Genomic DNA, 72,089 nt, shown 5'->3' with positions numbered 1-72,089 from the left:
GATATGTCCCGATACAAATGCATTGATCGGCAAAAATAAAGGGGGGGTGCGCACCCCCGGAACCCCCCCCCCCCTGGATCCGCCACTGACGATGATTCTCTTAAATAGAATGTAATTATCATTCTATAGGAAATGCGTGTGAAAGTCTACAAAAAATGGAATGAAAGGATGTATAGCGTTGGCGTCAGAACACATACCAAGAACACAATTTGTGACGCACAATAAATTACTAAATTTAGAATACTTAATTTACCTGATAGGTAACGAAGAAAAATTTGTTATTCCGATTTCATTGCACGCGACACATGTTTGTGCTTTATGTATTTGATAGAAAATAGTGATAGTCTTAGTAGATGTTATATAAAAGCAAAAGTTGTATTTGAAACTATAACTTCGAATAGTGGTGGTCCTCTCAACAATACCAGACTCAACGTTTGAACAAAAACAGTTAATATATTGAACTATAAAACTGTATCAGTTAGTTTGTCAGGCAAAAAGGAAAAGTTAAACGAAACTTTTAGAAAGTCTTTGTGAGCAATGTTTTACGTTTCGTAATTCATGCTTATGTAAAATGGTCGTGTAAAGGAATATTGTGTTTTTCAGTTCGATAGACATTAATTTATGAATGATATACTTCCTTACATTTTCCATAAAGTATAGTTAAATATATATACTTCAAATTTAGTTTGATAATATATAATAAATGTCACTGCATCTATTTACCAGAATTTTGGAAGTCCACAATTTAAACCATTTTAATTCCACAACTTAGTATTCTAAATTGTTTGAATTCCACTATTGCAAAGTTTCGCTTTTCCAAATTCCTTAAAATTCACTTTCAAAAATTTTTTAAAATCCTTTTAACTGTATAGTGGAATTATTATATCGATAGTAACTGAATTTCAGGGAAACTATTTATACCAATCGCTTTCCGGGAATACATCAAAAACGTGGGTTACATTCATAAAAGACAGGTCTCAGATGCATGAATGCGTAGAACCTTCAAATAAAATCGACCAGGATTATTTTTTTCAGTTTAACTTTTACTCTATTCAAATGATGTCCTATTGGAAACTTTGAGATGAAGAACAACACGAAAACACTATTTCTTTACTTTGTTTCTTTTTTACACCTCCATTGCGTGACTTTGTGTAGTGGATTGATTATCCTTTCTTAACCATTTCCCGTTTATACTAGTATCTCAATAAATTCTCAAATGTTGATGTTTTCAAAAAAATTTCTTGAAAATTATAAAAAATTATTTTATATGTATACAACTGTATGATGTTAATTTTACTTTAATTTAGTCCTGATAATCTTGTATAAATCAAGTCCTTACCAATTCTGCATGGAGTGGACAATTATCGGTTTGGGTACCTTGAATTTGGAGGTAAGTTTTAGATTTGTATTAGGCAAACTGAGGTACCATCACCACCTATAGAGGTACAATCACCACCTATAGAGGAACAGTCAACGAATATTTGAATGGGATATAAGTTATATAGATAAGTGAATTAATACTTAACGGACGTCTGTATATTTGAAGGTAGTACGAAAAGTGAATTTTATGTTATTTTTTAAATAAAAAATGTAACTGAAATTTTGCGTAATTTTCAAATTTAATATGTTGTGCGTTTTCGAAGATTCATTATTTCAAGATATATGAGTGTTTACTTTTCTATATTGGCTAGAGGTATAGGGGGAGGGTTGAGATCTCACAAACATGTTTAACCCCGCCGCATTTTTGCGCCTGTCCCAAGTCAGGAGCCTCTGGCCTTTGTTAGTCTTGTATTATTTTAATTTTAGTTTCTTGTGTACAACTTGGAAATTAGTATGGCGTTCATTATCACTGAACTAGTAAATATTTGTTTAGGGCCAGATGACGGACGTCTCCGGGTGCGGGAATTTTTCGCTACATTGAAGACCTGTTGGTGACCTTCTGCTGTTGTTTTTTTCTATGGTCGGGTTGTTGTCTCTTTGGCACATTCCCCATTTCCATTCTCAATTTTATTATGTAAATTTGAGAATTTATTGAGATACTAAATTGTAAATTCTAATGATATGTTCATAAAGCATTCAATTCAATTAACTCTTTTTGTCAGACGTAAGAATAAGTACTTAAACGTATATAAATAGTGGAGTTCTTTTGGTATATGTTTTCATAACAACTCCCGCAGACAGAGTTGACTGTGATATTTTCATGTTTAAAGTAATCTCATATAGAATTGACTTGAAATTAACATTTCCTGGTGTCATATCTTATTTTCTGTTGGTTGCAGATCTTTGATCATGTATTTACAACTTGTATATAGGAAAGGCGGCATTTACCAAAATGGACAACGCCATGGCAAAAAAATAAAACGACTAGAATACAAAACAACAGGCTACAAAACAAGCCAGAAACCGGGGGCGATTAAGAGATAGACATATTGCATAAACACATATCTTTTGTAGAAGACTATACATGTGCTGCCCTTTATGTGGGTCGTTTTTGTTATCATTTTGGGGGATAGGTTGCTGTCTCATTGTCGTATATTCTAACATTACCGTCTTTTCACATTTGTAATATTTTTAAGTATATGAAGTGTTTTAAGTCATCATAAATTATTAAATTATTAAAGGATAAAGGAGAAGGCAACAAAATGTTTGATATTATTTCAGTGTTCATTTCACAGTGTTTACCGAATGTATAGATTGCTGTCATAATACAATTGACTCCCAACATGCAAACTTCACATCTACAAAGTAAGATAAACTAAATATAAGTGAATAGGTGCAGTAAACTAAACTGAATGTTTATTTTATAAATGAGGGGGAGCCCAAAACACAATAGATCTAGAATATTAAAGAATTTAACACTACTAGATTTAAATGTAAAAATCAAACTCCAAATCCAAGAAAAAACACACACTCACAAAAAACAACATATAAATATTCTTAAAAACTAGTGTCGAAAATGAAATACCTATATACCCTTACATTCTCCCGAATAAACCTAAAGCAGTATCAAATTATCAGTAAAAGAATATTTTATTCAATTAATACCATTCATATCATAACTTACCTTAGAAGGGGAGATAATACCATTCATATCATAACTTACCTTAGAAGGGGAGATAATACCATTCATATCATAACTTACCTTAGAAGGGGAGATTATCCATAACTTACCTTAGAAGGGGAGATTATCCATAACTTACCTTAGAAGGGGAGATTATCCATAACTTACCTTAGAAGGGGAGATTATCCATAACTTACCTTAGAAGGGGAGATTATCCATATCTAATAATTACTATTTCATATTATCTTTCCCGAGCTGTCATTTATTTTGAATTTAATCAGGTTTGATAATATTTTCTGTAATATAATTCTAACCATTTTGTTAAATCAAACTAAATTTAATGAAATATGAAACAGCAATCAAGATTTATATTGAAAAGTACTTCATCAGGCGACCATTTAGTCAATACTCTCTCTCTCACAACATATCATTTTCATTCAATTCAACAGTATTGTGTACACAAAATTACAAGTGTCACTGCTGAGGTATGCTGAATGGTATTGTTTGCAATAACAAGTAAACATTGAAAAAAATATAAAAATCATCGAGGTTATTTAGGTCGGAATATTCATTGCTGGTGTAACTCAATTATCTCTACATCCGGGCAACAAAGTGTCAAATCATCTTGTCATATGACACGGTAAATGAAGGTGACAATCTTATTTTTGTTAAATCATTAGTTTTTACTTATTATAGAATAAGTGTCAATTCACGGAGAGATATCATTATCATTCACCATCTAATTTCTGATGTGAAATAACTTGTTATATGAACATGTGTACACCTGACCTAAAGATACTCATTACAAAATGTAAAAAAGCTCCTTTCTATTTTCTTAATTACCGTACACTGCAAGAACTCAAATTTTGTCATTTCTATTTAAGTTAAAATGACTTTTTGAAAGTTGGAAACCTAACAATCAAACCACTAAATTAAAAGTATTTAAAATGTGTGCTATTTCAGGGTTTACTTACCTCCCCTTTAAACGCAAATTCAAAAATATTGAGAATACAGAAAAAGCAATCCAAGTCTCTTAAAATATTAATAATCATAAGTTATAAATTTGTACATTCGAATAAATATTTACATTAGTTTATTGCATTCCTGCATCACATTTTGCTGACTTGAAACCTATTGTGCCCTTCTACTCCAAAATCTAAGTCGCTTTTATCCTGTCTATGTTTTCGTACGTTTTCGTACAGTGGTGCAACATTCATTAGAATCACATCATCAGTCACGTCTCAGTCATTACAGCTGAACGTACGTGCTGGGCCAGCTCTCCTTTACCCGCTATCTTCGATGAGGGTTTACAGTTAGATGATCAACGACTTACTACTTTAGATGACAGTAACCAATCCAACGCCGTACAGTAAACGCAGTAGTTGGGCCGTCTCCCGCGTTAAGGGGACTCCTGGGTATAAATCATTTTTTTTCTAATATAGGATTTCGCTATATTTTTTTATAAATGAACTTTATCATATACTTAAAAGAAAAATGAAATAAAATAATACACCTAATGTCCTTTTTTTCTGTTGAACTAATAGGAGAAATAGAGGTAATCAGAAATCGCTTAAATTTTACAATTATTTAGTTTATGTACAGTTTATAAGAAAACAATAATAAAAAATATAGGTCACCGATGAGTTAAAAAAGATATTTCAAATTTAATGCCAAAAAAATTGCATTTTTGCACCAAAGGGAGATAATTTGGAACTTTTTCAATGATATAAACATTTTAAAAGTCATCTGGGGCCAAACTGAATCGATTTTTTAGGTTGATTTTTTTACCATATCATAAAGTAATAACTGATAGTGTGATAAATAAAATTTGTAATGAAAAAATAAATGTTCAATTTTTTGCTGAAATTTTTGTACCCACGAGCCACCTTAACATGCACTCCAATACCCATTGTATCATGGGGAAGTGTTATGCCGATTAACGTCCGAGGGCTGTATCCTAGGTGTTAGATGATTGACCTTCATTTCACTGCCTCACGGCTTTGGCCCTGATAACGCTTCCTGTCATCTTTAGAACTACGTCCACGACTCATCTACCAGTATTCCATCATCGAGGTTAACGGGCTACCAAGCTGACCAAACTGACCCTGAAAGCAGCCGATGTGACAAAATAACACCAAAAATAGTAAACAAACCAAAAAGAACTCACAAAACCAAGATGGCGTCCACCACTCGTTCCTGACCGATGGCACAAAATTATTCAAACGCTCACCAAACGCCTTCGGGCACCGAGCCGACCGTGCGAGGGCTGTATAGCCATTCAAGGTCGTAAACAACTTCCATTTGTTGTTGCAGTGGTGCAACCACATTGTGTGGGGCAATACCCTTTTTTCAAACGGTTTTAATTATCATTTCAAAAACAAAATGTATTCTAACATCTACGTAATTTTTTTTTGTGGGGATCATTTTTTGTTCCTATTCATACGATCGAATCCAGACCAAAATTAACAACTTAAAACAGTTCAAATTTCTTATACCTTACATACGTGTTTTTCTTCTTTAATGACAGCAATCAGCTTATGTTCAGTTTTTATATTTGATTTAAAAAAAATTGATATAATTGGTTTTATTTTCTACAGTAATTATACAGAAAAACTATAATAAACAGTAACTTTCTTTCAAACACGGTAGTGATAAGAGCTTGTTTTGTCTTCTTTCTGTGGCTCATTGACAAAATATTCCAAAATGTTTATCATATTTTCCCTGGTTCCATATGTTGCACTTTAATTTTACCTCAATTATTTGAAGTAACTTTTGTGGGTATGTTTGCTCTTGATTTCAAGACATTTGTGCCTGAGCCATTGTTCTACAGTATGTCACATTGTCAGTTGGTTTGTGCATGAAAACCGCTCACTTAATATTACAATAAAGACTAGATTAACCTCAAACTTATTGAGTGTTACTGTTGTAGTCTTTTTTCACAGAAATCCTTAATAAAAATGAATGAATGTATTTTACAAATTCCCTGAATTTAATCAGTGAATCTGTAAAAAAGATCTTAATTATTTCAGGGATTTTGTAAAATCACTAGTCAAAATCAGGGATTTTATAAAATCACTAATCAGTTCAGTGATTTTACAAATTCCCTGAAATTTCAGTGATTTTACAAAATCACTGATTTCACAAATTCCCTGTAACATATATATACCAAAATAAATCAAGATAAAGAAAAAAAAAGAGGATATAATGAGTAAAGTTTCATGTGGGTTCAGTCATTGTTTAACAGTTATTTTTTTTACATTTTCCAAAGTCGACATATGTTGCTTCGTAAGAGCAAGTTGATAATAACCATGTAAAATAATTTTAATATATTTCTTACTTGTTAGACAATAGACAATACTTTATTATTAAACCTCGGACACATAGGTGTACAAGAGGACTTCATATATACAAGTATACACATGTTTATGCTCAGAATAATGCATGCATGCATGGTAACATATAGCAAAATGTCAATATACATTACCAAAATATTCAACTAAAAAAGACAAACATAAATCATAAGTATCGTGTAAGTATTTTTAAAAAATATTGCTAAGTTTTGTAAAGTTCTACATGACAGAATGTTAAAAGCTGTTTTAATTTGTACTCCGTTGGATTTGCAGTATAAGATTGTGGTATATATTTATTTCTAAGCAGTTTTATTTCCTGTTTTTGACATTTGAAAAGATAATGAAATTCATCTCCTATACCATTTCCACAGAGATGACAAATTCGCGCATTTTTTGGTATTCCAGACCATCTTCCAGTTTCTACAGGAAATTTTAAATTTGAACATCTGAATTAGAAAAACTCACTTTATTTCTTTAATCATGTAGCAATCAATGATTACCATTATGATTGATTTTTTAAAATCTTTATTCATTTGACACCTTTTCAACGTATATATCACCTTAATTACCTGAACCATACGCGTATGGTCGGACCATATAAGTGTATACCTATATAGTTATGACCTTACGCATATGGTCCAAAAGCTCGAATGGTCTTGAACATATATTCTGTTTCTTCGGTTTTTATTGCTTATTCCTAATTAAGTCATAGGAAACAAGGTTGTAAGATGGTAAGTGTTCCAACTACTTGTTGTAGTTATGAGTATGTTTATATATACGTTATTCGCATTGCTTTATAGGTTATTGGAACGATGCGTAAAACGATAGAATTTGATGAAATTCGTTCTATTAATACATGTCATTCACAAGAAATTTAATATCAACACACCTTAATTTCCTATCATGATTTCCTTGATAGAGGATTGCTGCTCACAAGGAAGCTATTAAACCAAGAGTTTCAAAACTTTCACGGACACCATCACAAGCTGGTTAACCGTTATGGAATATCTGTTTCAAAGGTGATAGAGGAAATTCCACATTCCAAACTAAAAGACAAATTGAAAGAGTTGATATTACTTTGCTTCATAAAAAAGAATGACCAACGTAGATACAAGTATCTTGTCTTAGGGAGGGATAAATCCTACTTTGTAAAGTATCACTCTGATTCAAACAAAAAATTCTCTGAAACTGATATTATCAAGATGCTTGATTTCTTGATTGACAACATATTTGTTACGTTCGGAGGACGTGTTTTTCAACAGACTGTCGGCATTCCAATAGGAACAAACTGTGCCCCTCTACTCGCCGACTTGTTTCTTTATTATTATGAGGCTGACTTCATGCAGGAACTTCTTAGGAAGAAAGATAAGAAGTTAGCAATATCCTTTAACTCTACTTTCCGCTATATAGATGATGTTCTTTCACTAAACAATTCAAAATTTGGTGACTATGTGGAACGCATCTATCCAATCGAACTAGAGATAAAGGATACTACAGATACAGTTAAGTCGGCTTCATATCTTGACTTACATCTAGAAATTGACAATGAGGGTCGGTTGAAAACAAAACTTTACGACAAAAGAGATGATTTCAGCTTTCCAATTGTGAACTTTCCATTTCTAAGTAGCAACATTCCAGCAGCACCTGCATACGGGGTATATATCTCCCAATTGATACGATATTCCCGTGCTTGCATTTCCTATCATGATTTTCTTGATAGAGGTTTGCTGCTCACAAGGAAGCTATTAAACCAAGAGTTCCAAATGGTGAAGTTGAAATCATCCCTTCGTAAATTTTACGGACGCCATCACGAGTTGGTTGACCGTTATGGAATAACCGTTTCACAAATGATATCGGATATGTTCCTTACGTCGTAACTACAATCCCCTTCCCTTTCATGAATATGACCTACCGAATTAGACTATTTACCGGATTTGTAATCACTTAAGCAACACGACGGGTGCCACATGTGGAGCAGGATCTGCTTACCCTTCCGGAGCACCTGAGATCACCCCTAGTTTTTGGTGGGGTTCGTGTTGTTTATTCTTTAGTTTTCTATGTTGTGTCGTGTGTACTATTGTTTTTCTGTTTGTCTTTTTTATTTTTAGCCATGGCGTTGTCAGTTTGTTTTAGATTTATGAGTTTGACTGTCCCTTTGGTATCTTTCGTCCCTCTTTCCTTATGTCGTAATTAAAATTCCGTTCCCTTTTCACGAATGTGACCTACCGAATTAGATTTATAACTGGGCCTGTACTAATATGAGCAATACGAAGGGTGCCATGTGTGGAGCAGGATCTGCTTACCCTTCCGTAGCACATGTGATCACCTTCAGATTCTGGTGGTTTTCGTGTTATTCAGTCTTCATTATTTTATGTTTTGTTTTTGTACTTTTGTTTGTCTGTTTGTCTTTTTCTTTTTTTAGCCATGGCGTTTTCGGTTTATTTTCGATTTGTGAGTTTGAATGTCACTTTTGTATCTTTCGCCCCTCTTGTATATCAAAGTTTCATTGTAAAATAATTAAACAGAAATATTTATGCGTTGTTCAGTAATCAGATAAATAATTATGTTTCTTCATATATTTCTTCTTTGAAAATAAAATCACAACCCAATACATTTCTCAGATCATTGATACATCTATACAAAAGCTTACATATATCAAATACAACAAGAAATTTCCAATCAAATAAATTTTCATTGTAGTTGATTACCATATTATGATGGTTTACATTTCTTTAATCACCATTAAGATAAGCGATGCGACATCAAACTCTTGTCAAATAAAACGTATCGCTGTTACTTGATGTTTCAAGAATGACAGAATTAGACAGATTAAGAAGTAATTTCCTGAGAAAGAATAAAATGACAGGAAATTATGACGTTGGAATTAGATACTAACCTTGTGTTTCCTGCAATGTTCGATTAAACAATGCAACACCTGGTTTCAGAATTGTGTACAAAAAGATAGTTACATGACACCCGTCTTGAAGATCGTGGTTTTGTTTCATTTACCTTTTCAAAAATTGGACACTCCGGGCATTTATATGTCGTAAACTACAATTTGAAATATGATGTTTGTAATTGATTACAATTGAGTAATGCCACGAAGTACTTCAAAATTATCTTCTTAAGGGCGATGTAGTTAAATTTTATTAACTTATGTGGCATCACGCAACTATGAATACATGAATTATACAAGTTCGGTGCATTAGTTTTCTTTATTCTATAAATCGACACATGCAAATCTTTTATCAATGTTCAAAACTTAGTGCTTTTAAAGTACTATTGCTAATTGAAATGTTTTCAAATATCATGTTATCAATAGGTCCTTTATACCTATCTTTTACCAGGCCTTTTGACTCCTTATGTTAGAACATCGTGTGGACGAAGGTTATTAAGAGCCATTTAGTAGATATTTATCTGTCATTAACGTCTTAATCTTCAACTTCACTTTAAAAACATTCCACGTGCAAGTTCCGGTAACTCAGTTCTGGGTAAAATTACATGATACATGTACTTAACGTCAGTTGACAAAATTGACATGGGCGAAAAGAACATGACTTATTGCTGTAGAATAATATTAACACAACGATTACATTTATATCTTAGAGGAATTGGTTCTTATTTTTGGTGTTTTGAATTATATAGCATTTTAAACTGTCTAGATTCATATACATCCTTGGCTTTCATAAAATCGGCTTAATTTGAGCGTTACAGAATAAGGTAAAATCCAGAAAAACGAATCGAACGCATGCAATTTGTAAAGTGCTGTTTTATTTTTTACACACAACTTTTACACTTTTCTTTAAAAAAAAAACCAAGACGGTACAACGAAAGAACAATACAATGAATTTTATTGAAATAAAGATGGGAAGAACATGCTGATGGTTTGTCCTAATACCTTATAAAATTGATTGTTACCAAATATAATCATTTCACTTCAAATGTCAGTTTCACTCCCTTCGTTTTGATTTTAACTTGTGATCAAGCACCTCCTTAGGAAAAGAGCATGTAATTTGCTGGAAAAACACAGGTGCCCGCTTTCAACATGAGCGCCTTTTTAGACTACTCTGTTCCCCTCAACAAATAATGTCATGATTAATCTCATTACTATAAAAAGGTAAAGTCACAAGGTCTCAGTGGTGCAGGATAATTAAGTGTGAAAAATAATATGGCGTTTAGATGAAACTTCAGTAACTGATGACATTGATTTTGTGAGAGAGAAGTCGTGGGACGAACAACAATAGCAGTGCAGCGCTGTTCCCGAAGTGGATTATAGGGCGTGCCTGCTGCATCGTCAACTAAAACAGACTATCATAGAAAGCCGACTGCTTTTCGGAGGCAATTAGTGATGCATCAAAGACACCAGATGCAAAATTGCTGTTTCTTAAGGTTCAAAGTAAAACGCCCGACTTGTTGGCAAGGACGAATTTTGCGTTGTAAACAGTTTTTAGCAGATCTACCTTCATTTGGAATCAAGAACGAAAGTAAAGTGTCTGGTGTGTTCTCTAAAATGAAAATTAAACTTTTACAAGTTTGGTATTTCGGGAGCACTTCTCTTGAAGTGCCTTCGTAAGGAAGAATAAAACCCAAAGATTTGAAAACCCAGAATGTATAAATACTTCAACGAGATTAGCTGTATGACCAAAAGGGCCTTAAACGATTAATTAAATCTTTTTAAGGTCGACGCCGTCTTAGTGAGTTATATGACTTTTAGTTTCTAATATATATATAAACAGAATGTGTTCTAGTGTTTTAAAGCAAAATATAATTATTCTTAACAACGCCTAATAAAGTATCTATATAAAATGAAAATACAGTTAGACATATATAAGCTCTTTTATCTTGAATTGGTTGACCTCGTTTAACTGGAATGATATATATTAGAAGACCAACATACCGCGACTGGACTTGCTTTGCTGCAAATTTGAAGAACATTAATAATTCTAGGTCAATTATTATTATTAAATTTTAAACTATTGGTAACCAGGAAATGGCTGCACGGCAGATATTAAATTGGCCTGCACACGAAATGTACTTAGGTACAGATTTCATCATTTTTAATGTTTATTATTTTATCACAATATAAAAAAGAAGATGTGGTAAGATTGCCAATGAGACAACTGTCCACAAGAGACCAAAAATGACACAAACATTAACAAATATATGTCACAATACGGCCTTCAACAATGAGCAAAGCCTTTACCGCATAGTCAGCTATAAAAGGCCCCGATATGACAATTTAAAACAATTCAAACGAGAAAACTAACGGCCTTATATTTATATAAAAAATGAACAAAAAACAAATATGTAACACATAAACAAACTACAACCACTGAATTACAGGCTCCTGACTTGGGACAGGCACATACATAAATAATGTGGCGGGGTTAAACATGTCAGTGGGATCCCAACCCTTCCTCTAGCTTGGGACAGTGGTATAACAGTCCAACATAAGAACGAGCTATAAAAATCAGTTGAAAAAGGCTTAACTCATCAGATGGACAAAAATACTTGTGGACGTGGTACATATTTTTCTTTAAATTCAAGATATTGTTTTTTTACTGATTTCAAACGTGAAACACGTTCATTTGGAAGGAATAGACTCACAATGAAGTAAGTCTGGGGTTTATGTATGTATAAATTATAGTTATGTTTAGGTCAAAGGCCACAGTTGCTGAAAATGTATAGAAACCAGCGTCCTATAAAAATATTTCCTCGATGTCTATTTTCTCGGTGGAATACTGGATCGATCTTGGGGAAAACCGGCATGATCCCTCAGCGTGATTTTTGTGAGAGTAGAGCAAGATCAGGCCTATATTTTACACGTAGAACCACACAACACTCACCCCTTTTGTTTTGTCAGCGACGTCAGTTGTAAATTAATTTTCTATTAAAGGATAATTTCCATCTTTTAGTTAGTTTTGCACAGTCATTGTATCAAATATATACTTTAATAAAAACTGGCCGCCGTGAAATAGCCTAAATGTGGTGCTTAAAGTGGCTTTAAAACACAAAAAATCAAAACAATCATATATATACTTTCAGGATCAAATAAGTTATATTTATATATGAAGCACAATCAACTCCGTGAACCATTATTACGTGCTTATATGTCAATGGATGGCGTTTTTATTAAACAATATACAAATGGTTCAAATTAATAATTATGCATATTAAATAAAAATAAACAAAAAACCTCTAAATTCAAATCGGAAATTCCATTATACAATGGCAATATCAAAATATCAAGCACATCAAACGAATGAGAAGCAACTGTTAAATTTCTTACTTACAAATGTAGTGCAAAAAATGGCCGTGTAATTTTAAAATATACAGCATTTAATATTTATACTGACTTTGGTGTCTAAGTGAGCTTACAATGATGTAGTGTAACATTATCTGTAGCTATTACAAAACTTTTACAAAAACACAACTTCAATCTCATTTTCAAATGTTTTAAGATTATATCATTGGTTTATGATTCAATATTCGATAAGATATTCGAGAATAAAAAGACAGCTTTCGCCAGGTCTCAGCATGTAAATTATGTGCGGCAGACGCAGTTCGAACCACGGGTAGAGTAAAATATAGGATTGTATTTATTCCTCATTATACAGTGGAAGGGATGCAACTCTGAAAAAAAACTAATTCTGTTCTTCATATATTTTCAGGTCAACAGAAAAAAGAAAGCAATAAACAGTAATAAAAATAGAGTTGGGTGAAAAAGCACATATACAAGAAAACACACACAGTGCACAAAAACTAAATTAGTATTTGAGAAATGTCACATCCTACATAGAATGAAATTCAAAACAGTGTGGCTGTGGCCATTGATTGACACATTAAATTCATCCATTGACTGGGACAATTTACGTGAACGTTTGTCTGTAACGACCACTGTTCACGACGTACCTACAATAGACATTTAAACTGTCGGGTCACCAAAGGTTTCTTAACGCCTTTAATTATAAAATAATTCGAAAAATTAATCAGGAATAACCTTTATGTTTTGATTTATATAACTGATATAAATCAAAACATCGTGTTATTTCTGATTAATTTTTCGAATTACTTTATTAAGGTGTTGAGAACCTTTGGTGACCCCATAGTTTAAGTGTCTTTAAAAAGTACATAGTGAGCAGTGGTCGTTACATACAAACTTTCACCTAAATTGTCTCAGTCAATGGATGAATTTTAAAATGTGTCTATCAATGGCCACAGCCACACTGTTTTGAATTTCATTCTATGTAACAAAAGAGGAGAGGTAGCGTTACAAATGAGATATTTATCCATGATGCAATTCATATGAAATTATTATTATTATTTAATATTAAGAACTGCATGTTATTCGTCCAATGAAATCAAACTGTGACTTCAAACACGTACATTCAAATGAGAAATGTAAACTCACTAAAAAAGATTGAACAAAAAATAAAAACTTTGAAAATGAATGAACACTACTGATTGATATTTTTTGGCTGGGAGACATTTCTTTTTAGTTAGATGTAGTAAGCTTTGAACTAGATTTAGCAACCAGATCTTAGATCGGCACGAAGTTACTTTAGTCTTTTTTTTTTATGTTTGTTTGTTTGTTTCAGCTTCGCGCTGATCTTAAGACTTCTTTTTTTTTTTTTTTTTTTTAACTTTTTAACATTTACGTTTATGGTGTGCTGTTACGCTTCATTGTTGCAAATTGATGTCTTCCACATTTATTTTTCGTTTACTGTTTTAGCATAGAATAGACCGTTGATTTTCTCATTAGAATTGCTTCCCATTTTGTCATGCCGGAGCCTTATTAAGTTTTAGATAACTTGCTATGCGGTAAAGGTATTGCTCATTAATGGCTTTTAGTTTATGGTGACGTAGATATACTTATTGTTGCTGAAATAATTTCATTTTAGCAAAGGAACATTGTCTCGTTTTAAATCAACTTTGGGTTGATCATCATTTTACTGCTTTTTTAGCAAATGTATTTCCTTAGCAATGTTTGCTGCAACATGTAAGTTTAAGCAGACGGGTGTAAATAAAAAAGAAGATGTGGTATGATTGCAAATGAGACAACACTCCACAAGAGGCCAAATGACAGAGAAATTTATAATTATAGATCACCTAATGTCCTTCAACAATGAGTATAGCCCATACCGCATAGTCAGCTATAAAAGGCCACGAAATATGTAAAACAATTTAAACGGCATAATGTAAGTACAAAGAATGAACGAAACACAAATATGTAACACATAAACTAACGACAACCACTGAATTACAGTTTATTTCCAGAGGGTTATTTAATATGTATGAACTGTATACGGCATTCATGTATTGCGCAAATTTTAAAGTTTGTAATGAGACCATATGTCCCTCTTCTACCTGACGGCTTTGGAAATTTGTTTAGCTCTCAACAGGTATATTTTTGGCAAATACCTATGTAAGCACGATATATTTGTATAGAAATAGTTGCGGTATTACTGTTAACACAAAATAGTTCATTTTGGTAGATCAATTTAAAAAATGACAAGTTTGGTCAAATTTTCAATAGTTCTTACATATCTCAAAAGAGGGACGAAAGATACCAGAGGTGACAGTCAAACTCATAGACAACGCCAGGGCTAAACAATAAAAAGACAAACATACAAATAATAGTACACAAGACACAGTATGTTGTATAATTTACCAAGATTTTTTACACGCAACCCACGACCTAGAAAGTGTTTGTATTAAAATTTGCGCAATACATATATTCTATATCGTCATTGGCAACTTCTGACTAACAGAACATATTGGAACATATTCTGGGTTGCGGATAAGGAATTCCTCAAGCTTTTAGGTTAGAAAAATACACGAATTCATCTTACTTTTACAATATATCCAAAATGTGCTCATAATGGAGTCAAGAATGTACTCTTATGCAGAGATTTTTTTTAAAAAGAAGTATGGTTTTTGAAAATCTATTCAAAACCAATTTAGAGCAATTTTCAAACTTTAAGATGAAGTTAATATTCAAGACAATTATGGACCTTATCCATTGAAAAAAACCCACTTATACACTTTTGTACATGAACCACTATTTCTGGGGGTTTAGGAACAATGATCCAACATTATATTTTCATACTTTCAACGAAGTTTATCAATGAATTTATTATGTGTTTTAATTATATAAAAATGAGCTGTGAGAAGAATCTCATCGACATAATAAAGTGTCTCTCTGTGTGCATTGTGTTGTTGGATTGCTGACTTGCTGACATATACCACACATCTTCTTTCAATCATATATATATATCTTTTTTTAAATCTGTATAAACTTAAGATAAAATAAATCTCTCTGAGGAGTTTAAGCATATCAAATTATTACACCATGTACTTCAAAGGTGAGACGCACGTTTCATGCAACTACAAAAAATGTTTTAAATTAAAAATATCTTGCGTAAAATTCTGGAAGGAGCCAGAAATGTTTGTTTTTTACTTCTTTTGCATGAATTACATGAGTGTGTTTTGTCTATATGTCATTTTCAATTTCTGATGATGCTAATAAAATATTTCTCATCTAATGGTGCTAATTTATCTCCAGTGCGAGCGGTACCTCACACGGAGAATAAGGTCAATTTTCACCCGTATCTTCTATCATATCTCTTACAATTTTTTGTAATTGCATTTTGATAGATCTTATTTAGGCATTTTGATGATAACGAGCAATGTCCCATGTTCAGAAACTAGGTAGACTCTGGATCATACTGTTTAATAAGGAATCAAACATGCAAATGCTGTAACAAAGCTAATTGTACAATGTTCTAATAGACATGCTCTCAAATTTATAATGAACATGCTCATTTTTAAAAATGTCACACTGTCAACTTTTAAAGTACGACAAACTCAATGTAACCAAAAACCGAACTAATATTTAGGAAAAAGATTGTTACATTGTAACTGTTAAAGGTATAATGGGCAGCACTATAAATTGTTATGGAGGAGAAAACGCTTGATAAGTCGTTTAGAAAACACAAATTGAGCATTTTCAGTCTAAGAAATAACTTGTATCTTTCATTCAAACACCACTTTACCTTTTAAGAATAAATGTGGACAATAAACAATTCCTTTAAAGGCATTTTTGCCTTTAGAAACTCCATTTTGACAGCTTGAAAAAACGATCAGATTATTTTCATTCTCCTTATCCAAATTCAGCAAATATAAGAAGAAACCCAAATTAAGGAAATGACAGGGGTTTATAATGATTGGTAGAATACTACCCTTGCTAACAGTTATCAAAGGTACCAGGATTATATAATTTAATACGTCAGACGCGCGTTTTGTCTTCACAAGACTCATCAGTGACGCTAATATCATAATAGTTAAAAAGCCAAACAAGTTGGAAGTGCATTGAGGACCACAAATTCCAAAAAAATATGCCGAATACGGTTAAGGTAATAAAGTGCTGGATATATAAGTACGTAGCCACGTTCGATATAAATGAGGAAATTAATCCGATGCATCAATTATAAAGGGAACTGGTGTTAACAGTGCGGAGATAATCCATAGTTGTACAAGTTCTTTGTACGAGATCGATTTATCAACCATCTCATTGTCTATACTTCTCCTGGTTCGTTAAAAGATGAACTAAAACGCTTTCATATAGAACATATAAATCGTGTGCCTCAACGTAGGACTCAACACATTAGTAAACACGTACAATAAGGTGACAATATTTAAAATTTGAAGTATATGCAAAGTACTAGAAAACAGTCAAATCACAAAAATACTGAACTCCGAGGAAAATTCTAAACAGAAAGTCCGTAATCAAATGATAAAACATATCAAACGAATGGACTACACCTGTCATATTCCTGATTTGGTACAGGAATTTTAAAATGTAGTAGATTGTGGATTGAACCTGGTTTTATAACGCTAAACCTCTTACTTGTATGACAGTCGCATCAAATTCCATTATATTTACAACTATGTGTGAACAAAACAGACATAATAGGTCAAAATATGGGTACAGCAGTCATACTGTGTCAGTCACAATCTCATATCAAACAAAAAAACATCTATCAAATTTAAAAACCACATGCATTGCTTCGTCAAAAAAAGTAAACGTCACATATATCTTAAATGCAATAACCATCATGGCAATACTGAGAATAATATGTTTACATTTTCGAAAAATTCTTGAAATTTGCATGATTTAACAAAAAATACTAAACTAAACGGGAAAGACTATTCAATGGAGTTCCTCTGTTTAGTTAGAGTGTCTTGCAATCGCATGCACGTTTAAGAAAACTCATTGAAATGAAATCAGCTGGATCAGAACATATAAGTTGTCATATCACAAACATTTGAACATCAAAGAGTTTATTTTTTATTCCTTTAACGTTTTTCAACAAACTTGCTCATTTCCATCATCTCCAAATTATCTTATATGGTACAATTTCTTGTTGAAAGGCATTTTGATACAAAATTAAAATTTTACTTGATTTTGTAAAACTTTTCTTCGAAGGACGCTGCTAGCCAAAACATATTCACAAAAGACAATCATATAGAAACTGTTTTAGTTGAGGATGTCATTTTTCATAGATAGACATAGGATATGAATAATGAATCCATGACTCAAAATTACTACATGCACTTCAAAAAATAAAGGAGCAGCGGTGTTATTGTAGTTCTTGATCTCGGCCCCTAGCACTAGCTTGCGCGGAATTCTCATCTAACAAAGACACAGAGCAGACGTGACCGGGTATTTGTACATCCCTACAACAAAACTCAGGAAGTACAGATCTGAGAAAACTCGCAGTTACTGACAACTAGTTAAAGCCAATAACAACTACTAAAAATTCATGCCTGTAAGTCTTAATTATCAATCAGTACACATTCAAAAATCTCTATAGAAAGCGACACTGACGACTGATGTTCCTGAGAAAATATCAAAAACTGTTTAAAATGAAGTTAAAAACCCCAAAACAGGTCACAAAGAAGACAAATAGAAAGTGACACTGACGACTCTGATGTTCCTAAGAAAATATCAAAAACTGTTAATAATCAAGTTAACAAACCCAAAACGAGGTCACAAAGAAGAATACAAAAAGCGATCAAAAGCAAAATTACAGATACAAAGAGAATTAGAAAGTCAGTGCTATGTGAAATATGCGGAGTTCCCCATCAAAACATTTGGCGACATATGAAAAGGGCACAAGACACACCAATAGAGAAAGAAGTAGAAGATAAAGTAAAATCCACTAAAGGCTACATCACATATATATACCCAGCTCTAAGGCAGTTAAAGGGATGTCGGGCAACAAATTCCAGAAAACCAGTAGAGATTAAGAGATCATTTGGTTAGGACCCATAGGATACCAGATGATTCCAAACAACTGATTAACATGATGCACAAAGATGAATTATTGAGAAAACAAAAACCGAAAGAGACAAAAGTCAGAGAGGAAGTAGACACGGCAATAGTTATTGATTCTGATGACGATAATGTGAAAATAAAACAGGAGCATGTGACAATTGAACCAGAAGAGGTAAAGGTGAAAGTAGAAAGTTACATATATCCGACTCTGATTCCGAATCGCATATTTCATATGCCGCAACACTGGTTGAAATTATTGATGATATTTTGTACGCTCAAACACAGAAAGTAGAAGTGGAAGACGCACAACAATCGGGGTAATCATCTTTTACGAAGACAAACGGACAAAGGATTTTGTAACATCTCTGCAAGCACAGGGGTTAGTAAGGAAAGAAGCAATGCAAATGGGAGAAGAGGCATTACACGTATGGAAGTCGACCATGCGAGAATATTGAAATCTATCACTTATAAACACAACGTTACTAAATGAATTGACAAAGTCTTAAATCATCAGAAATCGCCATTCATGATTAGTAAGTTCATACAGTCAGTGTCAAAACTGCTTATGTTTTTCATAGAAGAGAAGTTAATTACCGAAAGAGAAATTTCGAATGCTGAGGAAGTAATGGACAAGTAAGATGATTAATGCTGGAAAAAAGCCAAGATGATACTAGTATGCCAAAAAAACCTGTCAATCAGCTCTAAGGCGGTTGAAGGGATGTCGGGCAACACAATGCAGAAAACCAGTAGAGAGATTAAGGGATCACTTGGTTAGGACCCATAAGATACCAGATGGTTCCAAACAACTGATTAATCTGATGCACAAAGCTGAACCATCGAGAAAACAAAAACCGAAAGAGACAAAAGTCAGAGAGGAAGTAGACACGGCAATAGTTATTGATTCTGATGACGATAATGTGAAAATAAAATAGGAGCATGTGACAATTGAACCAGAAGAGGTAAAGGTGAAAGTAGAAAGTTATATATACCCGACTGTGATTCCGAATCGCATACTTGATATGCCACAACATTGGTTGAAATTAGTGTTGATATTTTGTACGCTCAAACACAGAAAGTTGAAGTGGAAGAAGAACTACAATCGGGGTAATCATCTTTAACGAAGACAAAGGATTTTGTAACATAATTGCAAGCACAGAGGTTAGTAAGGAAAGAAGCAATGCAAATGAGAGAAGAGGCATCACAACGTTACTAAATGAATTGACAAAGTCTTAAATCAACAAAAATCGTCATCCATGATTAGTAAGTTCATACAGTCAGTGTCAAAACTTCTAATGTTTTTCTTAGAAGAGAAGTTAATTACCGAAAGAGAAATTTCGAATGCTGAGGAAGTAATGGACAAGTAAGATGATTAATACTGGAAAAAAGCCAAGATGATACTAGTATGCAAAAAAACAAACCGTCAATTACTCTAAACCTAGCTCAGATGATAACCAATTACATAACCTAACCCTAGAGGAAGAATTCACTGATTGGTGTCAAGGGGTTCCTAATATGTCACCACATTCTCAGCCTAGCAACACATGTACCAAGCTTTCAAGATATGGTCCTATATTACTCCAAAGAGAAACGTTCAGGCACTGCTATATCGTCAAAGTATTTCTGCATGGGTTAATTAACAGAGCTCGGAAAAAAATAGAAGCATCAAGCATAAATTCTTATTTGGGATCTTTCTTAAGACTGACGACTAACTTACTTACTTATTTACTTACTTACCTACCTACTTTCGTACTTATTTACCTATTACTTACTTGTCTGCCTGCCTGTCTACTTACTTACCTACTTACAATTTTCTTACGTATTTTTTTTATAATGTTAGCACCCATAAAACTACAGAAACAGGTCCGGTTATCATAAGCCTGAATTTGGAAATTTATAGCATGTTGAAGAACTTAATCAAAATGTGCAAAAAGAATTCCAAACTTCTAACAACAGGAGAACTGAAGTGTATTTGTGTCTTTCCCTAAGCATGATGGCAGTGTTGTACCGATGACGAGCAGCAACATGAACAAGGCAATCCAACGTCTATGTCATGATGGACAATTTCAGCAACGAGATTGAGAAAAGCCACGTCTACCCATGTTCACGCTGCAGTGCCGGAAACACGTGACATATTAGCTAGACATATGACCCATTCAGCAGCAACAGCAGATCGGTATTATGCCTTGTACGATCGGGAACAGTTGACAATGCCCGTTTCTACCCTTATCAGTTCCGTTATGGAAAATCCAATATCAAAAAGTATAGAACACTCTCTCCATCGGCCTAATAAATGTTAGTTTACACCGTATTTTATTCTTCTCAAGAAACCAACCTTTTTTCTATCTTTTTCAAGTGAAACCAAACTTTGAGTTTCTATCCTCAATGACAAAAAAATCGGAAAAGTTTGGTAAAGAATTAATTACAATTTGAGTTGCATATTAATGCAATTATAAATCATTACGCAAGAAACCGCCCTTTCCAGACGGCCATAGCAATTCAAATGGTGATTCCGTTATGACGTCGTTGAAACAACGTTAAATTACGGGAAACAATAGATGACGTTTACGTTTATTATTACCTCCCCTGAAACTGTTGGATATGCCCTTAAATGTGTAAACAACAAGGAAGGAAAAGATGAGAAAATGTCTAACGAACAAATTGGTAAAGTAGCTGATCTGGATAATGATGTTACTGACACTACAGAGGAGTATGACATTGACTGATTGCAATGTTAGCATGTCCGATAAAGAGGAATTATCCGAAAAACAGTTGAAGAAACATAAACGAAGATCGTTCAAAGAAGACGAATCCGAAACTCTAATCGCCATATGTGAAAAGAATCTGAAAAAAGGAAAAGTTTTCAGGAGTGATATCAAAGAAATAGTTCATGCGGACCCACGAGGACAAATACTTATTGAACACCTTAACACAAGGCTTTCTGGAAACGACATCGACATATGGAAGATACTAGTTGATAGACTATATGCAGAAAGAAGGAGGAGAGAGAGAATTAACAAATCAATAATCATGTTTATTCTTTAACGGTTAGATTTTGCTAAGATCAATCCAATGTTTACTTATTTGAAGCATTCAATCAGTATAACAAACATTTTGTATTCTAATTCACTGAACATGATTATTTGCATGCTTATTTGGTATTGTTTGAGTCACAGACTTTATGATTGTTATATTTACCGTTGATGCTAAATGTATTGTTGATTTCTAAGTCAATATTTCATTGCTGATTTATTGTATAGATTGACAATGATTAAAAGTTAAGAAATTTTAGTTGGGCTTGAGTTAAGGAAGCTCGCTTGTCATGTTTTAGAATTTTGGTCAGATTTTCGGAATCCTCTTGTTTTATCCATTTGAATGCCTTAACATATTTTGCCCGGTGGCCCCCATTCTTCTTTTTATAATTCTTTTACATGTATAATGATAAGGTGTCTGTTAAAGTCTTATAAAATTTTTATTATTTTTTTAAAGTTTTTGAGCACTTAAATTTGTCAATGATTAGCTATGAAAAGTCGAGAGAGAACATTTTCCCGCCAAAATTTCAATGGCTAATATTTCGAAAATAAGCACGGTGACCCTCTAGAATTGCTTGTTTAATATTTCATGGGCAATATTTTTAGTTTAATTTCGAAGTTGTAAATATGTGATCAAATGAATCAATGGGTAGCAATAATGTTAATAAAAAAGTACAGCATGCAGTTTTTAGTCATATAAAATTATTGTGTATTAGGCTTATTTGTCATTGTTTGAGTTAAGAGTAAACAAGAAGAGACTAGCAATGTTTGTTATATATATCATAGGCAATATTTTTTATTTAATTTCAAAGTCATGAGTATATGATCAAATGATGACAGCAATACTTTTTGACTTTTTATGAAAAAAATGGCTTGATAGGCGATAATGTTTTGTACATTTTAGAAACAAATAAAATTCATTATTAAAGTTTTTGTTCAGTTATTTACAAAAACATATCCTCTTCAAAATTAGTGCCATAGTTCAAATTTGCTATTGAAGTTCCATTTAAGTGGGCATTTCTTATTCAAATGTTCCAACTTGGTTTACTGTATTTTGATACTAACTTTATTAAATTAATTGAAGATATTTGAAATCAATGCCAATCAGACAAATGACCAAAACAATTTAAAAGTCGTGTACTTCCGGTAATATGCAATATATTGAACATAGAAATATCAAATTTTTATTCAAATATTCAACTTTTTTCAAAATGTTCAAAAAGTGTTTTATGTGCCGGTCGCTTAACTTTTGCCTTAAGTTATACTAGTACTCAAAACAATTTACTATTTTGTTTAAAATATTTTAATACAAAGTTAACACTTCCGGTACAAAACAATGTGTCGTTAATTTCAGAGATGAGTTATCAATATATGTATCCTCGATGTAGAGTTTTGATAGATTAAAAAAAATTAAGTAAATAAAGTAATAAAACATCTTTAGAATTCAAACATACGGCCGCAAATACATGTATTTACAATCATCACCACAGGCATATAAAGCAGTGTATGGGAGTCCCGATATTCCACATTTACAACGACCACGGCATCCTTTCGTACATCGATAATGTACAAGCTTCTGACAAGATGACGAGGTCTTAGAAAGAGCTCCAATTGACCACCTTTGTCCCTTCACCATCCATAAGCGTCTAGGCTAGGAAACACAGGAACTAATTCCAAGCTCGTTTCCCATACACACCGCCTTGGTATAATGCACATTTACATGCTGGAAAAGACTAGACCAAGTCGCCATAATAGCATCAACTAGTCTTCCCTTTTGCACAAAAAAAACTAAATTGTCTTGCTTCGTTAATCCCATTTGATGAGTTTGTTCGCGCGAATATCAAAACCACGTATAGTTCTATCAATGACATTATCCAATCCATATCTGGTGATGTATGCAGATCAATCGTCATTCTAAATTCTTAAGTCACTTCTTCAACGAAAATACCGTATCACAACAGGTAATGTATGGTACAAAGGTAATGTGGGTGATCGCTCGATGCCTAATGCATTTGAAAGGTCATTGAAAGATATATACCTAACACGTATTTCACATGTAGTCAACGGAATAGCAAAACAGCAATGACAACAACATCAGTATCGACTGTTCAAATCAGGACTCTTTCAAGTCCGTGTTACACTGCATCATACACATGCACCATGCTTCAAGTGTCAGCCTCATCATGTGAACATGGTGCAATTAAAACTTAAAACAGCATCAAGTGGTGGATAAAATAGAACATCTTAAACATGTGTTGGTACAACTACCATTTCCTTGAAATATTATTGAGTAAGCTGCTGGGATAACTGAAAAGCACATGAATGAGCACATGTATATAACAATAATATTTAATTTGATTTTAATGTACTGATAACAAAATAAAATCAATATTAAAGCCTATAAAACAATATTACAGTTTTGAACTGGTAATCTTTTAAAATAAGTTAAACAAAAAAGGATCGAAAAATGTTTCTAAATTACCGGGTACGGTAAACAACATCTGCGTAAAAATTAGAAAGTCCTATCCCGTTACAAATACAACCAAACTTCAAAACAAAATTATATATCTATGGAATAACTATTAAAGGTTTCATTTATTTGTGGTAACGAAACCTCTGATTTAATAATTTAGCAGTAATACATAGGTTACATTCATTAAATTCCCTAACATCACAACAGACACGGGCATATCGCACGAGTTGTGATATATATATATATATATATATACACACAATACGATTGTGCCAAAAAACCTCACTATCCAAAAAACTATACCTAGGAAAGGACAATTATTATCGTCTCAATTTGATTCATTTAATGTAAGTTGGTGGGCGGAGGTCTAGATTGCAACACGTTTTGTTTATCCAAAATCGATTTTACATATAACTATATTGCTCAATTAATTAAGTTGAGAAGGGGATGGGTGGGTCAGTGACAAAACTATGTGAATTAAGGTTTTTTTAATTCTACATTGAACTTTTGATGTCGTCCTTAACGGTAAGTGTTGTTGAATTTGGCAATTAACTATTTGTGATAAATAGGACATGCATGTGTTCCAAAGTTATCAGTTATGTATATTTTTTGTTTGTTTTGGGATATAATGAAGACGCTGTGTGTCTTTTATTTTTGTTTTACAGTGTAAAGGAGACATCTACATTTGTAATCATTTTATTGCATGAAAAACGTTTTGAAACTAAGGTGTTATTAAAGTGTTTTATGTTCCTGTCTTGACATATTATAGTCGCTTCAAGTATCGTGAACTTTACTACTTCCCAACTATCTAAATCTGAGCGTCACTGATGAGTCTTTTGAAGACGGAACGCGCGTCTGGCGTATTAAATCATAACCCTGGTACCTTTGATAACTATTTACACAACTGGATCGATGCCACTGCTGGTGGATGTTTCGTCCCCGAGAGTATCACCAGCCCAGAAGTCACACTTCGGTGTTGACATGAATATCAATTAAATGGTCATTTTAGAAAATTTCCTGTTGACAAAACTTTGAAATTCGCGGTAAAATAAGGAGTTTCTAATCTCAGGAATAGATAATCGTAGCCGTATTTGGCACAACTGTTGGGAATTTTGGTTCCTCAATGCTCTTTAACTTTGAATTTGTTTGACTTTTTAATTATTTAGATCTGAGCGAGTGGCGTATTAAATTATAATCATGGTATCTTAGATAACTATTTATAGCTAGCTAAGCCTCTTACTTGTATGACAATCGCAGACACTAGACAAAGTGGTGCCCATGCACTCTACTATGAAGTAACTGTAACACAGGTAATAATAACAATAACGGTACCCATTTTTCTGTAGTTGAATGTAGGACTTTCTTTGAAATATTATTGGAACTGGGAGACACAAAGTGTTATTTAAAAAAAAACTATAACATTTAACCCCTTATTACCAAAAAATTTCAACCATCTCCCTAAAAGAGCAAATATTAATAAACATCAAAACCGTGACCACACGCACACCTTCAAACAACCAGCAAAATGAAAACTTCCTAGCATTTCAACTGTAGTAGAAGTTATCTGGAAACGCTCTTCTAAAGCAAGTTAATATTCCAAAACATGACAAAGTTCATCTATACCAGAGCAAATATGAAGAAAAACCTAAAACCCTGACCCCATACGTATACACACCTTCGATATGTATACAGACAGCCAGCAAAGTGAAAACTTCCAAGGATCTAAGATATAACATATAAAATTTACAAAAATAGGGGTACAACAGTAAACATTGTTTTAAAATCTTAATTACTTTACATAAAAAGCAAATATGTCATCAAAGAAAATTAAGGAGGTTGATAGAAAAAGCACAGAAACAAAACTGAAAGACAAAAAATTACCACAGAAAAACAACACATCGGATGCACAAGTACCGATCCACGTCAAAAGGATATCACAAAAAAATTGACATATCATTAAAGGTTTATAATTTTTAAAGACAAATTAAAGACCTAAATTACATATAAACAATGTCTTTGACAAAAACTGTAGTTTTTGGAAAGCCACTGTGACCTGTAAATATACGTTGTCTCAATCACTTGTGTACACCTAGACCTATGGGAGACAACTCCTGATCGATATTTTATTTTTCTATTTTTTATTACCTACATTGATATTTATAGAGGTTGCTTTCATTTCGTTGTTCGAAAAGGGAGTACAATATTTTAGATAAGTTTGAAATGACAAACAAATTACGTTTCATCAGATAACTTTGGAAAAAAATAGAATTTAAATTAAACAGATGTTGAATTCTTGTATCTTTCAAGACAGAACATTTTAGCTCTTACAGCTTTAATACGAATATACCTTCCTCTTTCAATTTCAAGGTCATGACAGCTAGTTTCAATCTTGCAGTTATTTGTCTGTCTCTTTTTAGTTCGTTCTTAAATTTGTTTCAATTCTAAAAATATTTTAAAATGATATGTTCGTTCCCAATCTATTGACTGGCAGTATATCGGTTCTCTTCACAGAGATGCTTTCAAACCTAGTTTCCCAAATTTTTCACTTTTATATTGATGGAATGACTGTAATATTTTTCTGTCTATGAAGAAATAACATAAAAAATTTGGTGCACACTGAATAACGCACGTGGCGGGTTATATAACAGTGTGCACCACATTTTTTATGTTATTTCGAATAGACAGAAAAAATATTACAGTCATTTCTTATAATTTAATTCTAAATTCCATTTTAAACCGTAGAAAACCATGAAAAAACGTTGATGACGTCGCGGTCACATGACTAAATTATGTCTATGGGCTCATAACAAAATAACGTCAGCCAATCAGAAGACGCGTTACATCCAAAATTAAATTATTATTACATGTATATTGTTTTGATTTAAGTTTGAATTGTTTACTAAAAGATAGTGTAAATCTAGGAATTTAAATTTATGTCTCGAATGTTTCCTATCCAAGATTCCTGGTTATATTTGTTCATAGAATGCGATAGATGTAAGACCTCCCAAAGGATAATACTTTAAAGTTTAATTTCTTTCATATGATGAACCCAATATTTTATCATATTCAAAATTACATTAAAAATATATAGATAGTGAACTGAGTTCCCCTCTACATATTTGATATTTGTATGTTACTTCCGCCAAGCTTAGTCTAAAGTTTCTCTAGATATTTAGTTTTATGTTTTTGTTTCTATCGTATATAACTCCAGATGCAAGATTGGATGGTTATAAATATGTAAAAAAAAAGTGGAAGTATTTGGGGATTCCACTGAAAGGTCTTCTTTAATTTGAAATTCGCTTTCATTCCTTTAATATCAAGTTCTTTCTTTGACTTTTGGATGTGGATGCTTCGTGATGCTGACAATTGTATCCCTTAATTTGTGTATTTTGACATTCTAAAATACGATTTCATAAGCATAATTCATTATTTTTATGTAGTCCTGATTAGTTATATACAAGAATTTTGGTATTTTTTAAGTCAACTGTCATTTTCTAATTTACAGTAATTAAAGAAATATCTTGTCACTTTGACGAAGTCCTCGATCAGATGATGATAAGAAAAAAACGTATGCGGTATGGGCTTTGTTTATTGTCGAAGGCCGTACGGTGACCTATAGTTGTTAATTTCTGTGTCATTTTGGTCTCTTGTGGAGATCAGCATACATTTAGACATTTAAGGGATGCATGCAGGGGTCGAATTTAGCTTTTTTTGTGTACTGGCTAGCCGGACCAGTGAACTGAAAAGTGAATGGTCCGGCTCTAAATATACTGGTCCTGCTAAACTGACATTAAATTGACAAACACTAATATACAAGAAAGAGGCTTACTTTTATTTTAATGCTTTCTTTTACACATGTTAGACCAGAAAAAGACAGTCTTTATTCTGAGTTTGATAAAGGCTTTGATAATCTCAATGGTTTTCTTTAACACAATCATAGAATCACTGATAATTTTCAATACCCCTATGCATCTGCTCGACTTGGGTTACCAATTGCCAGAAAAGCCTTTGTTACAAGTCCGATCATATATAATTTCTTCCTCAAGAATTCCACTATTAGATCAGTAGAACCATCACACATAATAGAAATAAATTTACTTCATTTATATAATTTACAACTTTTTCACGTTCACTTTTGCAATGAAATAAACAAAAGTTACAACTTGCTTAGCATTCCGGTATGTCCGTCCAATATCTTCACCTTTCATCTCGTCAAATTCACAGTCCAAAAAAAACTGTGAATGGGGTTCTATTCTTAGCAATAGCATGTACATTTCTAATTATATTCACTAGCCTTTTAAACATGTTTTGATTTAAAGTTTGAATGATTTTCCCTGCCTTTGATTCCTCGGGTGCATTCCATTCCTTTACTCCCATAGATTTTTTGTTCTGTCTTGGCAAATAATTAAATATTTGTTAAATATATGACTAAGATTATCCCCTTGTCTTACTCCTACATTTGATTTGAATAGGCCAAATACAAATTTTAAATTAACATGTTACAGGTGTACACAAATATTTCATGAAATTATTATGAAATAAGATTAAAAAAATAGATAGATATGTCTAGTGCACACTAAATTTACACTGCAGAAATTGACTGCAATAGAATTCTAAATAAATAATCATAGTTTGGATATAACATTTAGCATAAAAAGAATGTGTATCAACGAGAGGATTTTTTTTTATTTTTTCCAAAGATTATTATTTCCTTTGTTTGAATACATCCAAATAATTTGTTGGGATCATTTAACTAACACTAATTGCGGTGTTGCGATTTTTTTTTATCAAATATTCTGGCGTGCAATGCAAAAACAGAAATTGTATAAAATTCAAGATTAGTGTTGTGTGGTTAACAGATGCACGTGCTATCAACAGTTGAAATAATTTAGATTACATCGACAGTTCATACTTCAATCAGAAAGTTGATTATTTGCATTTTAAGTTTCAGAAAGTGTCATTTTAGCTAAGATAAGCACGGAACTGTTTGTGGAAGTCAGTAAAATGTCAAAGAGAATTAAATATTGGGTATTACCTGAGATCTTGCAGACACAATTCCAAGATATCTTCCAGAGTAAAGATAAGGAATTCGAGAATTGGTCAGATAGAGTATTCTCTCTAGCAATGAAAGTTTACAAAAATTCTCCTGTAGATAATTGGACTAAATATGCAGTAAAAAAGTATTGTCTACGATGTACTGACCATCACACAATAAATGTACATGCTTCTTTAGCAAAGCATATATTTACGGAGAAAGCCAGGGGTGAAATTATTGTGTTATCGATACGTTTACTCTTGGAATCCAATAGTATTAAAACATTAGACTTTTCTACACTTCACACAAGTATTCCCCATTCCAAACTAAAAGACAATTGAAAGAGTTGGTATTGCTTTGCTTCATAAAAAACAATAACCAACGTAGATACAAGTATCTTGTTGAGGGATAAATCCTACTTTGTAAAGGATCACTCTGATTCAAACGAAAAATTCTCTGAATGTTGCATTATCAAGATAATTGATTTCTTGATTGACAACATATTTGTTACGATCGGAGGACGTGTTTTTCAACAGACTGTCGTCATTCCAATGGTAACCAATTGTACCCCTCATCTTGCCATCTTGTTTCTTTATTATTAAGCGGACTTCATTCAGGTACTTCTTAGGAAGAAAGATAAGAAGTAATCATTGTCCTGTATATTTACTTTCCGCTATATAGATGATGTTCTCTCACTAAATATTTCAAAATATGGTGACTATGTTGAATGCATCTATCCAATTGACCTAGAAATAAAGGATACAACAGATACAGTTAAGTCGGCCTAATGTAGAGTTGTCTCATTGACACCCATACCACATCTTCCTATATATAATATCTTGACTTGCATTTTAGAAATTGACAATGAGGGTGGGTTGAAAACAAAACTTTACGTCAAAAGAGATGATTTCAGCTTTCCAATTGTGAACTTTCCATTTCGAAGTAGCAACATCCAAGCAGCACCTGCATACGGGGTATATGTATCCTAATTGATACGATATTCCCGTGCTTTTATTTCCTGTCGTTCTTAATAAAGGGTTCTCACAAGAAAGCTATTAAATCAAGAGTTCCAAATGGTGAAGTTGCAATCATCCCTTCGTAAATTTTACGGACGCTATCACGAGTTGTTTTACCGTTATGGAATAGCCGTATCACAGATGATGTTTTTTACGTCGTTACCACAATCCCCTTCCCTTTCACGAATTTGACCCATGAATTAGACTATTTACCGGATGTGTTGTTACATGAGCAACATGACGGTGCCACATGTGGAGCAGGATCTGCGTACCATTTCGGAGCACCTGGGATCCCCCTCAAGTTTTTGTTGGGGTTTGTGTTGCTTATTCTTTTGTTTTATAAGTTGTATCTTGTGTATTATTGTTTGTCTGATGTTTTTTTTTTCATATTTAGCCATGGCGTTGTCAGTTTATTTTCGATTCATGAGCTTGACTGTCCCTCCGGTATCTTTTGTCCCTCCTTTGGAAGAGTAGTTTGTCTAAAATCACTTATTGTGGGCCAGTTCCTCCATTGTTATGAATTACAAACCACAAGACTAAAAATGACGCATCAATACAACATCTGATGCTAAAATTTAATAAAAGATAAAGATGTTTAGATGACATATTGGCTCTCAATAATGACGACTTCGGATTATACTCTAGAGAGATTTATCCCTGTTAAACTGACTTTTAAAAAAAGCTAATATGAACAGTGACTGCCCTTTCATAGATCTGAATAAAGTGATGACTTTTCATTTCCAAATTGCTAATTATTCATTTCTAGATGGAGACGTTCCATTGTCACCATCTTAAGGTGTTTATATATCCCAACTTGTTAGATTTGCTCGTGTATGTAACAGCGTATTTGATTTTTACGTTACAAATTTCTGTACTACTGATCAATTATTTCTAAATCACAAACTAGACAAAACATGCATTAGATATTACGGTTTTACACAGAAAATTCCACACTTAAATTAACGACAAAATGAACGACTTTCCGTTCCCTGTTGGTAATTTTCCCTTTTTTAATGGTGGTGTTTCTTTGGTACCATCTTATGGTTTTTATATTTCACAAGTTTGCTATGATCTCGTCTGTTGAGACGTTTTCAATTGTAACGAACGTAATCTATGTATCACTGGTAAATTATTAAACCAGGGATTTCGTTACCACAAATTACTTGAAGCCTTTACTATTTGGTTTTCAAGTTTTGTTGTACCTGTAGGAAACTTATTTCAAACAGGATAACACATCCTCATTTTTACGGAAATGTTGTTTATCCATGCCTGGAAATTTAGAAACGATCCTGGAAAACTTATAGATCCTTTAAAAAAAATATTCTAAAAGCTTACCAATTCAACACTGTAATATTGTTTTTATTGGTATAAATATTGATTTTGTTAATTGGTGAGTTATAGGCAAACTAAATATTATTGTTATGTACACATATGCATACATAGATCTACAATCTGTCGATACCTGTGTCTTGGCATGTCGTGTTTTCTCGGACTGTTTATGACTTCTTTACACTAAAAGCATTGGACGTATACTGACTAATAATTTAATCTTAGATACATGATTTTTTTTAGTTGTTAGTGGCTTTGAACTAGCTGTCAGTAACTGTGAATACTCTCAGATCAGTACTTGGTGTCTTTTTGGTGTTGGGATATAAAAGTTCCGACCCCGTCCACTCTATTTTTGTTAGATGTATTTCTATTTGTATCCATCTGATAAGTTGGGCCTTTTTCAACTGATTTTTATAGTTCATCCTTATTTTGTACTGTTGTACCACTGGGTGAGGGTTGGAATTCCGCTCAAATTCTGTATGTATGTGTCTGTCCGAATGATGGAGTTTGTAATTCATTTATTGTTGTTTGCTTTTGTAATTCATTTGTTGTTGTTTGCTTTTGTTCATTTTTTGTACATATATTAAGCCTTAGTTTTTCCGTTTAAAATGTTAGCCTTTTAAAGCTGACTATGCGATACTCTCAGATCAGTACTTGTGTTTTTTGTTGTTGGATATACAAGCCCCAGCCACGTCTACTCAGTGTTTTGTTATATGTATTTCTATTTGTATCCATTTGATAAATTGAGCCTTTTTCAACTGATTTTTATAGTTCGTCCTTATTGGTACTTTTTATACCACTGTTCCAAGTTAGGTGAGGGTTGGAATCCCCTTTACGTTCCGTATGAATGTGCAAGTCCAATCAACAACTTGAAACTAAGTACACATGTTCCCTATGATAGGATCTTTCTACTGTTAATGCCAAATTAGAGATTTTCCACCATTTTTACCTTCCACTGAACATAGAAAATGATAGTGCGGATGGGGCATTCGTGTACTGGGGACACATTATTGTTTGTACATTTTAACGTTACGAAATTCCGCCAACATGTGGCGTTCGAATAACATCTTTGTTCTCTAGCTTGTTATGAATGTTACATTTCTTTAGTTACTTGTATTTATATGCTTTATAATGTTAAATCAGTGCCGAGACGTACGAGATCGTGCTTGCCTCCTTTATAATTCATATTTATGCACGTACTAACAGTGATTTACATGATAAACCTTGACCGGCAACGAACTATATTCGTACACGCAAGGATACGGCGTGCTAAGACCTATAAAAAAACCGGACTTTTCTTATAACGATGCAAATTTGAACCGATTTCGAAAGATTCCAAGAGGTAATAACACATACACGAAATCACATTCAACCGTTTTAACATATTGTATTTTATTTACCTGTATTTTTTATTATTGATAATAATAATCTCTGATACTTAAATAGTTGTTTAGTCATTATTTAATATCTAGAAACCAAAGATATTGTTTTTAAATAATATTGGCAACAATCTTTACACTGGTGTCAGGGATTTAGTTTTCTTTTTTATGAAAAATTTTAAGAATCTACGTGAATATTTTATTAGGCACACAATTGTTAAGTACATACATTGTTTCTGTCCATATTTTATGTCATTTGGTAACACGTAAAAACAAAAATGAACATAAAAAAGACCCTTCAACGTAAGCTGAAAGAAATAGATAGTACAGTTGGTGAATATGAATTAGATTATAGTATATATTTCAGTAACTTTAAATTCAACAAGGATAAATTAAGTAATAATATAGTTAGTTAAAATCTATATCAACAAGGATAAATTCTAATCCAAGTTGAAAAGGAAAAAATATAATAGTTATTCAGAATCTATATCAACAAGGATAAATTATCATCCAAGTTGAAAAGGTTATAATTTAAAATTGAATATATATCAACAATGATGAATATAAATCCAAGTTGAAATAAAACATTTAAGGGTTACAATTCAACAAAGATAAATTCTAATCTAAGTTAAAAATTTCAATATAATAAAAGTAAATACCATAATTCTATTTTTAACAAGGATAAATCTTGATCCAAGTTAAGTATTAAAGACTATAATTTTTTCAAAAGGGTCCAGTTGTAAAAACTGTAGTCTATTTTAACGTTGTAAATTAAGTCTATTTCAAAAGCTTTTTTTTTACAAGGATAAATATAAATCTAAGTTGTAGATATAATAATATTTGGATAAGGTCAAAGTTGAAACATTTATGGTCTATTTCACAAAGTAAGGATAGATTCATAATTTAAAAGTTGTTTTTAAAGTAAGACAGGAAATTCTTTTTCAATTTCAACAAGGATAAAAAGTAATCTAAGTTGAATAATTCTGAAAAAGTACAAGATTAACAAGGATAAAGTTTAATCCAAGTTGATTAGTAAATTGAAACTCTTAATTCCAATTAGCAATTAAAAGTAAAATGTATAATTTTAGAGACAGAACTCGTATACCACAGGGGTCCAATTAACTTAGTAGGGTATGTACCACATTAGCTAATCCAATCATTCCCACTTGGTCTGTTGCATCTACAAATATTTATACCTGCTCATTTTGGGATGTAACTTCTTATAATTATTTAGCCTCAAACCAGGCGATAAGTTTAAACCAGGGGGGTAAATACAAGTCCCAGGCCATTTAGTAGTACTGCGAATAATATTCAAAGGAAAGAAAGCACAAACCCATTTTTTTTCCCAACTCAAAGTAAGAGTGATAGTGCCATAGCGACTATAACAAGAGAAAAATCATGCGAGAGTGAAGAAATGATAAAGACGAGACAAGAATTAGAGACATTAAGAAATGAAAACCTTCAGATGCATGAGATGAAGAACAATGCTCAATATTTCCCTCAGATGAAATGTGACTCCGCTTTCAGCAGTTAAAATAGTTGGGCAGAGACCCAGCAACGTCCAACCTACTATAATAACACAACATTGCCAGACACCCAGCAACGTTCTACAAATACATACATTGATACAACATTGTCGGAGACCCAGCAACAACCATCGTATGCCTATGCAAATACGACAATACCTGAGATCCAGCATCGTCCAAACTATTCTTGTACGAGAACAACCATGCCTGAAATCCAGCAACGTCCAAACTATTCTTGTATGGGTACAACCGTGCCTGAAATCCAGCAACGTCCAGACTACCAGCAGTATCCAAACAATTCGTAACAAAACAAAACAGTATTGCAGATCACAGCAACAGCATCATAATTATGAAAACTCCAAGATAGATAATGGGAGAAGAAACAGAGTGCCATTTTATAACGTCAGATATCCTTGGAATGCCTATTTTATGCAATTCGAGCTTAATGCAGAGATTAACAGATGGGATACTGATGTTAAAGCCATTGAATGAGTAACAACACTTAAAAGATGAGGCAATGGTTTATGCTTCATACCTCTCACTAGAGGCCAAAAATTCTTTCTTTGAGCTATGTGCAGCTATGTCAATTAGATTTGGTGCCCATGAGTATCCAGAGACGTATAGACAAGAGTTGCACACATTAAGAAAACAGGGCAAAGAGAACATTCAAGAATATGCATTTAGAGTATAAATGCTAGTCCTACTATTGACGCAGCCAATCTCAGCACATTGAGTGTAGAGTACATGTTGAGAGGATACCTGACCAGAGCATTGCCATAAAATTACTGACAAAGAGGATGTTATTAACCAGATGACTTTATATGAAACGTATAAAAGAGGGAATAGAGACAGAAACATCCGTCAGCTTAGTATGCAAGAAATTGTTGATTTAGATGAAGGTGAAGATGATATTGAAATAAGGAAAGTCGGTGGGACAAGATAGTATCTAAGGTGAGACGGAATCAATTGGAAAGAGGAATGAAAGACTATATCAACCAGGAAAGTTGATGGGAAAAGATATGTAATTGAGGAGAGACTGACGCAATTGGAAAGAGGAATGAAAGACTATATCAACCAGTCACTAGAGAAAGTCGTTCAAACAGAAATGGAAAAGTATTATACACAACAAGATTATGGCAAAATAAGCAAGTGTATAAAGACCGTACGACCAAGATGAATAATTGCAGATGTTTTAACTGTAATGAGGATGGCCATTACATAAGAGATTGTCCACAAGAAAAGAGAAGCCCCTATCATAAAGAAAACCGAAGTGGTTTTATAAGGAATGATGAAAGGATTCAAAACCAAACTAAAAGAATCTTTAAACTGTGAAGGGTTGAGACTAGCGGCCAAGTGTCAGCCCCTAAACATGGTAAAGAAATGGATAAAGAGAATGATTTGAAAAATGAAAAGAAACCTTGCCAAATGAAAGAGCATTTGGTTGAACCGAAACAAATAGTGGGTACAGTTTGTATAAAGAGATCATTTGAAGAAGATAGCCTAGATATACAGGAGCTAGATTTAAGCCTAAAGATGTTGTTTACGGAGTCTATGGAGATGCAACAAAACACACAAAAAGGTAATGGGTAGTGCAGAAACGATCAGCAGGATAAAAGAGAATATTATCATTGATCGGGTGACAGCAGCTAGCATTGCAGTTCCAGTGGTCATTAACAGGATTGTGACGAACGCAGTTATTGACACTAGAGCAGCGGTGACTGTTTTAATTGAGAAGTTGTATGATCAGATTCCTGAAAGTAAACGGCCAAAACTATGGAGAGCAGCAAGAAATTTGAAAGTTGCTGAGGCCGGAAAGAACTTGACAACAGGAGGGATTAAAGAGGTAGAAATTAATCTGAAGAGTGAAACCTTCAAATGGCCAGTTTATGTAGCGCCCATGTTTTTAGGCTGTGACCTAATTGATGAAATGAAAGTAGTCAGAGTCGGAGAAAAAGACAACAATTCTGGGCTTATCATTTAAAAAGAAGTGAGTTCCTATCAACCAGAGATTCAATGGAAGATGGTGGAATAAAAACCATGGTAGCAAGTACGCAGGACATGTGTGAATATATAGGAAATATTACAAGTGCAAGTTAAAAGGGTTATCAGACGGACATGGTCGATGTCCAAATGTTGCCTGAACTGTTGCAACTTGATACAGGAGAACATTTAAATGTTACAGAAGAAAATATAAATGTTAAAGAAGAAATTCTTAATGTTCCAGTTACAGAGGAAGACGGAAACCTGTTCCATCAGGAGGAAAAAGATAGTCAACTGAAAGATAATTTCCGTCAAACAAATTTAGACCAAACTAAGAATGAACTTGAGAATGAAAAAAATATAACTCGAGATACACAAAAAGATTGGAGAAAAGAGCATTAGAGGACGCAGAAAGAGAAAGAACACAAGATACAAAGAAATACGAATCATATAATCAGAGCTCCAGATAAGCTGCGTATTTGCGTGATCACTCAATAAAAATAATAAAAAACCCAATGCAATTGCCCATTGCAGGGTTCAATAACCCAATTATTTCAAAGGAAAACCCAATTATATGCCCAAACCATGAGTTCTCAACCCTTTAATTGGCTACTGTTTGCGTTATTTACCCTTATCTGTTTACAGTCGTCACGTAAATCTATGTTTATAATATTTATAATTGGAAATTTCCTTTCGTTCTAAAAATAGATCCCTGCATCAAGTAGCTGAAATGGGTCCCTGTTGGAGTTTTCCGTTGCTCAATAGGTACACGTGTTTTTGAAAACATTTCGGTCTTCTCTGCGTTTATCCAATTAGCGTGCGTCATTTAGTCATATTTTTTTTGCATTGCTCGAGATTTATCATAACATACATTGAATTAAAAAACGAAAGTGAATGTCCGGTAAAAATATTAAACAGAAGCATGTTCTGCTTCTTTTGAAAAGCTGAGGGAAGTTATGATAACAAGACTCAGCCAGTGTTTTAGGAAGCGTCCATCGAACGCACGGGCGTGTGTGCGTACCTTCTAACGAGAACATTGCTAATAAACACGGGGTTTCGTCAAAAACGAAATCAGTTGGAAAAAGTGAAAGGCCAAATCAATTATGACATGATAAAGCATAAGAAACCAAAAGTTCTAATTAAAGACAACTAAACCCAGATTTATATAAATTGAATAAACCAAAATCATTCAAGTATAATTAGAGTATTTTTTTATTTTTTTTTATTTTTTTATTTTACGGTTAATTAATGAATACACACACAGGCACTGGTCTCAGAATTTATTATATAAAGATGTAAGACGAGTGCCTGTGAATACACATTTCCGTTTTTGTGAGAAAATACAAAACTGGCAGAAGGTTTAGAACGGGACACAAATTAAACCTACAATTGCTCCTCAGTGAATAAACCAAATAAAACAGCTAGCAAATAACCCTAACCCTAACCCTAAACCAAATAAAACAGCTAAACAAAGAAAGAAACATATTTAAGATGGAAAAAAATCTGGGGTTGATATTGCCTAAATATTCAATATTGTGTTGATGAAAAAACCCAATACATTCAGGAGCTTGGTAGTGAAAAACCCAATTTGATATTAACATGAGGGGTGAGTTGGAATTGATAATGCAATTAAAAAACTTTATCACCCAATTATATAAGAAAATGGTGGGTAAAAAACCCAAATTGTGAATTCTTATCTGGAGCTCTGTATAATACAGTGAAGCTGTTGGGAAAGGGAGACGTTAAAAATAAAAAAATAAAACATTTATATTGAAAAGTCTTGTGACATTATTTATATGTATATTGTTTTGTATGCCGTTGGTACAATTTTACCATTATACGTGTCATGAATCGTGATATCAGGTTATTCGTGATCTTGTCAAAATTGACAAAAGCAAATTTTCTTAATTTTAATATCCTATTGAGACAGCAGGTGCTTGTTTAAATTTTGTTTGATTGTATAAAATGATTTAATATTTCGTAGTTATTTAAATTTCGAGACGAAATTCTATTTTCACGGAGGGCAGTGTTGTGAACGTTAAATATCGCGGCAGTACCGTTTTGTAAACGTTACGAAATTCCGCCAACGTATGGCTTTGTTTTCTAGATTGTTATGAACTTTACATTTCTTTATTTACTTGTATTTACATGCTTTTATATTGTTAAATCAGTGTCGAGACGTACGAAATCGTGCTTGCCTCCTTTATAATTCATATTTATGTACGTACTGATAGTGATTTACATGATAAACATAGACCGGCAACGAACTATATTCGTACACGCAAGGATAAGGCGTGCTAAGACCTATAAAAACCGGATTTTTCTTATAACGAAACGAATTTTAACCGATCTTGAAAGATTCCAATAGGTAATAACACATACGCGAAATCACATTCAACCGTTTCAACATATTGTATTTTATTTACCTGTATTCATTATTATTGATAATAATAATCTCTTGATACTTTAAATAGTTGTTTAGTCATTATTTAATATCGAGAAACCAAAGATATTGTTTTTAAATTAAAGATTGGCAACAATCTTTACATTGCCGTTAGTTTTCTAGTTTGAAATGTTTAACATTTGTCATTTCGGAGCCTTTTGTACCTGACTATGCGGTATTAGTTCTTAATTTATGTGGTTTGGTTCATTTGGTCTGTTGATGAGAGTTGTCGCATCGGCAATCGTACCACATTTTCATATATATCACTGGGGTAAAGCTGATGACCGTAACTGCATTCACGGTCATCCCAAGATGTCGGATGAAGAATTAGGTCAGTTTCTGTATTGTCTGTTAAAGTGTTTCTATATCATTTTCTTTACAAATCATACATTGAAACGATGTAAATTTATAAAAGAATCACTCGAAAATCACTAATTACTTCCGAGAAATGTGCATGAAACGGGAAATTCGATTTGAAAAAATCGTTAAGATGACCGTAAATCATAATCAAAATATTTTCAAGATGACCGTAACATAAAACAAGGATGACCGTGATTGGTAAAAAGATGACCGTAATTTGTAAAGGATGACCGTAATTTGTAAAGACTGACTGTAATTTATATAGGATGACCGTAACTTTTATAGGATGACCATCAATTCTAAGAAATATCCGTATTGTATTTAAAGCTTTTTTGTAGAGTTTGTCGATCTCAATAGGGGCTCGGTTAGCGGATATAAATATGTTTCATAAATTTCTTTTTTTAAACTATAATATAATTGGCCATATTTAGGATTTATAACAAGGATAGTAAATTACATATTTCTCGTAAACAATGAAATATTCATTGATATCGACGTTAAAATTTTAACACAAATTTACAGCGATACGACGAAAATTTGAAGAAACATGAATGTGTCCCTAGTACACGGATGCCGCATCTACACTATCATTTTCTATGTTTAGTGGACTATGAAAATGGGATAAAACTGTAATTTGGCATTAGAATTAAAAAGATCATTCCATAGGGAAAATGTGTACTAAGTTTCAATTTTATTCAACTTGAAGCTGGACAAACGGACAGACGAATGGACGAACGTACGCACAGACCAGAAAAACAGAATGCCAATAAATGGAGCATTAAAAACATTAATAATACATACGAATATTTGGTAATCGAGCCCATGTGTATGGGTCCAGAGGAAGCAGATTAAAATCTTAATTTGTCTTGATATATGCAGGCGGAAACACTTTTGAAATAGAACAAAAGAATCGAAGCTATGTGTTTATCGAGAAAGCGATAAAACTTTAATGTTTGATATAGTAACAAAATTTTAAAAAGTTAATAGAAACAAATAAAACGACAATTTTCTTATTTTAAAAACACCATTTGCATAAGTTTTTAATGTATCTATTGCATAGTAATGCAAAACAATAAGATATCAAGTCGACGACATGGTTCTTATCGGGGCCTTTTATAGCTGACTATGCGGTATGGGCTTTGCTCATTGTTGAAGGCCTTACGGTTACCTATAGTTGTTAATGTTTGTGTCATTTTGGTCTTTTCTGGATAGCTGTCTCATTGGCAATAATACCACATCTTCTTTTTTATATATAGTATCTATAAGTTGGATGTAAAAAATAGCCTCCGATTTTTTTTTATCACTGACGGAGAACATATCAATCTTTTAGTTCAGAAATTTTCGTGTCTGCCTTTCCATTATGTGAATCAAGAAAAAATTCCCCAAAACAGGTAACGATTGTATCGAAAAGGGAAAAAATCGAGTGCACCTTTTTATGTTAGGGCATGTTTGGGGTGTATATTTTGTCTTTAAAACGTACAAAGCAAGGGTATTTTATATAGCATCTCGCTTCAGATTCTATCATTATTATATATCAAAGCTACAGGTTGACTTTATAACAGTACGAAAAGATGAAATATATGGGTCAATTGAGATACCTATCTAATGAATCACAAAAACAGAGTAGGTGTGTTCGAATAGCTATTTTTTCTAAAAGTACTTGACGACAGTCTTTTAATTTGGATGATGAAAATGTGTGTGTGATAACTAGGGTTTATAATCTGCAACCACTGAAAATGTTTAGTCTGCCCTTCTACTAAATATTTAATTAGAATTTTTTTAAATGCTTATGAATTTTCAAAAATTCCATCTGACATCTAAACAGACAATATTTTTAAGTTGAATCAATGCAGACAAGATCATTAACTAATGCTCATTAGCTAGTAGATACATTTGTATTTTAAAATATAACTGACATATAACGATCGATCGTAATGGTGCTATGTGGATAAATTTATCAGTTTTCTAGAGCAAAATTGGCAGAGCGTCATCCCTACAATGGCTTCCATTTCTACGACTGTGAGCATGAACTGGCGTAATGGGGAGATAATTTTGAAGAAGTAGAATCCTGACTGTAAGAATAACATTTCTGTATATATACAAATTGACAACGTTCCGCCTTGTGATACGCTTTTTGTACAATACTATTTTAAGGATCTACTTTGCTGGAGCTCACCTTCACTAGTTTATTCGAATGATATTTTCAAAATATTTCTGTTATTTTATTTGCACGACAAAATGAAAGACGATATAATATCAATGGGTGTACATGCAATTTTTTGGCATTTTTAAAAATGTGTATTTATTATATGTCATTAAAAGGAATCCCAGAAACAAAACAAAAATCTTTTGTCGAGCAGTTGAAGGCTGTGCACCGCATGTCTTTTGGCAAATTCATTTTAAAAATTGAACCCTCTACTGTAAAAAAGATACATATGGTAATCTTTGCATTTGAAGCACGTCTTATTTTCTTCTACCTATAGGATAAAACTTTCATATTAATATGTGTATACCAACACGATTAATCATTTGATACAAAAAGATAGTTATATAAATACGGATATTTCTTAGAATTGAGGGTTTAAAAGTTACGGTCATCATTTACAAATTACGGTCATCTTAAAAGCAGTTACGGTCAGCCTTGTTATGAATCGCTGATTCTGTTACGGTCATCTCGATTGTGATTTACGGTCATCTTGGCGATTTTTTCAAATCGAATTTCCCGTTTCATGCACATTTCTCAGAAGTAATTAGTGATTTCCGAGTGATTCTTTTATAAATTTACATCGTTTCAATGTATGATTTGTAAAGAAAATGATATAGAAACACTTTAACAGACAATACAGAAACTGACCTAATTTTTCATCCGACATCTTGGGATGACCGTGAATGCAGTTACGGTCATCAGCTTTACCCCAGTGTATATATAGACAACAGGTAAAAATACAAAAAAAAAATGCCAACATTGTGTTATCGTCTCAATCACTATTAAAACAAACAACAGTAGATTTCAGAGTTAACACCTATTTACGATTATGAACCAATTCGAAGCAGCGGGGTTATGAAATCGGTTTTTGTTTATTTTACACAGTATAACATTTTTTTTTTCCTATTGAAATTATATACGTCATTCTCATACGAATAAAACAACACTTTTTGCAGAAGATGATACGAATGAATCTGACCTTAAACGTCCTTTTTTATAAGACAACTTTGGTTCTAGCATGCATCTACAAGGGAAATAAAATTATTAGCGAGATAAACATCTAAAGAATAGGGTGCCAAAAGTATAGACGTTGATGTCGGATCCTCAGTCAAGAGGGCATCATGTTTGTGTTAAGCCTATCAACCATGTCAAGTTCGGATACCGTGTCTGGTGGGTTATTTTAATGGTTTTTTTTTTTGTTTTATCATTTTTAAGGTACACCAAAGAATAAGGAGTTTTCATGTTCACTTTTAGCTCACCTGGCCTGAAGGGCCAAGTGAGCTTTTCTCATCACTTGGCGTCCTTCGTCGTCGTAAACTTTTTATTGAACTTCTAGTGAACCACTGAATGGAATAAAACCAAACATTGCTTGAATGTTCCTTATGGGGTGCGGACCAAGTGTTGTTACTTTGTAACCGATCCATCATCCAAGATGGACGCTAGCGGGGGACTTAGTTTAACATTGGACCCACTGGGAAATGCATTCACATGACTTCTTCTAGAGAACCACTGAATGGAATAAAACCAAACATGACATGAATGTTCCCTATGAGGTGCTGACCAAGTGTTGTTACGTTGCAGCCGATCCATTATCCAAGATGGCCGCCAGCGGGGGGACTTAGTTTAACATTGGACCCTATGGGAAATGCATACAAATGACTTCTATTAGAGAACCACTGAATGGAATGAAACCAAACATGGCAGGAATGTACCTCATAAAGTAGTGACCAAGTGTTGTTACTTTGTAGACGATCCATCATCCAAGATGACTGCCTGCGGAGGACTTAGTTTAACAGTGGACCCTATGGGAACTGCATACAAATGACTTCTTTTAGAGAACCACTGAATGAAATGAAACTAAACATGGCATGAATATTCCGTATAAGGTGCTGACCAAGTGTTGTTACTTTGTAGATGATCCATCATTCAAGATGGCCGCCAGCAGGGGACTTAGTTTAACATAGGACCCTATGGGAAATGCATACAAATGACTTCTTTTAGAGAACCACTAAATGGAATAAAACCAAACATGGCATGAATGTTCCTTATAAGGTGCTGACCAAGTGTTGTTACTTTGTAGTCGATCCATCATTCAACATGGCCGCCAGCGGGGGACTTAGTTTAACATAGGAACCTATGGGAAATGCATACAAATGACTTCTTTTAGAGAACCACTGAATGGAATAAAACCAAACATGGCATAAATGTTCCCTATGAGGTGCTGACCAAGTGTTGTTACTTTGTAGCCGATCCATCATTCAACATGGCCGCCAGCGGGGGACTTAGTTTAACATAGGAACCTATGGGAAATGCATACAAATGACTTCTTTTAGAGAACCACTGAATGGAATAAAACCAAACATGGCATGAATGTTCCCTATGAGGTGCTGACCAAGTGTTGTTACTTTGTAGCCGATCCATCATCCAAGATGGCTGCCAGCGGGGGACTTAGTTTAACATTGGATCCAATGGGAAATACATACAAATGTCTTCTTTTAGAGAACCACTGAATGGAAGGAATCAAACATAGCATGAATGTTCCTTATGACATGCTGACCAAGAGTTGTTACTTTGTAGCATTCAATCAAAGGTGGCTTCCAGCAGAGGACTTGGTTTAACATAGGACCCTATGGGAAATACATACAAATGTCTTGTTTTAGAGAACCACTAAATTGAATGAAAGCAAACATAGCATAAATGTTACTGTTTAGCCAAATTTTATCTTTTTATATGATTTCAAAAACCCAAGTAGAATCAGGTGAGGGATACAGGCTCTTGAGAGCCTCTAGTTTATTTAATTGAACGCAGTATTAAAAAATATATCGCACAATGCGACATCTCATCTTGTGATTCATTAACAGTGGAATAAAAATTTAAATTCATATTTTAAATTGAAATGAAGTCTGAAGAGCTTAATCATCAGGGCCCAGCTCTGTTGAATTTCAATATATTAGAACAGAAATCGCTTCCATGCAAAGGACGTATTTTTGTGTAACAAAGGTTTCGTTTACCACAAACACAGTATCTTATGCAAGAACAAACCAAATCCTGAAGAACGTTCGAAGACATAAGTGCAGTGAACATGTACAGAACAGGGGTTGGACAATTGTAACTTTTTTTCCAACCGTATGCATAGGGTGGATCTATTGACGGCTTTGCTTGATGTGGTGTCATCCATATGTTTTGTGTATGCTTGCTCTTAGAATGGACTGTGTTGTTTGAATAACGATACGTTCGGTAGAAGGAGAACAAGAAAGCAGACTTTGCTAATGTTAAGTCTAATACGTAACTTGTTCAAATCGTGATGACTTGACTTATATATGCCTTTTGGGTCATGCAACTTAGATACCCATATAGAGGTGTCAATATCTGAGTTACATAGTTGTGAAAGACCCGTCAGTTCTGCAGTTGAAGACTTCAAAAGCTTAAAAACAGACTTGATGTAATGTACAAGAATAAGCTACTGGTAGAATTTCACGTGTAATATTTATAAGGGAATACTGGCACAATAAAATTTCGACATAAATTCCTCGATGAAGAAGATCAAAGCCTGCGTTTTCGTATTATTTATTCGCAAGGATTTGTTTTCCAGTCTGGGATACTGCTTATTTCATTTACATAATAAATCTTGTGGTGTCCAGCAGCTGCTTGAGACCGACACATTCCATAAATGAACCAGCTTTCTGACGTATAGCAAAGAACCCATCATTTAACCGTGCTTCCACTTCTGCAGGGAGATTGAGCATATCAAGAAGTTATACAGGAGTCCTTGGGTAATAATTATCCCCATTGCTCACTAAAAATAATGGGAGCATAGCGCAGACTGAACTCAAACGTAGTGGCCTTTTACTATTTCTCTCTGCTCGAATGTTTTGTAGCATGCTACGTACATCGTAATTCGGAAACATGTATCAAAGACTGACTGTTGGGTACACTGCACAGCTCCATTCCTGATATTCATAAGCGCTAGATGCATGTCAACTAAAATTTTCTTATCCCGAGCCATTGATACACTTCCCTGCGAAATGTGTAAATCGATCAATTGGAAATACAACTTTTAAAGTTCCACTAAAGTCAAAATAAAGGACACTATAGAAATATATATATAATTGTTGCCTGTATTTTTCAACCTATATTAAATAAAGTCATAAACTATGGGAACATATGTTCATTTAAACATTCTTAACATATGCACACTGTGAAAATAAGTAAATAAACTTGAAATTTTTATGTTGTGGCCAAACCGGTTTTGAAGGTGAACACTAAATTTTCCAAAAAATCTGGAGGCTTGCGAGATAACTTAATTTGTTTTAAAATGGTATAGACGAATACTGTGATTTTTCTACACTTTACTCAAGCATTCCCCATTCCAAACTAAAAGACAAGACTGAAAGAGTTGGTATAAAAAAGAATGGCCAACGTAGATCAGACATAGGGTGAATTATATTGCAATGTAACGCATTATTTTACAATAACTTTGACAAAACCATGCATCATATTACAAGTACATGAATTTATCACAATGCATTTGTCAATTTTTTTATCAAGTGAAAGAAAATTCAAACATTTTGAAAACAGCATAGTCACAAAAGCATATTCAGTAACTGTTCCATTCATTGAATAAAGTATATATGTAAAAAAAAATGTATTTAATACGACTATTGCATTTCAGCATCATTGGGATTTCAAATGTTCCATCCTTCATTCCCATTCTATCAGGCCTGAATACTTTATACTAAACAGATGTTCAACCGGTGCTGAGGAGGCCGATACAGACATGTGCTTCTATACTAATTTTGATATTTATTGTCAGTTTTTCCAATACTGTACGAGGTTTGGCATAGGAGTCCTTACACTCTGTTCCAAATAACTGTGAACACAACGAGTAAACCCTGTAATATGGTTTTTATGATAGTAGAGGGGCATTATACTTTCTGGTCTGTGCGTCTGTTCGTTCGTCTAGCTGTCCCGCTTCAGTTTAACGTTTAAGGTCAAGGTAGTTTTTGATGAAGTTGGTCCAATCAACTTGAAACTTAGTACAGATGTTCCCTATGATATGATCTTTCTTAATTTTACGTCAAATTAGAGTTTTTCCCCCAATGTCACGGTCCACTGAACATAAAAAATGATAGTGCGAGTGGGGCATCCGTTTACAGGGGACACATTCTTGTTTTTCTTGGGATTGATTTTGGGTAGAAAACCAAAATAAAATCATCATTTTTTCTCTTTCCAGCATGTGGGGAAATGTTATCATCATCATCATCATCTGATTTAAAAAAAAACTCAACTGACGACACTTTATTTTTCAAACTTGAAATAAGAGCCTCTAAAATTTCAGATTTACTCCACAATAATTTAAATCTATTATCAAGCATTGATGCAGGTTTATAAACCTCATCATGCTCATACTGATATAACCTTTTCGAAAGTGAGGCCATTGGAGCAGATACAAGTTTATTGTTGTAATCAACAGATTGTAAATGTGTTTTCAGACATAGTGTCACCGGCATCACCATACTGCCACTGATATTATTTTTCTCTTTCTGTACAAGAGGAGTTACATCTTCAAAAGGTTTTTTTTAATTTTGCAATGAACACCTTTCTGTCATATGCAGAGATATTTGCACAGTCTAATGTATCAAGTTTTTCCTCTGGAATTCCTAAAATCGAGCAGAATGACATGCATTTGGCTATTCCATCCAGTAGCATTAGACGCTTGTAATATCTTTTCATCTTCAAGAAATTCAGATGCAAATATAGACTTTTAAACATGGGAAACAATCTTATAAACCTTAGCAATAACCATTTGAATTCAAAATGATCACTTTTCTCTGAAGTATATTAAACATTCTTTTCAAGTTCTACTTGGGATAAGGATTAAACTCCAAATTCCCTCTAGTGATTTAAGATGTAAAACAACTATTTCGGGCCCGGCCAGAAAGCAAATACCAGAAAGTAGTACATATTTAACACAAAATAGTTTCTACGCATGAGTGTAACTTTCAAAATATGTAGGATATTTAGGTATTTTCGGCATCAAATGAAAGCTGAAGGACTGGTGATCATTGTAGAACACTTTTTTACTTTTAATTTTAATTACTAGAAAAACTGCACCAAATTTAAAAAAGAGGGTACATTTTGTCTGTTTGTCAGATCTGAAGTACCTGTTTTGGTACATTCGAAGTTCCAGGAACCAGTTCTTTCTTATATGCCATTAAAGGTATGTTGATTTTTTCAGTACAAGACACCATAAAGTGTTTCTTTGACATATAATGATTGCCACTTTATTTGAACTTCAAATTAAAGAGGTGTGCCTATGAAACTTGAAATGGAGGAATTTAACATAGAAAGCAATGGAACCATGAATTAGTGGTGTACTTCCTTAAATAAAGTGTGTAAATGGAAAAAGTAATGCAACGTAATGATAAAAATTCCTGCATTACACATTACATGCAACTACTTGGGGAAAATGTAATGCATTCCCCTGCATTATAATTACACATTTGCATTACACCATGCCTGACGTAGATACAAGTATCTTGTCTTGGGGAGGAATACATCCTACTTTGTAAAGAATCACTCTGATTCAAACAAAACATTTTCTGGCACTGACATTATCAAGATGCTTGAATTCTTGATTGACAACATACTTGTTACGTTTGGAGGAAGTGTTTTTGATCAGACTGTCGGTATTCCAATGGGAACTAATTGTGCCCCTTTTCTTGTCGACTTGTTCTTCAATTATTATGAGGCTGATTTTATACAGGAACTTCTCTCACTAGATAATTCAAAATTTGATGACCATGTTGAACGCATCTATCCCATCGACTTAGAGATGATACAATAGATACAGCCAAGTCTGCCTCATATCTTGACTTACATCTAGAAATTGACAATGATAGTCGTTTGAAAACTTTACGACAAAAGAGATAATTTCAGCTTCCCAATTGTACACTTTCCATTTCTATGTAGCAACATTCCAGCAGCGCCTGCATACGGAATATATATCTCCCAATTGATACGATACTCCTGGGCTTGTGTTGCCTATCGTGATTTCCTTGATACGATACTCCTGGGCTTGTGTTTCCTATCGTGATTTCCTCGATACGATACTCCTGGGCTTGTGTTTCCTATCGTGATTTCCTTGATACGATACTCCTGGGCTTGTGTTTCCTATCGTGATTTCCTTGATACGATACTCCTGGGCTTGTGTTTCCTATCGTGATTTCCTTGATACGATACTCCTGGGCTTGTGTTTCCTATCGTGATTTCCTTGATACGATACTCCTGGGCTTGTGTTTCCTATCGTGATTTCCTTGATACGATACTCCTGGGCTTGTGTTTCCTATCGTGATTTCCTTGATACAAGGTTGCTGCTCAAAACAAAGCTGTTAAATCAAGAGTTCCAAAAAGTTGAAATCACACCTTCGTTAATATTACGGACGCCATCACGAGTTGGTTGACTGTTATGGAATAACCGTTTCACAGATGATATCGGATATGTTCCTTATGTCGTAACTACACTCCTTTCCCTTTTCACGAATGTGAGCTACCGAATCTGACTATTTACATGGTTTGTTATATGATGAGCAACACGACGATTGCCAAATGAGGAGCAGGATCTACATACCCTTCCGGGGCACCTGAGATCGATCCTAGTTTTTGGTGGGGTTCGTGTTGCTTAGTCTTTAGTTTTTTTATATTGTGTTTTGTGTACTAGTACTATTATTTGTCTCTTTTTAGTCGTGGGGTTGTCAGTTTATTTTCTATCTATTAGTTTGACTGTCTCTCTAGTATCTTTCGCCCCTCCTTTACCTTATCCATATATGGCACAACTTTTTGGATTGAAATTTGGGTCTTCAATGCTCGTCAACTTTTAACCTGTTTGGCTTTCTATCTTTTTTTATCTGGGCGTCAGTAATGAGTTATGTAGACGATCGAAACGCTCGTCTGGCGTATCAAATTATAAGCCTGGTACCCTTGATAACCATCAAGGGTGGCTTATATCCTGATTCCATGAGTACATATCACCAGTAAATGTAGCATAGCACATCAGAAGGGCGTCTGAAATAATATCTGGTATGTTGATTAGACAATCTTGGGTCCTACATCAATCAAAATAAGAGGTTATACATAGCGACATCATTGCCTAATGTGTAAGAGTAAGAGTTCAAACTTCTCTGTTGAGTTGTTTTCCAGGAGGCATTTGTTCAACGGTACATGCTGCGTATACTCCCGAATGAATTATTAGATCTGCCAGATACTAATCACCTCAGAGTTTCCCAATAAAGCATGCTACGGTGTGGAATCCTCCCAACCAAATGATACGACCGGAATTTGAGAGGCTGAGACCATTTAATCTTCTGTGTAATGGCATATAACTGTTGGTCATAATTCTGAATAGAATAGAACTGCTGGCCGACTTTCTTAGACAAATCAACACTTCTTTTTATGGTACATTGTAGTATATCTAAACAGTAGCCATATCGCTTGACTGGGGGTCGACGACAATAGGTGCATATGATACTATACTGAAGTGATTTACAATATACAGATGTTTTACGGTGTTTCCTGTCCAAAACGGAATATTTTTTTTATCTCGAGTAGTCAAAGGGTTCTCAATTGGTAATTTGACATTATGTCTTGAGTAAAGCCGTAAAAACACCCAAGCCATGATATGTCCTCACTTCAGGTTTCTCAACTGGGGAATTTTAGGTTCCATGTGTTCTTTTGGTTTGTCGTATTGAAGACACCTGATAGGAGCAGATGTGGCCTCTGTCATTGGAAGGGAACACACTTGGTTACGTGTGATTCTCATTTTATTCACAGCTTCATTGGTATGAGACAAAGACTGAACAGGAATGACCGCCACAGCCATTGAGTGAAGCGTATCCTTACCTCCTATTGTTTCAGTATTAATATCACCTTTGTCTGCCCCTTCTTAAATAAGGTTAACCTCCCATGAACAACTCATTGAGGAACATATCTCACATTCTCATTCTTGTCAATCTCGTGCCAATTTATTGGTTAGTTTTAGTAAGCAATGACGATACGATGAGGTTCATTTATTTATCTTTCACGTGTAAAACAAATATCAGCTCTGTGTTAGGTGGTGCATTAAAGAAAAAAACTAACCGTCTTTTTCCGAAAATGTCAATCGCCTATCAGTGTCTTTTGTTGTTGGGATGTACAAGTACTCGACCACGTCCATTTTGTGTTTGTGAGATATATTTGTATCCTTAGCTTTTGATGAGTTCCACCTTTTTCAACTGATTTGTATATTTCGTACATATGTTGTACTGTTACACAACTGTTCCAAGTTACTTGTGCCGCCACATTCTGTATGAATGTGCCTGTCCCAAGTCAGGAGCCTCTTATTCAGTGGTTGAAGCTCGACTTGTTTAACATTGTTCTGTACTAGGCCTTTTATATCTGACTATAAGGTATGGGCTGTACGGTGACCGTTATTTGTTAATGTCTGCATGCCATTTGGGGACCAGTAAAGAGTTGTCGCATTGGCAATCACATCGTATCTTCTTTTTTTACATGTATGTTTTCCTATCAAATCTATGGAAAGTTTCCAAATATTTTGAAATTAAATAGTTTTCGAAAGGCAGCTTCAGTATTAAATGTGTAAGCTGTTCAGAAAAGATATATCGCCTACAACTGATAGTAAAATCATAATTTGGGTGTCTGGTTGGCTGTGCAAGATGTGAGTTTCATGCTCTATGAGCTGGGATAGGACCATTGCAACAACTATATTCTAAACGTATTGCTTTTAATTTTGAACTGTAATCTTACTATAATAAAATTTAATATTAATTTACCCAAACTTAGTTGTGAAACTTGAATTTGTGAGAGAAAAGTTAATGAATTCAAGTAGTATACCAACATGTTCACAATAGTACATAAATTCTAAAGTACCCCAAACAATTTGGTGAATAATGTTTAGTTAGTATCTGTTGTTCCCAATTCTTTTGTTGAAACTAACGCAAGTGGGAAGTATGCTAAATGTTTTGCAATATCCTCTTGTCTATTTTCTTAAGCATTTTTTTCCTAGGTCCAACTCGTGCTGGTGATTCTAAACTTTAAAGATCTAAAATATACATAATTACCTTGTTATCAGTGTTTCATTAATCTTTTAAATGACGTTGTCAGTTTATTTTCTACTTGTGATAATGTCCGTGTTTGTACCTTTCGCCTCTAAATGAAATCGAGTTAACTCCCTTTGAACGATTTCTATACTTACAAAAAATGTATTGAAAGTACGTTAAACGTTTATGCTTTAAATATAACATTATAGTATTGGTGGCTTTTGAATAACGGTGATTTTATTTAAAGTTTAAAATAATCGATATATTATCTTTATTGTAGAAATTGATATAAATGAGAGAAATCTGATTAATAAATCTCCGACTAAATGTTTAATTGAATTGAAGCAGCTAACAATGTGGTAGAACGAAATACTATCTGAAACTTCGTTGGAATGAAATTTTGAATTCTACGTTCAGGTCCTTCTCCACAGATAGTCGGGGGACAATCATAGTACCACGTTTCGGCTTCTGGTCTCAACTGACATTTGGCGGTACTATTCTTACTATCATATTTACTACCTACACTAAAAACCAAAATAAAAACGTAAAATATATTTTTTTATTTTCGTTTAATAATCAGGAGATATCTAAGTACTAGTATACTTTCCGAAGTCAGGAGCCAGTAAGTCGGACGTTGTTTTTACATTGTGTCATGTCGGGGTCCTTTATAGCTTGCTTTAATCTTCGTAAGTTTGTCTTTAGTGGACAGATATTTCGTTGATAACCATACCACATCTCCCTTTTTTACTGGCAGGTACCGGCATATAGCATGGTGGTGGTGGGTTGTAATAAAGTGGTACCTTATTTGTGTTATCAACCCAGATCACTGAAACTTGTACATGACATTATGGAGTTGTATGACTATTTTTCTCAGTACCTAGGCTAAGAGTTTTAAACCCAGATCACTGAAACTTCACAGGAAGATTGCACACAATAATGTTTTGTTTGAGGAATTGTTGAAGAAATGTGGGTTTTTTCAACTATTACAGACGTCATGCATTAAATGTTTATCAAATTCAAAAAAAAAATCTGATAACTGAAACTATAATAATCGTGCATAGCTATTAAATGCATTTATTCAACAAACATTTATAATTAAAAAAAAAATAATCTGGTATCATCGATTAACAAATTTTGATTGAGCTCGGTTGTAGCAATTTCTGAATATTACTTCATTTCCTTAAATATTTTCACTTTCTTTTTTCTAAGTAATACTTAGTCATCCAAGTTTATAAAACCCGTTCAATTTTTTTTCCCCAAGTTTCCTTTCACTTTCAAATCTTGTGGGTGTTTTTAGTAATATTTTTTTTTTGTTCAAATGGTTATATTTTTTTATCAACGTAATAGTAATAGACGACAATATCGAGTTTTTTTCTAATTATTTGACTCTGAGAGACATGCAAATTTCCTTTGTCCATATTTTTTGTTCGTTGACAACATTGTGTTATAATCTTGACCTCTATAAAAACAAAATGTAACAATGAAGCACAAAATGGCATATAGACCTAGCATATAAACAAAACAGAAAGACAATAATACACAAATTTACCATAGTACAATAACATAACGACGGGAAGTATAATTACAGAGCCACGTCATATATATATACAACTCGTCTAAACATCAACCCAACAATGTTAGATCTGTAAATTTGCTTTCGCAAATTTTTGGTTCTTTCCTCGCCGGGATTCGAACCCATGCTACTGTGATATCGTGACACCAAATCGCCTGCACTGCAGCCGTCCCAGAGCTTTCTAGTGTTTTGTTTTCCATCTATTTATCGGTATTGTTACACAATCTTTCATGTATCAAAGAAACATAAAAAGGCATATAGACGAAGCACATAGGAAAAATGAAAGATAAGCCTGTCGCAGTAACACCAAAAGGCATATAGACAAAGCACATTAAAAAAAAATGAAAAACTAGAAAATCATGCATTGTACATTAGCAGACATGCAAATGTATAGACAACACTCACGTGTAAAGTATCCACCCCTACGACTATCCCGAATGTGGAAGTTCGAAAAATAAAGTTTTGAAGGAAAAGTGGTGGACACAAATATAATTGAATGGAAACGGGGTATGTGTCAAGGAGACGACTATTTTAGAGACAATGCAGATAACTAAGTTGTATGTACAAAACGAAATGTTAGATAACGGTTTGATTTTTAAAATGTTCAAAATAAGATTATTATAGTTTCCGTGTAGCTGTCTCAATCTTTATTTTCCTTTATACATGCGTGAAGATCTTTGTATTTTTGTGTGTCCCCCTATATATATATATATAATGTATGGGGGTTTTCTTTGGGGGGAGAGAAAGTTTGATAACTGTCGCATTGGTTTCTTCTTGATTCGTGGTTAATCTTGGATGATCTTATGAGTACCGTCGAAGTCATATTGTATCTTAGTTTATATGAAGGTAGAAATTACCACACCAAAAAAGCTACTGAAAAGGAGGAGGTCAAGATTATAATGATCTATGAAACATTTAAAGGTGGGAGGGGTGAATAAAATTAAGAGATATTAAATATCAAACCAAATTCCCAAAACGGCAAGAGACATAAATGTATGCACAGATGTAATAGGTGATCCAGGTGTTCTCGATACAACAATAGAACATTACAGGTCATCAGGTCATTGTACGCTGGTATGTAATTTACGTAATAATATTAAAAACATCTATGATCTATATGCTTTGTCAATCAATTCTGCATAGATCGTCAAGTGAAAAATTAACATCGAATTGTCCACTGTAAGACCAATTATTCATTAAATTCATTTTCATTTTCTTTCCATCTCATTAGTCAAAATGTGTAAAAGCTTTCATCATCCTTATAGTAAATCAGAACACGCAATAATGTTTGCTTAGCAACCTCCAGCTGGACGTATTAAAGCGTCTTTGTGAAGCGTTGAAGCATCAAACATTTAACTGACCTCAACCGTGTTAATAACAGGACTTTTGAATAATTTTACACAATAATGTTTGACTTTAAAATAGAATAATCCGTTATCGATGTAGCCGTACATTCACCACTGAGGGTCTAGATTAGGGGTCCATCATGTCTATATTCTATGATTGTTTTGGTCAATACTCAATTGCTCAATTATTTGTCTTTTTGTCCATTTTTTTCTGCTTGTTCTTTATACCTTAACACCCCATTATTCTGTACTCTTGTCTTGTTTGCCTATTTTTCTTCAGGACAACCTTGTATCATCAGTATTGACCCTTTCCTCTTCATTCTCTGTATACCCCATCCAGCCCCTCGTCACTGTGTCCTCAAGGTCAATACAAATATTATTAAACTTCACAAAGAAATTGCTAATGAATCTTGTAATCCATGAGATAATTCATCCGTCTTTTCTTTCATATCTGAATAAAATTTGAAAAAGTTGTTGATAACATTTATATGTTCCCTTAAATACTGGGCGAAAAAGCCTTGTATACAATATACAACTTATAAAAGTCATGAAGGTGTCAATTCATCTATGAAAAGGCGAAGATGTCAATGGGAGAAAGTGACATCTACCGGTCAGCAGCTGTAACAGATGGAACGTCACTTAAAACTTCAGATTTTGAATAATGCCATGCAATATTCTCGTTCTTTGAGTATCTTTATTTTTTTAATTCATTTTTATTTCATTAGAGATCACGCAAGGAATAAAGAAAATGTCAATCGCGATCTGTCATGGGTCACTATAAGAACAATAGAATATTGAATTTTCATGATGGAGTGTTTAGCATGATTTGTTTAATCAGTTGGTCACTCTAAATAGCATTTATTATTGAGTCATAGCTTTGAGTTTCTATCCTTTAACAGATTTGATCCCGTTAACATGTTTAATCCCTCCACATTATATATGTATGCGACTATCCCAAGTCAGGAGCCTGTAATTCAGTGGTAGTCGTTTGTTTATGTGTTACATATTTTGTTTTTCGTTCATTTTTTGTACATAAATGAGGCCGTTAGTTTTCTCGTTTGAATTGTTTTACATTGTCATTTCGGGGTCTTTTATAGCTAACTATGCGGTATGGGATTTGCTCATTGTCGAAGGCCGTTCGGTGACCTATAGTTGTTAGTATCTGTGTCATTGTTGGTCTCTTGTGGAGAATTGTCTCATTGGCAATCATACCACATCTGCTTTTTTTTTATATTTTGGTTAGTTTGTATTTACAATTGGTTATGTGTCCATCTACATGTATGCAGGAAATAGCCAGTGAGGGTCGACAATCTTACTTAACGACGCATTTTCTTTTTCTTGGTACCACACAGCAAATTTTTGAAAGTTTGTATATACAAAACGCATGTACGTTAGAGATTTATAAATTGTATAAGGTGTGGATAATACACGAAGGCATAAAAGACACCAGAGGGACATTCAAACATAAGTCGAAAATAAACAGGAGTCAGGAACCTGTTGTTCAGTGGTTGTCGTTTGTTGATGTGGTTCATAAGTGTCTCTTGTGGGTTTTTTGTATGTAGATAAAACTGTTGGTTTTTCTGTTTGAATGGTTTTACACTAGTAATTTTTCGGGTCCTAAATAGCTTGCTGTTTAGTGTGAGCCAAGGCTCCGTGTTGAGGGACCTATTATGGGTTATTTTTACAAATTTTGACTTGGATGGAGAGTTGTCTAATTGGCACTCATACCACATCTTCTTACATCTATAAACAACGCCATGGCGAAATAAAAAAAAAGACCAGCATACAAACAATAGTACACAATACACAACATTGAGCAACACGAACCACCTCATAATTTATCTTTATCATTTATGCAATTTGACAGAACAAACAACTTTTAATTAGAACTATTCTAAAAAAAAATTACCACCCCTTGCTTATAAAATGGTTGGTACCTAAAAAAAATCATTTGGCAAATGATATATTAATCATATTCAGCTGTAGTTTAATTACGACCTGGTGACCGTAAATGACCAAATCAATGACCTCACGTAACCTTGATGTTGATGTAAACAAATACCATCAGTTACCACTAACCATGTCCGATCGGCAGGTGTAAAAAGTCTTATTGATTACCTTTACAGCGTCTTACGTAGACTCAATGACTAGCTCTCCCCTGTTTTGGGGTTTTGGTCATCGTTGCATTTCAATAATATTACATAAAAAGTAAAGGAACAAATGATATTTAATTTTTGTTATCATTTTCTCAGTAAAATTTTGTTGTTTTCCTCGCGAACCAGTGTTTAAAAGCTAGAACTGCATGGAGATCGTATATCGAACTTTTTTTTACCGCGTTTCTATGATTTTAAAAGTTTTGATTCTTTTTACTTCGTGTTTCAAGTTAGATCTAAGTTGTGACATTTTTATGTCCGAGGAAGGGTATGATAGTAATAAAAATCTAACGTGTTGGGGAACATATATTTGTTTAAAAAGATCTAGTTACGATTTAAATTCGACATTTTGTCTTTTTAAACGATATGGCACAAATCTGTGAAGTTTGCCACTGAAAAATATAGAATTTCGTCAAACAGTGGATATGTGTTTTCTAGTTTTGTTTTCTGGATGATTATGGTGATCGGTCAAGCTGAATTAAGTGGCAACACTTATAAATACTAAATTTTCTGAACATAATTAGCAATAAAAATAAATGGAGAGGTGGTGTGAATGCCAATGAGACAGCTATCCACCAGAGTTCAAATAAAGTGGATATAAGAAATTAAAGGCCAACGTACGACATTCAACGCTGAGAAAAATCCATACCCTACAGTTAGTTAGCACATAATTGCCTGTCTGTTAGGTCACTTTAGAATGAAATTGACAATTAATTTTGTAAATTTGGCGCGTTCGAAGCGCGTTTCTAGATAAGCATTCACCAGGAACGCTCAATTCCAACAAACTGAAAGCCAAGGTTGTATAAGTACTCGCGAACGTGAAAACTAAATGACCAAACGGGAGCTTATAAAAGAATACCCAGATCAACTGAGGTATACTGTTTTTCAAAACCTACGTATTTCAATAAATAAATCGTTTACCTTTGAACTGTCTTTATGTACAAAAGTAACATACGAGGGTCTAAACATGGTATACAGACTATAAAATAGTTTGCTAAAATAGAAAATAAACAATGAACAAAAATAAAGAATAGAGAAAACAAGGCTAAAATGTAAAGAATAGCTGGACGCTAAAGTACAAAGATTAGAGAATAAAATGTTGTGCTCAAATATAAAAAAAGGGCTAAAATATAGAGAATAATGGTCAAAAAAGTTTATGGAGAAAATTGTCTTAACATTTAAGGAATACAGAACTGAAGGAGATTTTATCAAGACCCTCACCTTCCGAAACTCTTGAATAATCAAATACTTAGATTGACATTTTTTTAACTGAAATGGTGTTTTTTTCAAACTCACACGAAATGAATATCTAAAAAGAAATCACAAAACATAAACTAATGACATTTTATTCATTGTTGAAGGCCTATTATTGCTTACATCCACTTTATTAAATCTTTGGTGGATAGTTGTCTCATTGGCGATCATACCTCATCTCTTATTTTTTATGTTTTGTTACAAAGAAATTTTGTATAAAAATAACCATCAACAGTTCTCAGTATTTAGATAATTATCATAGACCACGTAATATAGGACAGTTTCGTCATACTAATAACTAACACTTGTGATCAATCACTGTTTCAAGGAAGATGGTTTTAGAATTAACTTGTATATTTCAGAGATCGCTGACCTATCGAATAGCCTTACAACACAGCTAGATATGACCGACCATTGGAAGTGTAAAAATCTTGAAAAATCATTATTTTTCACATTATGAATTAGGTAACATGTGGAGAAAGAATCGTTCTAGGTATAAATCTTATTATTAAGTAGTAAAAGTCAGACATAGACACATTTTTAACCTCAGAGTTATAACTGGACATTTACATTTTTTTGCAAGCAGTTAAAAATAGTTTAAAAAAAACACACATATTTTAACCCCTATGATTTTAAGATTAACAAATAACAAAATTAATTGATTATATACATACATATATATATATAAATGTACCTTCCAAAATACAATAGTCATACATTTATGTATATGTATAAAAAAAGGTTTTTTTCTCCATGTGATATATTCTTTTATGTAATTTATTCCTGTCTGCTGTACATTTATACCTTTATGGATAATAAACAGCTTTCTTAAATATGTCTTGCGTATATGTGTTCAACAGTCGAAAACAGTCGGGTAAAAAAGTTTTACGGGATGAGATCCGTAAGTCAACGCCTTTTCACGAAAAAACAAAACAAAAGAGGAATAACTAATCGGAAAGTTATTTACTGTCTTTACTTGATTCTGTTGTAAGACGCTTTTTCTGACCGTGCCCCGAGGGGCAATGTAGCATACGGCTACTTAAATTTGTTCTGGGGTCTTATGAAATTTTGTCTGTTTCTGCATAGTGCTGTAACTTTGCTCCTGAAAATACAAGACTGGGCGACTAGCTGAAAACTTCGAATTAACAGTATGTGTTATACATCGTGTGTTTGAGATTATTAGATACTTTTGAGAGTGGTGCCGTTTTTTGTCGAACTTAAAATGGATAGCATGAGCCTCCTTGTGTGTTTTTGAATATGTGGTTACTCGGCCGTTTTATATTGATTATTTTATACCAGACCAAATATTTTATGATTATTTGATTATTAGACAATCTAGGACTGTATTTTTCATTATTTGATTATCTTGTTTAAAAATATTAATAAGATTGATTATAAACGCTGTTCCTTCAGGACTACTATTATCACTTCCACATTCGGAAAAAGTTTTAAATTGCTAAAGCTTTTGTTATTTTTTTCTTTTTATAGACAAAAGTTTCTTCACACTTTTAAAATTCATAATTTGTACATAATTTCAATCAACATCTAAAATTTTGACGGCATAATTTTTTGCTGTAATTCATTTTTAATACTGCAATTTCATTATCTTTCCGTTTTTCATGGGTGTGTGTTTTTCTTCGAATTTCCAAATTAATTTGTAAGTCATATGCGATGTAGGGAAGGACATATTCGATGTTTGTTCGTCCAATATATTAAACATATTTAATGGATATAAAGAAATCTCAATAGTTCATTTATATGCGTTTTCATCTCTGATGCTATTGCACTTGTATCGACAATGTGCTTGCTCCCTTTTTACTCCCACTTAAACTTGTCGTCTGCCACCATCATAAGGGAGCAACCATTTAACTTCAATAAATATAGTTTGTATCCCTTTGGAATGTTGATGTACAAGAGATAAAAACCAGGATGTAGAAATACAGGAAATACTAAGGTCAACTTTGGATAAATAGTTGGAAAGTTTTTATAGAACAAGTTACACATCTTTCAGAAATAAAACTAGAGGCTCTAAAGAGCCTGTGTCGCTCACCTTGGTCTATGTGACTATTAAACAAAGGAAGCAGATGGATTCATGACAAAATTGTATTTTGATGATGGTGATGTGTTTGTACATCTTACTTTACTGAACATCCTTGCAGCTTACAATTATCTCTATCTATAATGAAGTTGGCCCAGTAGTTTCAGTGGAAAATGTTAGTAAAAATTTACAAATTTTATAAAAATTGTTGAAAATTGACTATAAAGGACAATAACTCCTTAGGGGGTCAATTGACCATTTCGGTCATGTTGACTTATTTGTAAATCTTACTTTGCTGAACATTATTGCTGTTTACAGTTTATTTCTATCTATAATAATTTTCAAGATAATAACCAAAAACAGTAAAATTTCCTTAAAATTACCAATTCAGGGGCAGGAACCCAACAATGGGTTGTCCGATTTATCTGAAAATTTTAGGGCAGATAGATCTTGACCTGATAAACAATTTATCCCCCTGTCAGATTTGCTCTAAAGGCTTTGGTTTTTGAGTTATAAGCCAAAAACTGCATTTTACCCCTATCTTCTATTTTTAGCCATGGCGGCCATCTTGGTTGGATGGCCGGGTCATCGGACACATTTTTTAAACTAAATACCCAAAAGATGATTGTGGATAAGTTTGGATTAATTTGGCCCAGTAGTTTCAGAGGAGAAGATTTTTGTAAAAGATTACTAAGATTTACGAAAAATGGTTAAAAATTGACTATAAAGGGCAATAACTCCTATATGGGTCAACTGACCATTTCGGTCATGTTGACTTATTTGTAAATCTTACTTTGCTGAACATTATTGCTGTTTACAGTTTATTTCTATCTTTAATAATTTTCAAGATAATAACCAAAAACAGTAAAATTTCCTTAAAATTACCAATTTAGGGGCAGCAACCCAACAACAGGTTGTCAGATTCATCTGAAAATTTCAGGGTAGATAGATCTTGACCTGATAAACAATTTTCTAAAAGTCAGATTGCTCTTAATGCTTTGGTTTTTAAGTTATAAGCCAAAAACTGCATTTTACCCCTATGTTCTATTTTTAGCCATGGCGGCCATCTTTGTTGGTTGGCCGGGTCCCTGGACACATTTTTTAAACTAGATACCCCAAAGATAATTGTGGCCAAGTTTGGATAAGTTTGGCCCAGTGGTTTCAGAGGAGAAGATTTTTGTAAAAGATTACTAAGATTTACGAAAAATTGTTAAAAATTGACTATAAAGGGCAATAACTCCTATATGGGTCAACTGACCATTTCGGTCATGTTGACTTATTTGTAGATCTTACTTTGCTGAACATTATTGCTGTTTACAGTTTATCTCTATCTATAATAATATTCAAGATAATAACCATATAACGGCAAAATTTCCTTAAAATTGCCAATTCAGGGGCAGCAACCCAACAACCGGTTGTCCGATTCGTCTGAAAATTTTAGGGCAGATAGATCTTGACTTAATAAACAATTTAACCCCATGTCAGATTTGCTCTAAATGCTTCGGTTTCAGAGTTATAAGCCAAAAACTGCATTTGACCCCTATGTTCTATTTTTAGCCATGGCGGCCATCTTGGTTGGTTGGCCGGGTAACCGAACACATTTTTTAAACTAGATACCCCAATGATGATTGTGGCCAAGTTTGGTTAAATTTGGCCCAGTAGTTTCAGAGGAGAAGATTTTTGTAAAAGTTAACGACGACGGACGACGCCGGACGACGGACGCCGGACGCCAAGTGATGAGAAAAGCTCACTTGGCCCTTCGGGCCAGGTGAGCTAAAAATGTATGTTCTGAAATAAATCATGTCAAATTAGGAACTACTGGACAGAAAGTATCCTCGGGTACTATAAGTCCAAACGCAGTGGCGATATCAAACGTACAATTACATGATTTTGAGTACTCGTACATGTCAGATAGGTTCTATAGGTTAACGACTCGCAGCAAGGGGGTTAAAAATGGTATACATATGTCACTGAACGCCAAATATGTCTCTGGATTTCGATAATGGTCTTCAGGGACATTTTGGATAAAGGTCAATTTATTATGAAAAATGTACAAGCGATAGTCATTGGATGTTCAAAATTACTTCTCTTGTTTGATGAGTTAATTCATCCAGGATGGAGTATTTTTATAAGTAAATGTAAACCATGAGAAGATACCTAGCAGGAAATTATAGACCAAAAGAAATAAGACGAAAAGACACAAAGACACACAATAAGAATAAGGAGATGTGGCAATATTGTCAAAAAGACAACTATATATGCCAGAGTCAAACATCGCGGACGAAAACAACTATATCGGGCCTCCAACAATGAGCAAATTGTATATGATATATCGTATGATAAGTTATAAAAGACTCCTACGTAATACTAAATTACAGAATTGTCCATAAGATCAGCTATATATAATGGATCACATGTACGAAAATTTAGTTTTTCAACCGCATACCTTATGATTGGGTCTTGTAATGATCGATATATAATCTCTTGTATCATGTTTCTACATGTTACAATGTTGAATTATTTCTTAAGCCAATACTTGTAACAGTGTATGACATTGTTCCCTCCAAGACAAGCTTCCATTGGGGGAACACGGTTTATGCATTATCTTAGAATGCATTATCTCTTTCAACAACTAATATTAAATGGACGTGAAAATCGATCGTAACTGCTAGTTTGAATTAATTTATACCAATAGAAATGTGGTGGGGACAACAAATGCGTATATAAACTATAGATAAGCTCTTTGCGTCAACCTGGTCCAAGGACACAGTTATCGTCCTTTGGTTTTCGTTGTTATGTTAAGTAGTGATTTGGTTCAGTTCAAAAAGGTCAAATTTTATCACGTCTCAAGCTGTAAAACTGAATTTTACACCCCTTAACACAGAACTGTCAATATTTTGAGTTAGAGCTGGTAGAAGTTTCTATAATTTTGATATTATTTGTCTCACTGGTATAGTACACTACACTGTAAAACTCTTTTTGAGAAAGAGCAGGTGCGATTTTTTTAATTTGAATTTATTGTCTAAAAGAAATGCACTACGAAATAACTGTGTTCTCGGGCCACCTGTTATAAATGATTGCACGATTGATTGGTTGTTGGTGTTTTAGTTCCACTTTCAGCAATTTTTGGGTATATCGGGGTGGCTAGAGTTTATTGGTTTGGGTAGCCGGAGCGAACCGCCTACATTCGAACTCACAACCTCGATGTTGACAGGTTAGTGATACAGTAGACACACTACTTAGACTACTATATCTAAATCTTTGATAATTGTAAACATCTAGAGAGAACAGTCAAGATATCTGATTCACGAAATAGTAATCTAATCCCATCACTTTTGAGTCACTGTACCACGTAAGACTACCGAAATTCAGAATAACTGGGCGCATTTTTATTATTGCCGTTTTAAAGCAATAGACAAAAAGGGTTAGTTATTTATATTTCTGAATATTTTTTTCTAATGAAGGGAAATACATACAAATGTTGCTATCAAAATTCAAATACGATGTTTCTTTTAATTTGGAGAAACCTTTACTGTCGCAATTTGCGCAAAAATGAAAGCATCCTTAACATATCTGATTTTACAGTATCTCGACCATGTGTTGCTTCTTGTTGTTGTTTTGTAACTATACGTCTATTGTCTCAGTAGAGTCGGTTGATCATAATTGATAGTGACTTTTGTACGTCTAATATTCGAGTGTGCCTGTATTCCACCGTATGCATTATACAATAAAAAAAAGACATGCACATGCAATGAGTTAATGATAGAGCTAGGACGACACAATCTTGATGAAACCTACAATTGAAATCACGTGATCCAAAGTCATATCCTGTCTTATTTAAAACATTTACCCAAAATATATTTTTTAAGTATTCATTATAATGCGATGAATGATGAATAAAGATAAAACAAAACAATGTCAAATGAAACGAAAAATTTATGTGTGTAAAAAATATAAAAAATCAAAAATTCAAAGTAACAAACTAAAACCTTCAAATTATTCCAATATTGTATATCGACTTATTGTTTTCTACTCTATTTCTGTTTCTTCATACATGATTTCAGTGCTTTCATTTCATTTTCCCATTTCTGTTCTGAATCCTTGAGGGAACTCTTCATTTGGTCTCCCACTGATTTTATATATATCTTATCGTCTTCTTTTTCTTTCTTTGCTTTTCGTTTGTTATCCTTTAGCAATTGTTTTCTGTGTTTCTTTTCATTCTTCAAAAGATTTTTTCTGTGTTTTTCATCCTTAAATAATAATTTAAGTAATTCATATAACGTGATCTTTCACGAGAATGTGAAAAGGAATATTAAAATACCGATGTATTGCTAAAAAATAGCTTATATTTCATAGAAAAAATGTAAACGTCAATGCGACAGCGACCAAACGACATAAAATTAAAAAAAAACGGTTACTGCCGATTAAGTTGTTTTGCAGAAGTTTTTAGAATAATTTCATAACGAAAAGTTTCGTTATAAACAGATCTGATCATCAACTAGATGCAAGGTCTTTTTGAAGTGAATCAGCTTTCTTCTTCATCAACAAGTGCTGTAAGTGAGTCGCTGATAACTTTACGACATTCCTTCCAATTAAAAAGATGGTGGATGGCATAACCGATTGTTATAAGTAAACGGTATAACCGTTTGTGATAATTCTGCACAACAAACTGCAGTAAGAAAAGGGAGGTAACTGCCTGCTAACTTTATGACATTTCTTCCAATTAATTAAAGAAAGCGGATGGAATACGCGTTTGGTCTTGGACAATGATAAAATCTTCTTCTTCAATAACTGCAGTAAAAACTAAAGAGGTCACTGCATGATAAGTTTTCTACATTTCTTCTAATTAATTGGAGTAGGTGGAAAATATAACTTTCAGGGTATGACAATAATATGGTATTATGTATTAACATGGCAACAAGGCTTTAATATGCTTGATTTTTGTTTATGAATTTCATTTCTTATTACTTACTTGTTGAAGTCCATCTTTTTTTGTTTCTCTTTTCTTCAATTCTAAAATGTGAAAATAGCTCAGACTAATCATTTTGCATTATACGTGTGTTTCTAGATACTGCAAAGACTTTAAAAAATTGATCATCAATTTAAAGTTATGGTATTTGGAACTATAACATCAAATGATTAGGCGAAACATTAGCGAACAGATATAACGAAATTGGTAAGAACGATGACACACTTCTAGCTGAACGGTTGATATTAATCCAAAGCTAGTCATGTTTATTCATCATAGGCTGTCCAGCTTAAGAAAATTTTACATTTGATAATAACATATGCCCAAAACTCATAGTATGACAATACAAATAAAATTACAAAAAAACTCAAACGAAAATTCAAATCGGAAAGTCCCTTATCAGATGGCAAAATCAAAAGGCTTAAACACATCAAACAAATAGAACACAACTGTCATATTTCTGACTTGGCACAGGCATTACATGACAGTATTCTTTCAAAATGTTTTATGTTTCAAAACAACTTTTTCTTATTTACCTTTCTCAAATTGTTTGCTCTCTTTAATATCAATCTCTAGTTTTCTTTGTCGTTTTCTTATATCTAATTTTAGCTTCTTTTCGTGTTCTTTAAGATCCTTTTTCAGTTCTGTGATTTTCTTTTGTATTTCTTTGATATATTCCTTCATCATTCCATCAGCACCTTTCTCATATCCTCTGACTAGCTTGTTTTCGTTCTTTTCTGCTTCTCTATCCATTGCTTTCTCCATTTTATCTCTTTTCTTATTTTCTTCTGTCTTCTCGGTATTAAAGTCATGATTGAGCTCTTTCTGAAAGTATATTTCAATATATTGTTTGCAAAGTTCGGTCACTTAAAGAAGTTAATCCCTTCTTTATCTTAACAAAAATCAAAATTAAGAAGAAACTTTGGTCAGTAAAATGTAAAAAACGCACAGACACACTCACACATCAGGTAACGATTATAGGGGAAATATACTAGGGACAGCATTCTCGTGTTATGCAGGGACTTTCTAGTTAAGGACTTTATATACTAGAAAGTCTCTGTGTTATGATACTTGTAGTAGCCAACATTTGCAACACAAAACTAAGGACGAAGCAATTCATGATTCGTTCTGAAATTCTATGTCTGATGTTTTGGAACTATGGAAAAAATGTCAAAGAAAGCAATTGGTCTTTGGAACAAATTAAAATAATCGAAAAAAAAATAGCGAGCGATCCTCATACAGAAAACGACACATACTAAGCCTCGGTCACACCTTACCGTATAGCTCGAACGGACGCCTAACGGATAACTTTTTTTCAATCCGTTCATGTCCGTTAGACGTCCGTTCTTATCCGTTAGACGTCCGTCCATATCCGTTGCATGTCCGTTAAGCGTACGTTTTATCCGTCGACGTCCGTTCTGTCCGGTGGAAAATTTTGGGCATGTTCAAAACTTTGAACGGACGTCCAACGGATAAAATGTCCGTTGAACGTCCGTTGGGCGTCCGTTTTGTACGGTACTCGTACGTTTCGTTTCCGTTTTGTATCCGTTACGTGTCCGTTATACATCCGTTGGAGGTCTGGAAGATAAATTCACCAACGGACTTCTACCGGACGCATAACGGATAAAACGGATGTTGAACGGATGAGAAACGGACTTCTACCGGACGTATAACGGATAAAACGGATGATGAACGGATCTGAAACGGATAAATGCCAATTGAAAAATACGCATGAGAAATGCCAATTATTGGTATGTCAGATTTCTTAAGGTTCATGAATTCATAATCGATCTTAGAGTATAGGCACGTCTTCACAATCAAGCAGTTCTTATTCAGGCCAGACACTGCCCTTTGGCGGAATTTTGAAGAACAAACCAAAACCAGTTACACAGAAACATTTTGAATATTTATGCGATTTACATGTATTATTATTGTCGCCTTTGATTATTCCGTAAATCTTGTTCATCCGTTTTATCCGGTACGCTTCCGTTAGGTGTCCGTTTTATGCGGTACTCGTCCGTTGGATGTACGTTCGACATCCGTTCTGTCCGGTACGTTTCCGTTTCTCGTACGTTGCATATCCGGTGTGTGTCCGTTATGCATCCGTTACACGTCCGTTTTATTCGTTCAGTACATCAACGGACTCCCAACGGATAACAGTTTTGTCAACGGACAACTTTTATTTTCATCCGTTAGGCGTCCGTTCATGGTATCCGGTAAGGTGTGACCGGGGCTTTAAGAAAGCCACTAAAAAATAAGCAAGCGAGACATGTACTAAACACTTATACTATAGAATAAAACAAAACGTAAGTACTGTTTTATCATGTGCAATGTACCTTCTTAAGGTATCCGATGATGTTCCCCACTGAGTTTCTGATTACTACACAATCTTCTGCGTTCCCACCAGACGCCGACGCTGTACCTTCGAAAAAATCAAGTCAGTTGTATTGTTATTGTCACCTTATAAAAACAATACTAGTATTTAACATCTACAACAATCTGAATGTGAACTCATCTTTTAAAATGTGTGTGTCGTCTTGCATGTGACTATCCGAATGGACATTTTCCTTTATTATCACCGATTGAAGTCACTATTGTATGCATGCAAATGGAGACATTTCTAGACTTTTTAAAGTTAGTTGCAAGATATTAGAGATGTACTTGCAAGGATGAAATTAAAAAAAATCTAGTATTTAGAATTGATTCTAATAGTCAGAATAGTTGTTACATTTTATTTGCATTTGTGATTATTTGAGTCTGAAATCGAAAAAAAAGAAATCTAGAATCTGCTAAAATTTTGGAAATGACCTTTTTGACCTATTGAAGTCTTCTTATATGAAAAGCAATTGGGTATTGTGGGGACAAATAAGGTACCGTGTATCGTAGTCGAAAAACAAGGAGTCGGAACATCTGACAAAAATTTCCAAACCTGACCTAAGTACACCCTTAACGTTTTCAAATTTTGTAAGTATGTCAGTCATTTCTGTTGTCTCAGTAGAGTTTGATTCATATTTTTTTTTAGTTCAAACTAAGAAATGTCCGAAGAATTCCTTGGGTTCTATAATTGTAGATAATTACCTGATATGCTTGTTAGGTCTTCAATGTTAGCTGTTGTTTTCTTGTTTATACCGAATCCTGTCCATCCCTCCCAACCAGTTATGATTTTTGAATCACACAGCATGATAGCTTCTTATTTATAGAAAAAACTGTATTGTTTCCTACCAATTAAAAAAATATTTAATTAGAATATTATGATATATAAAACGTTAGGAGAAATACATGCATCTAATAATTGATTTACGAAAAATGTACATAATCATAAACGTACAAAAATATTTCAAATGTAGATATGCTTATCTCAAAAATGACTTTCTCGTTGTTGAAGGCTGTAGGTTGTCGTAAAGTCACTTCATTTGAACTTTGTTGGATAGTTATCTCATTGGCAATCATACCACATCTTGTTTTTATAGAAGACTATTTTCATTTGTGTTGTATCCGATGTGCTTTTTCAAAAATACGTCAATAGGAACCACTCAAGCTCAAATATATTAAAGCCAAGATGACCTACAATTTCTAAATTCTGTGTCATTTAGTCTCTTGGGCAGAGTTAACAATTGTCTCATTGGCAATCATATCACATCTTCTTTTTTTTTCATTTTTTATATATAACACATAGAAAATAAATCGTCTAAACTTTGACTGATTGAGATGGAACCTTACATTCTAAATTATTAGAAAAAAACTAGTTTATCCAAAGAATGTTTATCAACGAACATGTACAATTAGAAATGCATGTTATAAATATATCACTGTTGAACACTTATGTAAATTTGATGCGTCCGAAGCGCTCAGAACCCAAAATTTGAAAGCAAAGTATATGTATAAATACTTGTTGTTCTATATATTGCAAGAAGGGGATAAAATAAATTGATTTTAATAGATTTTTTATTCTCCCATGCATTTTCCATTGTTATTTTCCTTTCTTAATGAAACATTGTTCGTTCTTAGCTGGAAACTAATTTACGATGTTTTCTGGATTTAAAATTATAATATCATCGCTCCTGTTTAGATAGTGTTGATTTCATTGACTTTACGTATTATATCAAATTTTGAGTCAATTTTTTGGAATGAATATAACATTGGAAACTAAACGAGAAGCCAAACTACTCACCAACTTTTCTATCACTCTTTAAATCTTAAATCGATTAGATCTTTAGTCTTCTAACAAAAAGTCCAGCCTCTATGTATCGGAGATGAATCTTCGATAAAACGTTGGCATTGGCTATGTCTATGACGTCGCTGTATTGTTATCGGCACCGTAGCATGTTCACGTTTCTTTTTGGTGGTCCAGACATTATCAAAAGCGTATCGGGTCATGACATTTGAGCATTAATACCAATCCTTACTTCCAAACAAACCGCAACGTAATGTTTCACAAGTTTGACGGGTTAGAGAAATTGCCTCCATACACAGCTTTTAAAGTTACAGTTGAACACTCTTTGCATCAGTGTTGGTGTACCTCTGAAAAAATCATTCACATGCATAGTAAAATTTAAAAAAGTGTCTGTGTCTTCCGTCATTGATCAAAAGATGTTCTTGAAGCTCTACTTTGCTGGACTTATATTGAACACCGGTCATCGATTTGAGTTATACGCACACACAAAAAATGAGCAAACCCTTCTACGGTCTACCAAGGACGTTATAATATGGTCTACTGACATAAAAAAAAAAGCGTTTGCTGTGAAGGCTTCAACTTTGTTGTTCAGTAGCTGTCTTGTTATGAATAGAGGAGGTGGGTGAGTGTATTTAGACATAAACCCAACGACACAAATAACCATGATAAAGTAAGCGAGCAAATTAGCCTTATACAATCGACAAGTGTTAACAGTTTTGTATAGCTTTAAAGCGTCCATGCAGAGTAAAATTAAATTGAACACGACTTAAAATAAATCTGATTATCATAGAGCTACCGTCAAAACAAAACGGGTAAAAAAAGAATACCAAGTCTATAAACTGAAAAGTTTTAATAATTTTTACTTTTCGGTGATTTTTTTAGTTTGAAAGCGTGCGGTCACCTTTTCAATTAATTTACTATTCGAGTATCGACCTTCACAAATGTTGCTTTCAATAACGTTGCCAGTCTTGTAATGGGTCTACCTCTCTCTCCCTGAGGCCAATTTAATGCTGACACGCATGTAAATATGTTTGGCAGTTCTGTCAAAGGTCTTTTGGTTTCATGTTAATAAACGGCTGGACCCAAATGTTTATTTTTAGACCCTGGCATGTTTGATTGATACTTTCCTATTTTAGGGGAAAATGTCAAATGTACCAAATGAACTTCAAGACACCAAACTAGCCATTTGGCAACGACCATTCCTTTTATTTGTCGGACAAACAATTTTTCCATTTTAAAAACTTGTTTAGCATACTGGAAAAGGATATTTTTTTTATTAAAGTTGATTTTATCCGGATTCTACTATTTTTCAATAGAAGACAAGATTTTTGACCGGATTTTTGTGACAAAAATGTCGGTTATTGTTTTGGGGATGTACGGCGGGCATGAATGTCGGGCGGCAACCAAATGTTGTCCGTGCATTTACTCATGGACTGTTCAACCAAAGCTTTTAAAATTTTAATATGTTGTTACTGACAACAAAATGAAGGTCAAGTTCAATAATGACGATTTTGACTTTTACCGTTCAGGAGTTATGGTTCTTGAAAGATTGAAAAATGGCGTTTCCAGTCGTAATCATGCATTTACGCATGAACTGTTCAACCAAAGCTTCCCAAATTTTAATATGTTGTTACTGATGACAAAACGGAGGTCAAGTTCAATAATGACGATTTTGACTTTTACCGTTCAGAGTTATGGTTCTTAAAAGATTGAAAAATGGCGTTTCCAGTCGTGTCCGTGCATTTACTCATTAACTGTTCAACCAAAGCTTTTAAAATTTTAGTATGTTGTTACTGATGACAAAATGGAGGTCAAGTTCAATAATGTCGATTTTGACTTTTACCGTTCAGGCGTTATGGTTCTTGAAAGATCGACAAATGGCGTTTCCATTCATGTTGTTGCATTTACTCATGAACCATTCAACCTAAGCTTTTCAAATTTTAATATGTTGATAATGATGACAAAATGGAGTTCAAATTTGATATCGACGATTTTCACTTTCCCCGTTCATCAGTTATGATTCTTGTGATATTGCCAGGACACAAATAAATGTTAATAAATCCGGTTTGCTGTCGTTGTGAGAGCCTCTTGTTTTTACTTCCCTTCGAAAACAACTTTTTCAGGAACGTTGAAAAAAAGTTTACATGTAAGGGGTAGCAATATGCGTTCGATAATGTATTTAACTCACCAAGAACGTACAGATATATGTCTGTTTTAGTCGAAATCATGTATATAAGAGATTAAAAAATGTAGTATGAGTGCCAGTGAGACAACTCTCCATCCAAGTCACAATTTGTAAAAGTAAATAATTATAGGTCTAAGTAAGGTCTACTGACCATCAGTTTCCTGACTTAGGACAGGTGCAAACAAATGCAGCCGGTTTTAACGTTTTCATATCCATTTTGATAGTGAAATTAATCATTTACGGCGATTTCTTACGATGAGATGGTCACTAAAATTTGTTTGTAACAAAATCTGAACTAATATGGTACAGGGGAGACAAATAACTATGCAATTCATATATTTATTCCGTATTGATAAAAGTGAGTGGGTTTTTAACCGGATTTTTGTGACAAAAATGTCGGTTATTGATTTGGGGATGTACGGCGGGCGGCCGGGCGGTCGGGCGGCCGGGCAGTCGGGCAGTCGGGCAGTCGGGCGGCCGGGCGGGCGGCAATCAAATGTTGTCCGTGCATTAACTCATGAACCGTTCAACCAAAGCTTTTAAAATTTTAATATGTTGTTACTGACAACTAAATGAATGTCAAGTTCAATAATGGCGATTTTGACTTTTACCGTTCAGGAGTTATGGTTCTTGAAAGATTGAAAAATGGAGTTTCCAGTCGTGTCCGTGCATTTACGCATGAACTGTTCTACCAAAGCTTCCCAAATTTTAATATGTTGTTACTGATGACAAAATGGAGGTCAAGTTTAATAATGACGATTTTGACTTTTACCGTT

General features: G+C 33.6%; 1 protein-coding gene across 1 annotated transcript; it reads right to left on the bottom strand.

Moving 5' to 3' along the window:
• Window positions 1–63,903: 63,903 nt before the first annotated feature.
• LOC139515696 (DNA ligase 1-like) lies at window positions 63,904–69,255 on the bottom strand. The gene is made up of 6 exons (XM_071305351.1): window positions 69,126–69,255; window positions 68,033–68,172; window positions 67,291–67,376; window positions 65,491–65,779; window positions 64,958–64,998; window positions 63,904–64,235 (listed from the first exon to the last, which is right to left on the bottom strand). Exons 2-6 carry the CDS (start codon window positions 68,133–68,135, stop codon window positions 64,020–64,022), a joined length of 735 nt encoding a protein of 244 aa, XP_071161452.1. The 5' UTR covers window positions 68,136–68,172; window positions 69,126–69,255; the 3' UTR covers window positions 63,904–64,019.
• Between the last annotated feature and the right edge of the window lie 2,834 nt (window positions 69,256–72,089).

Source organism: Mytilus edulis, chromosome 3 (genome assembly GCF_963676685.1).
Source record: "Mytilus edulis chromosome 3, xbMytEdul2.2, whole genome shotgun sequence".
Taxonomy (NCBI): Eukaryota; Metazoa; Mollusca; class Bivalvia; order Mytilida; family Mytilidae; genus Mytilus; species Mytilus edulis.
The sequence above is the reverse complement of the archived record's forward strand: the minus strand, read 5'-3'. Positions and strand labels throughout refer to the sequence as shown.

Bases quoted from the DNA above. Each gene is read 5' to 3' on its own strand.
- LOC139515696 (XM_071305351.1), bottom strand. From the start codon at position 68,135: ATGCTGTGTGATTCAAAAATCATAACTGGTTGGGAGGGATGGACAGGA. The intron at 65,780-67,290 runs GTACATTGCACA...ATATACTTTCAG, and splicing joins TCATCGGATACCTTAAGAAG to AAAGAGCTCAATCATGACTT. The intron at 64,236-64,957 runs GTAAGTAATAAG...TTATTATTTAAG, and splicing joins AAAAAGATGGACTTCAACAA to GATGAAAAACACAGAAAAAA.